General features: G+C 40.6%; 1 pseudogene; it reads right to left on the reverse strand.

The window, feature by feature from the left end:
- Positions 1-42,377: 42,377 nt before the first annotated feature.
- LOC127124317 (uncharacterized) lies at positions 42,378-42,477 on the reverse strand (annotated as a pseudogene).
- Between the last annotated feature and the right edge of the window lie 26,705 nt (positions 42,478-69,182).

A 69,182-nucleotide genomic window follows, 5' to 3' on the forward strand; every position in this document is an offset into this window, starting at 1 on the left:
AATTCCAAAAATCCTCAAATAATTCACACCTAAACAGGACATATTCAAGGTATAGCATGTCAATTTTCAGCTCAATTGGACAAAAGGAACTATGTCAATGAAAATCAAGAAATCCAGACACAATTATTCAAACCAAACCATGACATCAACACATGCATTCACTTCAAAAATTCATAAGTCAATGAAAACAATTAAGAAATGAATGGGACCAAAACAGGGATGTCCTACAATGTGTCTACAACCATCATACCAAATTTCATGTTCATCTAAAATCATTTGAGCATTTCACACAAGATATTCAAATATGTGTCACATGGACTTGCATAATTGACCAACAGAGATGAAAAATATCAATCAAATTGAAAATGCCACATACAAATCCAGAAAAATTCACATAGCATCTCAACATATCAATGATCATACATGCAAAATTTCAATCCATTCTAACAAGCATAGGCTAGGCAAATAAATCCAGAAAGTTGACCTAGCTAGGTGTGACACAAATTGTCACACCTAGATTCAAAAATTCACAACTCAATCATCAGGTATCCAAAATTCACAAAATTTACATGTAAATAACCATGAACATGTCTACAATCACCACAAAAATTTTCAAGAATTTCTTTTAGAGCATGAGGATTTCACAATAGGAATGGCAAAATGTGCACAAAAATGACCTAAGTCAAACATCTCTAAGTCAAACCTATTTTTTACCAAGCACAACTTGCAAATTCATGTCCATAAAATTCTACAGGGAATTTGGAATCCATAGAAAAAATCCTCACATTTTTTGGACTTTCCAATTATTTTTTATGAATTTTTTAAGGTGTCTATGATTTTTTAATAATTATTTGAATATATTATAAATTAATTGAATTCATTAATGACAATTGTGTAAATACATCAAACAGTGGCGCGGTAAACAGCATTTTTAAACATTTGAACGAAAACACGGATCAAAAGCTGTTCTTCAACCTTTTTTTCCAGAAATTGCCAGCAACCACATGAACATGAAGAACACGAAACCTTCACCAAAATCCACAAATGGATAGGCGTTGGAAAGGTCTAACTCTTAGGATTCTAAATATCAACATGATTTCGTCCAATTCCTCCTAAATCCTTCGAATCGAGCAAACTAGGTTTTGGCATTCTACCTAAAATTCAACATAACTTCCTATATGTTTATCCGTTTTACAAACCACTCACATCATTGAACTCTACATCAAACAAGCTATACAACGCATATGACCAATTAAAAAAACATGAAACTCGAATTCTGACCTTAATTTTGAAGACAGTGTTGATTTTGATGTTTCAAGACCTGTAGGTCCAAAACAGATACAGAACAAGCTTCAAGAAGGTGAATGATATGATCAGGTTCGAATGATATGATACAGAACATGCATAGATCAATCTGAGCTCCAATCTTGTGATGAAATGGCTCAAGGGTGAAACCCTAGCCTCAATAAGCTCTATAAAACCATAAGATGATCCCCATATACATCATAGACCTCATCTCCTGATCATGCCCTGATTGGCCCAATGCAACTGATTAGGGTTGACCAGTGGTCAAAACCCTAATCTCAAGGAATATGATCCAACACTTGATGATGACAAGCCATGATGATGATGATGAATCAATGTAATCAGGATGAAGACCAATATCCTTTGAGAATCACAAAACCCTAATTTGGACCTCCACATCCTCAGATGATTAATGATCCAATCCACTGAAACCCTGGCTTGCACATGACCTCTTATCTTCTGATCAAGACTTGGGAGGATGACTTGCACAATGTAACCACATGATATGCAATATGCAATGCCTAATAACCTAAAATGATATGCAAATATGTTAAGCTAGTCCCAAGAGAGGAGGGCAAATTTTGAGGTGTTACAAGCCGAACTACGGCAGCTCTGATTTTCGTTCCAGACGAGATACGTAGGCATAGGATTCGATATCCTAGCGAGCCCTCTCCCCTTTTTCCCACCTGTGTTGTCTTCAGTGTGTGTGTGTGATGTTTGTTTTAGCAACCTTTTATTTCTTTTAGAGCGTGGATCCCGTCGAGTACGACGGACGTGAGGGGTGCTAATACCTTCCCCTTGCGTAACCAACTCCCGATCCCATTCTCTTTGGTCGCGAGACCATGCTTTTCCCAGGTTTACTTCGAGCGTTTCCTTTCCCTCCTTTGGGATAAATAACGCACGGTGGCGGCTCTGTGTTGTTTTGTTTTAGCCCGCCGGTTGTTTTTCGCGGATGTGACAGCTGGCGACTCTGCTGGGGACACTAGATGTTGACCTGTGCTGGTCCATCTTCCCTAAGCGAGTCTCTCCTAGCGTTCTAGGATAGTTTAGGTTGCTTGTGCTTTATTTATTGCATTTATTATTCTGACTGTGTATATATTTGCATAAATATTTGCATGCATCATACTATCATGTTGTTGTTCTCTGTGCAGGTGGTTCTCTGTTTTGGGGTGGGTGTTCTGAGTGGGGCTAAAACCCAGGCCCGAGTATACACCTAGGATTAGTGTGGTCTCACGTTCCTCATTTGCTTTATCAGCATATTGTTGCAACGTGACATACCACAAGCCGGACGAGGTTCATTTGATAGTGCCCTTCCTCTGTGGAGTATCCACTTTGGTTGTGTCACTTCATCTGAACTATTGACTTCGGTGACTGTTCATTCCCGGATCTTTGGTTTAGACGGTCTCAGGAGAGCTACAATGGCACACCCGAAAGGGCAAACCCATTGAGTATCTCTGCCCGACTGTCGAGACTATTATCCGCCTTAGGATGACCTGATTAGAGTTTACCTGTGAGAGGAGGGTGATTCTTACGGATGCGTGTTCAGGTGGTGACTTTGATGGTGACTATCGATTCAACAGTTGATCAGAGTCCTATTTATAAGTCGGATTTATGGACATTTCTTTCTGAGACGCCGGAGTGCTGTCCACGTTATTTATCAGTGGGGATCCGTTTATTTCAGGATTCCCCGGGCCGATTCAGAGATTGTTGTGGTTATCTGCTAAGTGGATCTCTGTGGTGATGATGGTGATGATGGTGATGTATCTTTCAGTTCCGTTTATTTCGGAACCCTTGAGTTGGATTCTTGGTTACATATTCCTTTAGATGGTTGTGATCGGTTCAGAGATCGGGCTTTAGTGCAGTAAATGATCAGATGACTTGGAGGATGGCACAGTGCATTGCATTCATACATCTGCATCATTCTCATTTTGCACTCGTCTGCATCGAACCTATGTCTAGCCATATGAGGAGTATTATTGATTGAGAATCTGGTTGAGAGACATCTTGAATTTCAGAATGTGGATGTCAAAATGTTATCTGTCTCGATGAAACCAGGATCAAAAGACAGAAGCTTCCTCGTATGGATAGACGTTGCATTCATGCATATTAACCTGTTTGCTGTTTTGCAGGTATCAGTTCTAACGTGCGTGATTGTTTCAGGAATCATTGCTCGTGCTCGTAGAGTTATACCTTTGCACTCAACACGCCCTCACAGATACTTTACTCGACGCAATACTCCCAGACTGATGGATCTCCCAAATACCGATATTCTCGAGCTGAAGGATAAGATGAGCGAACTGATCAACATCATGCAAGGGTTTGCAGTTGGTCAGAAAGCTTTGGCCGACAAAGTTGAGAAGCTCGAGCGGGCCTCAGCTGCTAACAGCGGTGTCAACCTGGATGGTGTCTCCGACCAGGGGCTGGGTGGTTCTAGAGATGGTGGCAAGAGAACAACTGTGGGTGTAGTGAATAATGCTGGTGGTTTTGGTGCTGCCACAGGGGGTCAACCTGGTCCGATGGGTCCTAATCTGAAAGATAGTCTGTTCCCTCCATTCTTTGGGGTTGATGACGACAGAGAGGAGGACCGAGAAGCTGATCAGTTCTCGATGCACAACGAACCGTTCGGACAGTACGGTGCCCCACCACAGAATAAAGAGATCCAGCTGCTGGCTGAAAAGATCCGAGCTTTGGAGAGTTATGCCACTCCTGGGGTGGTCAATATGTCAAACATGGGGCTAGTGGAGGGGATTGTGATCCCGCAGAAATTTAAAGCGCCCGCATTTGACAAGTATAATGGGAGTTCCTGCCCGAAACTCATCTTCAGGCCTTCGTCCGTAAGATCTCTGCTTACACTATGGACCAAAAGCTTTGGATGTACTTCTTCCAAGACAGTCTGTCTGGAGGATCCCTGGAGTGGTACACCAAGCTGAAATCTTCTGACATCAAGAGCTGGCAAGATCTTGGCGATGCCTTCTTTAAACAGTATCAGTTCAACGTTGATATGGCTCCGAGTCGTACCCAGCTGCAGGGTATGTCTCAGAAGAATGGCGAGGGGTTTAAAGAATATGCTCAGAGGTGGAGGGAGTTGGCTGCTAGAGTGCAACCTCCGCTGGTGGATCGGGAGATGTCTGATCTATTCATGGGTACCCTGCAGGGGGTTTTTGCTGAAAGAATGGTGGGTTGTCCAGTTACCAACTTTGCTGACATTGTGGTGGCTGGGGAGAGAATTGAAAGTTGGCTGAGAATGGGGAAGATCCAGGGTGGGAATGCTTCGTCATCAGGATCGAAGAAGCCCTTCGGAAATGGCCAAAGGAAGAATGAGGGTGAATCGAGTGCTGTGTATGCCCAAAGGGGACACGGTAGGGATCGTTACTACCAGCACACTACTGCGGTAACCACCCCTGCTGGTAATCAGTCAGTACGACAGCAACGTCAGCCACCTCAACAGAGAGCCGGGTATCAAGTGAGAGGAAAAGGGATTGATCGTCAGTTCGACAAGCCGCCCGTAACATATGCTGTGCTGTTTAAAAAGTTGATGGATCTTGGGTTGGTTCAGCCAAGGACGATGGTTCCGTTAAGATCAGATCAGAGGCCTCCTAACTATGATGAGAACGCCCAGTGTGAATTCCATTCTGGTACACCAGGTCATAACATTGAGGGCTGTAGGGCATTTAAGCATATTGTCCAGGATTTGGTAGACTCCAAGGCCATTAATTTTGCACCATCTCCGAATGTTAATGCCAATCCCATGCCGGCGCATGGTCAGGCAATGGTGGGTGCAATTGCTGAAGATTCGGATCACGCCTGTGCAGTAGGTGAAGAGACTGACAGTGACTGCGAATTTGAGGGTTGGATAAAGCCGTGCGCACCAGGGATGGGAATCCAGAACTGGAAGAGTAATATTTTTCCTGTTTTGATTTTATATGCATGAAAGCCTTGCGTGTTGCCCGACACGTAATGGTTCATTGTAAGGGCCACCTCATGTTTAAATTTGCAAATTTGCATCATTAATAAAAGGATGTTTTTCACATTAAAAGCGGTGCTCCCTGTTTTTCATTTATTTTTGCAGTTTAAAAAACAAATAAAAATGGCAATGTTTGTTTTCATTTTCTATCCTTGAGTTTTGTCTCGTTCCGACTTCGAAACAATATTCTCCGGATCTCATTGATAACAATTTGGTTACACCTCATATGACTTCGACAATCCGATCTATCATGCCGAAGAATAAGGCGAAGAAGATTGTGATCTGCTGGAAGATTAGCCAGGTTGTCGAAACAAGAGGAGAAGGCGATTCAGCCGCATGAGGAGCGAGTTGAGATTGTTATTCCAAGTGCCGCCGAGGTAGGAAAGGAAACGAAAGTTGGGGCCGCTTCAGAGGCAAGTCGAGAGCAGAATGGTAGCCCTGTTGAAAGAGCATGACGACATCTTCACCTGGTCGTGTCAGGATATGCCAGGGTCGGATACCGATATCGTTGTGCACAAGCTACCATGGAGAGAAGATTGTCCTCTAGAGAAGCAGAACGCCAGTGCTACTTATCAGAGAGCCATGGTGACTTTGTTTCATGATATGATTCATCATGAAATCGAATGCTATGTTGATGGCATGATAGCAAAGTCCCAGACAGAAGAGGGGCATCTGGTGGATCTGGCCAAGCTGAGTGGACCAGTTGAGACAATTCAAACGGAGGTTGAATTCAGATAAGTGCACTATCGGAGTGCGGTCCGGTTAGTTGCTGGGGCTTATTGTAAGTGAAAGAGGAATCGAGGTCGATCCTGCTAAAAAAAAAAGAAAAGAAAAACAAGAAGTGCCTGAACCGAGAACAAAAAAGAGGTTCGTGGTCTATTAGGTAGATTGAACTACATGTCATGGTTCACATCTCACCTAAACAGCCACGTGTGAACCGATTTTCAAGTTGTGAAGAAAAGATCAAACGGTCAGGTGAAATAATGATTGCCAAGGGGCATTGAAAGATAAAAGAATAAGTTGCAGGAACCTCTGATTCTGATGCCTCCTGTGGAGGGAAGATTGTTAATCTGTACTGGACGGTCCTCGAGGGGTCTATGAGGTGTGTACTGGGGCAGCATAACGAGTCTGGTTGAAAAGAGCATGCAATTTACCTTAGCAAAAAGTTTACCGACTGTGAAACAATACATTCACTGTTCGAGAAAACTTGATGTACTTTGGCATAGGCTGCTCGCCGACTGAGACAGTATATGCTGATTCATACCACTTTGTGGATTTCGAGATGGATCTGATCAGGTAGATTTTTGAAGAGCCAGCAATGACCGGACGGGTTGCGAAAGGGCCAATGATTTTGATTGAATACGATATTCAGTATACCTCGCTGAAAGCAATAAAGGGGAGTGTATTGTCTGATTACCTCGCCCAGCAACCTAGTGAGGATTATCAACCAAGGAAGTTTGAGTTCCCTGATGAGGGCATCTCGAGGTGCTCTAAATCGAAAGATTGGGAGTAACCGATCCCGGAGGAGGGGCCTGACCCCAAATCCGAACGGATTCTGATGTCTGATGGGGCCATTGACAGGAATGGAAGCGGAGTTTACCAAATGCACCGACGGTGTGATTAAGTATGGAAACTTGTATCCTGGGTATCGATCTTCGGTGCGGGAGCCTACTGGGGCAACGACTTTCTCGTTGGTATATGGAATGGAAGCCGTGCTACCGGTTGAGGTCCAGATTCCGTCTTTGAGAGTCCTGATGGACGTAAAGTTGCAAGAGGCTGAATGGGTAAGGACTCGGTATGAAGAGTTAAGCCTGATTGAGGAAAAGAGGCTGGCAGCCATCTGTCATGGGCAGTTGTACCAGCAAAGGATGAAGCGTGCTTTTGACCGAAAGGTACGACCTCGGGTATATCACGTGGGTGATATGGTGCTGAACAGGATCCTTCCTCCTCAAGACGATCGTAGGGGCAAGTGGACACCCAATCATGAATCCCCAGCATGGTCAAGAAGGTTTTCTCCGACAGAGCCTTGTTGCTGATGACCATGAGTGGCGAGGATTTTCCATCCCCTACAGATGCGGACGCAGTTAAAAGACACTTCGTAAAAAATTGACCCGCTGGACGAAAAGAACAAAATAGTCCAGGAAAAAATGGGCATTCCGGCGAACCAAAAAAAAAACAGAAAGAAAAGGTTCGGGCAAAAATTAGGGATAAAAAAGAAAAACTGTACACCCGGCAAGTCGAAAACCTGAAAAGGCGACTTGGGCAAAAATGGGTATCCCGGTGGACTGAAAACCCGAAAGGGCGGTCCAGGCAAAAGAGGGATTGAAACGAACAACTGCGTCCGGCATGATCGTTTGCGCTTTGGTTAAAGCATCATGGATAATCCCCGATGGGGATCAATCAGAAACGTCTTGCTCAGAAGGCAGAAAGCACGGGAAGTCTGAGGACATATGAGGTGTAACCGAGTTGGAACTCGATGAGATCACGGGTTTCACATTGCCAGTAGGATAGATTTTTCCTTTTGTGCGCAATTACCTCTTTTCAGGAATTGCTTCCTTTGTATCGCTCAGTTTGAGCCACACTTTTCAATCAATAAAATGCATATTCAGTCAAATAATTTTGTTTTTGTTTTTCATTACCGCTTTGATTGCAAAAACATCCAATTATTGTGATAAAGAATCTTGCATTTTAAGACATACAGGTCCCTTCCAATGCATGTTTATAAGATTGAGAACTTGAAATCTTATTTGGAAGGTTGAGTGACCCAAGTGTTGAAATCTTGACACGCCTGGGGCACGGTTTTATCTAACGATCTGTTTTGCAGGTACTGTTAGATCTTTTCACTCACTTGCAGGTTGTGATGTGGAAGCTATTGACAAAACAAATCCCCATGGAGTCCGGTCAGGGACGAATGAATAGGAGAGCGGTGAAATGACGGCGACGCGACGTACGACGACCCTTGAAATTAATCAAGAAGACTCTTCAAAGTCGGAAGATTGGAAAGTCTGTATAAATCCCAGGAGGTCGCTCTCCGCCGAGTACGGAGCGATTGGGAATACAAGATGATGGAGCAGAAAGGTCCAGACGAGTCTGGGAGTTCTCAAAATTGGAAAGATGACATGGGAGTTGGATATGAATACCGATTGGTTCGACGAGTCGACGGGTGTTCGGTACCAGACTGTCCTCCTCCCCAAGCAGAGTCGGAACGGCTAATTCCCCAGCAGATCCAAGGTCCGTGGTTCCCTAGCAGGGTCAGGATGGTTATCCCCAGCAGGTTTGGGATCGATGTTTCCCCAGTCACCAGGCCTGAAGGTTGCTGTTTCCCAGCGGAGGTATCTGTGAGGGTTTCCCAAGCAGAGTCAGGATGTATATCCCCAGCAAGTCAAAGACCGGTGTATCCCCACAGAACGTTGGTGGTTCTTATCCCCAGCAATTCCCCAAGCGGATCGGGGGCAGAGGAGGCTATTCCCCAGCAAGGTTTGCTTATCCCCAGCAGCAGTGTTGTTCCCCAGCAGCGTGGAAATCGGAGTGTTGGCGAGTTCCTCAGCAGAGTGTCTCGTGCTCTTCAGAAGAGTCCCTTGAGGGGGATGCTTTTTATGCATTCATCATGTAGAATAAGCATAGCATACTTGTCATACCCCAAAATTTGCCCATTAATATTTTAAGACATTTTTCAGGGCACTCCGACTCATTTTTATGACACTGATCTTAAAGGAACAAAGGCCCAGTTCACGAATGGCCCAGTCCAGAAAATGGCCCAAACTGGCCTGTTCGCTACACGTTCGCTACACGCTCGCCTAGCGAACGTTCGCTACACGTTCGCTACACGCTCGCCTAGCGAACGTTCGCTACACGTTCGCTACACGCTCGCCTAGCGAAGCTGACAGACAACAGAAAATTTCGGGTTTCACTCTGAGCCCATTAGGTCACAAAAAAGAGCATTATAAATACCAGCACTTCAGTAATGAAAAGGAGGACGAAAAACAGAAGAAGACGGATGGAAACCCTAGCATAGAAACCCTGGAGAGTAGCCCAGAGAAGTCGGAGTGAAGAAACCCTGACGGCCGCTCATCCGCACCGAAGTTACCGCCGCCCAACTCAACCCGATACCAAAAGTGACTTGCCAATTCAGCATTACCACTCCATTGCAAACAGGTTTGTGTATCATTATTGTTTTATGCTTCCAATTTGTAAATCTCTAAAAACATAATGCATCATGATTGAATTTTTGGATATGTAATTAGACTTTGCATGTGAATTCCAGTACGCCTGAATATCCTGAGTGTTTGACCATATTATTTCTGTAATTGAATGCAATAAGGCATGCAGCATGCTGAGATCATACTGTTCTGAAATTCAAAACCCGCAGCCGCTCGCTAGCACATCGCTAAGCGAGCATGTAGCGAGCATTCGCTAGGACCTCGCTAGGCGAGGCAGAGGCGAACGGGACAGCCGTTGATATTTGTTATGTCCTATGCGTAACCTGATCTATTCTATGTTAATTGTGCACTGTTTTGCCTGACATTCATGCTGCTGTGTTTTCTTTTGCGGTGTAATCCTCGATTGCACCCCGATTGGTATTCTAACCCGTTTGCTGAATTTTGTAAAGGTTCACATATCCCAGGAAAAGAGTGCTGTTTAGGCCTTCCACTTTATTTGTGGGATACCCTTATGAAGATCCACCCTAAATTGCTTAATTAATTTTAATGTATTAATTTTAATGTATTGATTTTAATGTGGATATTCATCCTAATCACCTAATTGACTTTAAAATATGGCCTTTAAATATGTGATCTTGGACCTCTCTTGCACCTTACGATATTACGGTATTACGGTCATGTCCCGCGAATGTAGGGATACACTTAGCAAAGACCCTTCGGTTAAATCATCATAAAATAAATCACGGTCCCTCGGATGTTGCCTTCGAAAACACGATTTTGTCCCTCGATGACCCTTCGGTGTAGCCTACGGTTAAATGATGATCGTCCCTTCGAATGCTAAGGTATCCTTACAACTGTTGCCTTCAATGACCTATCGATGACCCTACAATGACCCTTTTACATCCAAAGGATAAAATTACTTACTTCTCAATAGTAAGGACAGTTTTACCCTCATAAGGATAGGAAACGTTCATAACGACCTTAGGAAGGTATAACTCTCAATTGCTGGATCATAACCTAAAACATTTCCCACCCCTCACACTTTGCAAATCCTAGAACATCACCACTTGGTATACATTCATACTAGAATCATTACCAAGTTACATTCTTCTAAACCGTTTTCAAAATCAAACGAGATAAATACTTTGTATACATTCATACGAGAATCATTACAAAGTTAAACTCTCTTTTCGAAACATTTTTTTAAACAATTCACGAACCCTTTTAAGACAAAAATATAAGTGATCCAGCAATTAAGAGCCCATGGATAACCATGGATACAAAGGGTGCTAACACCTTCCCTTTGTATAATGTACCTCCCGAACCCAAAATCTATTGAGGTCTTTCCTGTTCTTTTCCACCTTTCCTTATTGGATAAAAGAAAAGTCGGTGGCGACTCTTGCTATCCGCGACATTGCGATAAAAAGCAAAATACCCCAAGTCAGTTCACCGTATGACAGAACTGGCGACTCTGCTGGGGACACTTTAAAAAGAGAGGTTACCTTAAAAACAAGATCACTTATTCCAAATTGTCTGATTTACTTTTAAGGGATTGCTTGGGTATTTTTGAGTGAAAGATCCTACACCCGGATCTAGTGTACCTTAGGTAAGTAGCAATAGATCATCGCGACTATCCGGCGTATACTGGAATGGTTAAAATGATGGCTACGGTTAATGTGACACTTTGGATGTCATGATGTTCCTCATGTTCACTTGAGGAAAAATTTGGCTCCCGCGTGGTGTCATTAAAGCATTAACCAGACCTTTAGAACCCTAATTGACTCATCCTGGCCATTAGAAAGTAGTGAGATAACTGACTTCGGTTCCGACTGGGGTTGGTTGAGACTCGATACTACACTCTTTGAGATTGGACTTTAGGGAAGCTTCGGTCAACCACTTGGTGTTGCACTGAAGTGGACTTGAAGGAAGGTCAATGATTGGAGATCCTTTTAGAACCCGGTTACTATTCTAGGACAGGTTGAACCAACTAAACTTCAGTGGGGAGGGTACTTACCTATGGAACTCATGCAAGCCTTAAAACCTAGGAATGATGGTTGTGTGACTTGCTTGTGCTTGTTTAACCTCATAACATCATAACATCATGACATCATAACATTGTACTAACCATTTCAAGGACTTAGGGATTTAACTTTGCTCTGTTTTGTAAGGTTATGGCCTCCAGGAAGACCATCCAGATCAATTTGGTAGCAATCTCTCCTCAACTGAAGAATTTAGTGTCAGAGCTCCCCGATCATGCACAGTTCATCAAGAAACATGGTTCTCTCCTCAATTTGGTTACCACTGGTTTCAAAGAAGATATGATGAGAGTTTTATTCCAGTTCTTCGACCCTAAACATCATTGCTTCACATTCCCAGATTATCAGTTGGTACCTACACTGGAAGAATTCTCCAGACTACTTGGGATACCTATCCTTGATCAAATACCTTTCAGTGGTTTAGAAAAGGTTCCGAAGTCTGAAGAAGTTGTCGCAACTTTACACATGACGAAGTCCGACATTGAAGCTAATTGGGTAACAAGGAGTGGAGTTAAGGGTTTACTTGCCAAATTCCTGACAAATAAGGCCCGAGAATTCTTAAAAGTTATGAATGTCCGTGCTTTCGAAGACATCCTGGCATTGCTAATCTATGGCTTGGTGTTATTCCCTAATCCAGACCAATTCATAGACATGAATGCTATTAAGATATTTCTCACTCATAACCCTGTACCTACCTTGCTGGGAGACATTTTGCATTCCCTCCACACTCGTACCATGAAGAAGCAAGGGACCCTTATGTGCTGCATACCTTTGTTGTCTAGGTGGTTTATTTCGCACCCTCCTCAATCAGTCTTGAAGAACGAGCAAAATTTGAAATGGTCTCAAAGGATAATGTCGCTCTCCCACCCAGACATCTGTTGGTGTCCTCAGTTCAAGGAAAATGTTACCATCATTGACCGTTGTGGCGAGTTCCCTAATGTACCACTCCTAGGAATAAGAGGAGGTATTACTTATAATCCTGCTTTAGCTTTGCGATAGTTTGATTGTGCTCGAAGAGATGGTCCACATGAAATGATCATCGAAGGCATTGTATTCGACTATGACAACGATTCCCAAGGCCTCCGTCAAAGATTTGTACGAGCTTGGGGCATGGTGAAGAGAGGTACGTTAGGACAGAAAAATTTTATTCCTATGGAACCTTATCTCAGATGGGTACGCGCCAGAGCTCGTGAACTTGTCATGCCATATCTTGCAATCGGACCTCAGATTGTCGAACCTGAAGCTGAAGGAGGTGCTCCTCAGATCATTCCTTATCCAGATATGCCTACCAACGTTGAGGAACTAAAGAGATCCTGGATCCAGTTGAGAGAAGAAAGGGATACTTTCGAGACTCAGTTCATCGCAGAAAGGAAGAAAGTGTTAGAACTTACCAGTCAGCTTAATGAGGAACGAAGACTCAATGCGTATCTTCGCCCAAAAAGAAGTCGCCCCTGGGAGACTTGAGCTTTCATTGTATTTTTATTATTATTCCTTTTGTAATGAACATTGATCAAAGAAATTAGCAATAAACATTTCTCTCTTGTTGGTGATTTACGCAAAGTTAAATTCCAAAAGTCCTTGAAAACATTTCATGCATTGCATAACATAACATAACACTGCATAACAGGTATTCTACAAGTTCAATGTTCTCACGGTCTTCATTACAAACAGAAAAATGGATCTCGAACAAACTGTCAAAGATCTCCAGACTCAGAATGCTCAATTCAAGGAGATGATGCTAAGCTTATCCAAGGGGCAGGAGGAACTGAAGGCTCTTTTGCTCGAAAAGAAGAAAGACAAGAAAGCTGTGAGTTTCATTAACCCGGGAAGAAGGCGTAAAGGACAGGCCGCATGAGTCAAGTTTGGAATCCCGAATGGTCCAGAAGAGGGGTCGGAGAATGATTCAGAAGAGGAGAATGTCGATCTCTTCAACCCTGAGGACGACGATGAAGATTATGAAAATGAACAGTACTCTCCAAGAGATGATAAGTACAAGTTGCTGGAAGAATGTATGCTAGCTATGGAGGGTCAGAAGGCGCCCGGTCTGGATTTCGAAAGTTTGGGTCTAGTCTCCGATGTGACCATTCCTCGCAAATTCAAAATCCCCACTTTCACTAAGTACGATGGTGCGTCCTGTCCTCAGATGCATCTGAGAGCTTATGTGAGAAAGATTCAGCCGCATACCACTGACAGGAAGCTATGGATCCATTTCTTCCAAGAGAGCCTGTCTGGCACACAGTTGGAATGGTATTATCAGCTCGAGAGCTCTGACATCCGCACCTGGACTGATTTAGCAACAGCTTTCTATAAACAGTACCAGTATAACTCTGAACTAGCGCCTACCCGGCTACAGCTGCAGAATATGACTATGGGATCTAAAGAAAGCTTTAAAGAATATGCTCAAAAGTGGAGAGATTTGGCTGGCAGAGTCAAACCCCCTATGACTGACAGAGAATTGGTGGATATGTTCATGGGCACACTGACCGGCCCATTCTACAGCCATCTACTGGGAAGTTCTTCATCAGGTTTCACTGACCTTATATTGACGGGTGAACGTGTTGAAAGTGGTATTCGAAGTGGAAAGATACAGGCAGCTACCTCCGCAAGCACCAGAAGGTCCTATCAGGGGAGGAATGAATCAAATGCTGTGTACGGTCAAAAGGGTCGTAACAAGAAAAACTGTGACCATGACATCGGAGCAGTTACGATTGCAGCACCACCATCTCAAAACTTCCAGCCCAAACAAGATAGGCCAAGAAGGCAGTTTACCAGGATCAATATGACCTTGGCACAGGCACTGCAGGGAATGCTAAAGGCAAATTTGATCACCCTCAGAGATCCTCCTACGAATCCCAACACTACTTCTTCTCGTTATAACCCTAATGCCAGGTGTGCATATCACTCCGATAGCCCCGGGCATGATACAAACGATTGCTGGTCATTGAAGAATAAGATTCAGGATATGATCGAAGCTGGAGAAATTGAGTTTGAGCCTCCGGAGACCCCTAATGTCATCACTGCTCCTATGCCTAACCATGACAAGACCGTTAATGCTATGGATGACGATTCTCACATTTCCAATGTGGCGGACTTAACATCTCCTCTCCCAATCATAAAGAGGAATTTATTGCAAGCTGGTTTATTTCCAGGTTGTGCTGAAGATTGCAATCTCTGCATACTCCGGCCCGAGGACTGTTTGAAATTGAAGAATGGTATTCAACGGCTGATGGACGATCGTACAGTTCTCTTCGAAAGGATTCCTAAGGCGGAAAACCCTATTGAAGAAATATCTGTGATTGCTAGGTCCAAAGTTCCAGTGAAGATTACCGCTACCAGGGCGCCTGTGAAGATTACTGCTGAGCCCAGGGTTGCTCCCCTAATCATCACTGCACCTGGCCCGATCCCGTATTCCTCAAGCAAAGCTATTCCGTGGAATTATGGCGGTGATGTTTACGTCCATGGCGTAAAGCAAATTGACAATTCTACTAATCCTAATGGCATCGTTGGGACTAGTAAAATTACTCAAAGTGGAAGGATCTTCTCTCCAGAAATCTCACCTCCTGTCCTTGAAACTCGAGGAAAGGAACCAGTCAATCCTTCTCAGTCAGAGACACCGGTCGAAGTTACTCCCGAAGATGTTGCCAAACAGGAAATGGAAGAAGTGCTGAAAATCATCCGCAAGAGTGATTTCGATGTGGTAGAACAGTTGGGGCATACCCCGTCTAAGATCTCGATGTTATCCTTGCTGTTATCTTCTGAATCTCATGCCAATGCATTGATAAAATTCTTGAAGACTGCTCATGTGCCTCAGGAAACATCTGTCGATCAGTTCGAAAATTATGTTGCTCACTTGGCTGTTGACAATGGCCTAGGCTTTTCCGATGCTGACCTGACACCAGCGGGAAAGAATCACAATAAAGCCCTGCATATCTCCATTGAGTGTAGGGGAATCACTTTGTCTCATGTGTTGATCGATAATGGCTCTTCCTTGAATGTGCTGCCAACAGCTGTGCTGGATAAGCTGGACTGTAAAAACATCGAACTGAAACCTAGTGACATTGTGGTACGGGCTTACGATGGTGCGAAGAGTGTTGTCCATGGCGAAGTAGTCCTTCCTATCAAGATAGGACCTCAAGTCTTCAATACTACCTTCCATGTAATGAACATTCGTCCTGCCTATTCCTGCTTACGGGGACGCCCTTGGATTCATGGGTCAGGTGTTGTAGCTTCGTCTCTCCATCAAAAGCTGAGGTATCCCACAGAGGGAAAAATTGTCACCGTGTGTGGAGAAGAAGAGTACATTGTCAGTAATGTGCAGGCCTTTAGATACGTCGAGATGGATGGAGAATTCTTCGAGACTCCTTCTCAGTCATTTGAAGTGATTCCTCCGACCAGTCCTGTCCTTAAGCCGACTTCTTGTGTGCCCAAGGTTATCCGTGCTCCTCCTGCCATGATTTCTCTGAAGGACGCTCAAGCCGTGGTTGAAAATGGTGGTCGTACTGGTTGGGGTCAACTGATCAACGTACCATACAAGTCTGACAAGTCTGGTCTGGGATTTAACTCTGAAAAGATGGTCAAAGATCAAACTAATGCTGTAGAAGATGCTGATAGCGATTGCGATCTGGATAGCTGGATTTTCCCAACAATTGGTGACGGACTCAATAATTGGAAGGCTGAAGACACTATCCCGATTTCCTTTAGTCAGGAGTAATTGCTATTGTCTGTTTTAGTGTTGCAATTTTCAAATTTTGTAGTTGAACTTCTTAAAGCATTGTGTCTATGTCCGGGGCACAATAGCTAATTTGTTAAGGGTTTTGTCATTTTCATAAGCATATTCATATTCAATAAATCAATGGACTTTTTGCATTCAAATATTGCGCTCTTTATCTTTTCTGTCATCTTCCAAACGAGCTATGTTTTCTTACACACACTCACGTAACGAATTGCAGATCCATACCCACTCTGGATCCTGTTGACAGTAGTTCTACTACTGTTCATTATGACTTTGAAAATCCGATCTACCAAGCCGAGGATGGAAGTGAGGAGGATTGTGAAGTACCTGGAGAACTTGCCAGACTGTTACTGCAGGAAGAAAGGACTATACAGCCACACGAGGAGTCAGTTGAGACTGTAAATCTGGGTACTGAAGTAAACAAGAAAGAAGTCAAAATAGGAGCAGGCTTGGAAAACAGTGTCAAGAGAAGGTTGATTCAGATGTTGCATGACTATGTAGAGATTTTTGCTTGGTCTTATGAAGACATGCCAGGACTGGATACCGATATAGTAGTGCATCGACTGCCAACGAGGGAAGAATGTCGTCCTGTTAAGCAAAAGGTTCGTCGCATGCGTCCTGAAATGTCTGAGAAAATCAAAGCCGAGGTGATGAAACAATTTGATGCAGGTTTTCTGGCTGTTACTTCTTATCCTCAATGGGTTGCTAATGTGGTACCAGTGCCAAAGAAGGATGGTAAGGTGCGAATGTGTGTAGATTACCGAGACCTGAATAAGGCGAGTCCCAAGGATGACTTTCCACTCCCGCACATTGATGTTCTGGTAGATAACACCGCTCAACACAAGGTGTTCTCATTCATGGATGGATTCTCAGGTTACAACCAGATTAAGATGGCGCCTGAGGACATGGAGAAAACTACGTTTGTGACGCAATGGGGCATGTTCTGTTATAAAGTAATGCCATTTGGTTTAAAGAATGCAGGGGCAACGTACCAGCGTGCTATGGTGGTTTTGTTCCATGATATGATCCATCATGAAATAGAAGTATATGTGGATGACATGATAGCCAGATCTCATACTGAGGAGGAACATCTCGATCATTTATACAAATTGTTCGAGAGGTTGAAGAAATACAAGTTGAGGTTGAACCCGAACAAATGCACCTTTGGGGTAAGGTCCGGCAAACTCCTGGGCTTTATTGTCAGTGGTAAAGGGATTGAGGTTGACCCGGCCAAGGTGAGAGCTATTCAAGAAATGCCAGTTCCCAGTATAGATAAAGAAGTCAGAGGTTTCTTGGGACGCTTGAATTACATTGCCCGATTTATCTCCCATTTGACCGCCACCTGCAAACCCCTCTTCAAGCTACTGAGGAAAAATCAAGAGATGATATGGAATGAGGAATGTCAAGAAGCTTTTGACAAAATCAAGAGGTATCTCCAGGAACCTCCGATCCTGATGCCACCGGTTGAAGGAAGACCTCTAATCATGTATTTGACCGTGTTAGAAAATTCAATGGGGTGTGTGTTGGGGCAACATGACGAGTCTGGTCGAAAAGAGCATGCCATATACTACCTTAGCAAAAAGTTTACCGACTGTGAAACAAGATACTCACTGCTCGAGAGAACTTGCTGTGCTTTGGCCTGGGCTGCTCGCCGATTAAGACAATACATGTTGAATCATACCACTTTATTGATTTCTAAGATGGATCCTATCAAATACATATTTGAGAAACCCGCTCTCTCCGGAAGAATAGCAAGATGGCAGATGATTCTAACGGAGTACGACATCCAGTATACTACCCAGAAAGCAATCAAAGGAAGCGTACTAGCCGATCATTTGGCTCATCAAGCAGTGGATGATTACCAATCTATGAATTTTGAGTTCCCAGATGAGGATGTCATGCTTGTTACTGATTATGAAGAACCTGGACCGGATGAAGGACCCGAACTAGGATCCCGATGGACTATGGTTTTCGATGGGTCTTCTAATGCATTGGGCAATGGTGTTGGTGTGGTAATCATTTCTCCCGAGGGTTACCATACGCCTTTCACTGCTAGACTATGTTTTGATTGTACCAATAATATGGCTGAGTATGAAGCATGTATTTTGGGACTCAGAGCTGCCATAGACCTAAGGATCAAGTTTTTGAGTGTGTACGGAGACTCAGCATTAGTAATCAGTCAGATCAAAGGAGAATGGGACACTAAGCATCCGAATCTCATCCCTTACCGAGAACGAGTGATGACATTAATCCCATACTTTGAAGAGATTACATTCGAACATATCCCACGAGAAGAGAATCAGTTGGCAGACGCATTAGCTACCATGTCATCTATGTTCAGAGTCAGATGGGACAATGAAGCTCCCAGGATCACCATTGAGCGACTAGATGAACCGGCATACTGTTATGAACTTAACACTGAGGGAGTACGGGAAAAACCCTGGTTCCACGAAGTAAAAAGATATTTAAAAGCTCAGGAATACCCTGAAGGGGCATCCATCAATGATAGAAAATTCCTGAGGAAGTTCTCTGCTAAATTCTTTTTGAGTAATGGAGTATTATACAAACGTAACCACGATTCGACTTTGCTTCGTTGTGTGGATAAAAAGGAAGCAGAAAAGATTATGGAAGACATGCATGATGGTATTTTTGGGACTCATCCTAGTGGACATACGATGGCCAAGAAGATTCTGAGATCAGGGTATTATTGGTCTACCATGGAAGCTGATTGCCACCATCACTCCAGAACCTGTCACAAGTGCCAGATATATGCGGATAAAGTACATGCACCTCCTGCTCCATTGAACGTGTCAACCGCACCTTGGCCCTTTGCAATGTGGGGCATTGATATGATTGGGGAGATTAAACCTACTGCTTCTAATGGACATCGCTTCATCCTTGTCGCTATTGATTACTTTACAAAGTGGGTAGAGGCCGCCTCATTTGCTTCTGTCACCAAGAATGTGGTGGCACGGTTCATCAAGAATAGTCTTATTTGTCGGTATGGTATCCCTGAAAGGATTATCACCGACAATGGTACTAATTTGAACAACAAGATGATTACTGAACTCTGCACGCAGTTCAACGTAAAGCACCATAACTCTTCTCCGTACCGACCAAAGATGAATGGCGCTGTAGAAGCTGCTAATAAGAATATCAAGAAGATCATACAAAAGATGACGGTGACGTACAAAGACTGGCATGAGATGTTACCGTTTGCTCTTCACGGTTATCGCACTTCAGTACGCACTTCGACAGGAGCAACTCCTTTCTCTTTAGTCTACGGAATGGAAGCCGTTTTACCAGTGGAAGTTCAGATTCCCTCTCTAAGAATCATGAAAGAGGCGGGCTTAGATGAAGAGGAATGGATTCAGACTCGACTCGATCAGATAAACTTGATTGATGAGAAGAGACTTGCGGCTGTTTGTCATGGACAGATATATCAGAAGCGCATGACCCAGGCATTTAACAAAAGAGTCAAGAGACAGGTGTATCAAATTGGCGACTTGGTGGTAAAGCGCATCACTCTACCACAAGGTGATCCCAGAGGCAAATGGATTCCCACGCACGAAGGGCCGTTTGTAGTTAAGAAGGTATTCTCTGGTGGAGCCATGATACTAGCTACAATGGACGGCGAAGACTTCCCGCATCCCGTGAACACAGACATAGTCAAAAAATACTACGCATAAAGGAGACCTGCTAGGTCGACGTACCTAGGAAAAAGTAAGGGCATCCCGGCGAACCAAAAAGGTTCGGGCAAAAATTAGGGATAAACGTAAAAAATGTGCACCCGGCAAGTCGAAAACCTGAAAAGGCGGCTTGGGCAAAAAGGGGTATCCTGGTGGATTGAAAACCTGAAAAGGCGGTCCAGGCAAAAATTAGGGATTAAAGCGTATGACTATGTCCCGTTCTCAGACAGCTTCATCCAAGTTCAAAGGACTGAACAAGCTAATCACTTCTATCCGACAGCAGGAGATGAGAGGCTTGAAGACATAATGGCAATAGTGGAATTAAAGTCAATAGGACGTTTTCGGCATAGCTTTCTCTTTGTTTTCTTGACAATTTCCTCTTACTAGGATTTTTGTCTCCTTGTACACAAATTGCCTGTTTATAGGCCCTCTTTCGAAATCAATATAATTTTAGTTTCAAAAAAAAAATGCTCTTGTTTTACTTTCTCTGTTTTGTTTGCATAAACGTCCATTGATTTAATTCGAATTAATATATGCATTTGAATATGATCGATGTGTACCAAAAATGCATGCATAAAATAGAAATAGCGATTACTACAAGGCTTCAGGATCGAGGAGAAGGTCTAACCATGCTTTCCAATGAATCTGTTGCCAATTCTATTCCCCAGCAAAGCCAGTTATTCCCCAGAAGCAATTGGCATTACTAGACAAATTGGTCATCTCTTCCACCCCCAGCCAGGCTTCTGTTGAACATTTCTACCATCAGACAGAAATCAAGCATCCCCGGCTAAGAAAGGGTCATCGATACCAGTATCTCCCAACCAGAAGATTGAGATTTATTTTCCCCAGTAGAGTCCTCAGGAAGAACTTTTCAGATGCATAATTCATTCATTACATCATTTCACAGCATACGCATGCATACATCGTTCGCAGTTATTTTCGAAAGCATAAAACATCTCATGCATCATGACATGGCATGAAGCTAACTTTATTTTTCAGGTTAATTATCTTCCTGATACAGTCAAAATAGAGAGCCATTCAGATGGACATCTTCATCGATTATGTTCAGATTCAAATACATCTTTCAGATACACTCCATGTCAACATTCATCCTGACGTCCTCCTAGTGATGGCATCTACAAGCCCATCCCAGACATTTATTGCAAATACAACATATACAAATACTATCAGATATAGCCTAGCGTACGGTTCATTCTGATTCAGCTCAACATATGACTCTTTCAACTCAGATGCGATCTAACGTACGATCCATTCCGACCTTCAACAACTCCAATACGGTCCAGCATACGACCCATTTGGACCTTCAAGGCCTCGGATGCTACCTAGCGTACGGTACATTCTGAAGTGTAGTCTGGCGTATGACTACCCCTTTATTATCAGATGCAGCCTAACGGACGGCTCGTTCTGCTACTCAGAGACGGTCTAGCTTACGACCCGCTTGGATGTTCATCCCCTCAAATGCTACCTAGCGTACGGTACATTCTGAAGTGTAGTCTGGCGTATGACTACCCCCTTCATCACCAGATACAGCCTAACGGACGGCTCGTTCTGCAACTCAGATACGATCTAGCGTACGATCCATTCTGATCCTTTATCCCCAGCAGTGTATGACTCATTCGGATTCTTATCTCATTTTGATTCGGCACGACATATTACTCCCCCAACAAGTCCGATACGGTCTAGCGTACGACCCATTCGGATCTTCATTACTCAGATACTACCTAGCGTACGGTACATCCCGAGGCGTAGTCTAGCATACGACTACTTTTCGTCAGATACAGCCTAACAGACGGCCCATTCTGCAACTCAGATACGATCTAGCGTATGATCCATTCTGATCTGTTATCCCCAACGGCGTATGACCCATTCTAACTCCCCAGTGAAGTCGACGGCCTAATGAATGACTCACTATACGGTCTGGCGTATGACCCAGTGACACCCATGACTTCAAATATCTTCTAACGTACGATGCACTCTGAAGCTCTCATCATCAAACTTCCTAGATGGCATCTTTAAGCCCATCTCCATCAAGACTAACTAATTGACAAGTGCAAATTTTTGGGGCATTCTAAGTGTTCAATAATCTTCCACCTCCAGACCACGAATGGCTACATACCATTCTGACTCTCTCGGTTCAAGAATATTGAACAGGGGCAGCTGTCATACCCCAAAATTTGCCCATTAATATTTTAAGACATTTTTCAGGGAACTCCGACTCATTTTTATGACACTGATCTTAAAGGAACAAAGGCCCAGCTCACGAATGGCCCAGTCCAGAAAATGGCCCAAACTGGCCTGTTCGCTACACGCTCGCCTAGCGAACGTTCGCTACACGTTCGCTACACGCTCGCCTAGCGAACGTTCGCTACACGTTCGCTACACGCTCGCCTAGCGAACGTTCGCTACACGTTCGCTACACGCTCGCCTAGCGAAGCTGACAGACAACAGAAAATTTCGGGCTTCACTCTGAGCCCATTAGGTCACAAAAAAGAGCATTATAAATACCAGCACTTCAGTAATGAAAAGGAGGACGAAAAACAGAAGAAGACGGACGGAAACCCTAGCATAGAAACCCTGGAGAGTATCCCAGAGAAGTCGGAGTGAAGAAACCCTGACGGCCGCTCATCCGCACCGAAGTTACCGCCGCCCAACTCAACCCGATACCAAAAGTGACTTGCCAATTCAGCATTACCACTCCATTGCAAACAGGTTTGTGTATCATTATTGTTTTATGCTTCCAATTTGTAAATCTCTAAATACATAATGCATCATGATTGAATTTTTGGATATGTAATTAGACTTTGCATGTGAATTCCAGTACGCCTGAATATCCTGAGTGTTTGACCATATTATTTCTGTAATTGAATGCAATAAGGCATGCAGCATGCTGAGATCATACTGTTCTGAAATTCAAAACCCGCAGCCGCTCGCTAGCACATCGCTAAGCGAGCATGTAGCGAGCATTCGCTAGGACCTCGCTAGGCGAGGCAGAGGCGAACGGGACAGCCGTTGATATTTGTTATGTCCTATGCGTAACATGATCTATTCTATGTTAATTGTGCACTGTTTTGCCTGACATTCATGCTGCTGTGTTTTCTTTTGCGGTGTAATCCTCGATTGCACCCCGATTGGTATTCTAACCCGTTTGCTGAATTTTGTAAAGGTTCACATATCCCAGGAAAAGAGTGCTGTTTAGGCCTTCCACTTTATTTGTGGGATACCCTTATGAAGATCCACCCTAAATTGCTTAATTAATTTTAATGTATTAATTTTAATGTATTAATTTTAATGTATTGATTTTAATGTGGATATTCATCCTAATCACCTAATTGACTTTAAAATATGGCCTTTAAATATGTGATCTTGGACCTCTCTTGCGCCTTACGATATTACGGTATTACGGTCATGTCCCGCGAATGTAGGGATACACTTAGCAAAGACCCTTCGGTTAAATCATCATAAAATAAATCACGGTCTCTCGGATGTTGCCTTCGAAAACACGATTTTGTCCCTCGATGACCCTTCGGTGTAGCCTACGGTTAAATGATGATCGTCCCTTCGAATGCTAAGGTATCCTTACAACTGTTGCCTTCAATGACCTATCGATGACCCTACAATGACCCTTTTACATCCAAAGGATAAAATTACTTACTTCTCAATAGTAAGGACAGTTTTACCCTCATAAGGATAGGAAACGTTCATAACGACCTTAGGAAGGTATAACTCTCAATTGCTGGATCATAACCTAAAACATTTCCCACCCCTCACACTTTGCAAATCCTAGAACATCACCACTTGGTATACATTCATACTAGAATCATTACCAAGTTACATTCTTCTAAACCGTTTTCAAAATCAAACGAGATAAATACTTTGTATACATTCATACGAGAATCATTACAAAGTTAAACTCTCTTTTCGAAACATTTTTTTAAACAATTCACGAACCCTTTTCAGACAAAAATATAAGTGATCCAGCAATTAAGAGCCCATGGATAACCATGGATACAAAGGGTGCTAACACCTTCCCTTTGTATAATGTACCTCCCGAACCCAAAATCTATTGAGGTCTTTCCTGTTCTTTTCCACCTTTCCTTATTGGATAAAAGAAAAGTCGGTGGCGACTCTTGCTATCCGCGACATTGCGATAAAAAGCAAAATACCCCAAGTCAGTTCACCGTATGACAATACTGCATAATAAATCGCGTAGCATTTCCATAATTATGGAGCATTACGCTGAAAAAATCAATCATGCATCATTATTGCAAGCATAGGCTAGTCTCGAACCGTGGTCATCGTTTGAGAGGTGGTTTTGCCCAAAGGTGAAGATGCTACTCCGAGGAGTGTGGCACCGTATTTTTATCAACAGTACTTCCCCAGTAGTGCGATACTGGAGGAAACTTTTCCGTCGGACAGAGATGGGAAATGTTACGCGATCAGCGCGACTCAAGCCGTGGTTACCGTTTGAGATTTGGGTTTTGCCGGTCAGTGAAAATGTTACTCCGAGGAGTTTGGTACTAGATCAACAATGTTCCCCAGTAGTGCGATACTGGAGGAGGCTTTTCCGTCGGACAGAGATGGAAATGTTACGCGATCAGCGCGACTCAAGCCGTGGTTACCGCTTGAGAATTGGTTTCGACAGAAGTTGGAAGATGTTACTCTGAGGAGTTCAGCATCGGGATTTTGGAGCACCAGTATTTCCCAGTTAGTCCCCGGCAAGCGTCTGCCTGTTTTTGACATATGTGGATGTCATCCTTGTGATACCAGTAAGTGTCGTGTCGATGTCAAGTAAACATCATTGTTCGATGTCCTGTAAACATCATTGTTCGATGTCCTGTAAACATCATTGTTCGATGTCCTTTAAACATCATTGTTCGATGTCTTGTAAACATCATTGTTCGATGTCAAGTAAACATCATTGTTCGATGTCAAGTAAACATCATTGTTCGATGTCCTGTAAACATCATTGTTCGATGTCCTGTAAACATCATTGTTCGATGTCCTGTAAACATCATTGTTCGATGTCCTGTAAACATCATTGTTCGATGTCAAGTAAACATCATTGTTCGATGTCAAGTAAACATCATTGTTCGATGTCCTGTAAACATCATTGTTCGATGTCTTGTAAACATCATTGTTCGATGTCCTGTAAACATCATTGTTCGATATCCTGTAAACATCGTTGTTCGATGTCAAGTAAACATCATTGTTCGATGTCCTGTAAACATCATTGTTCGATGTCCAGTAAACGTCGAGTTTCCTCCCGGTCATCAGTCAATGTCTGGTCGAGTGTTTTCTGATATGTCGCCATCGGAGTGGCGTTTTGGTGTTACTTCCGGTGTTGCCAGCAGAATTATCACAAGAAAGTGGAGAGCGGGGTTCAAATGGAGAAAGGGAAATGTTGAGGCATTTTCTGGAGAACGGGGTTCACAATGGCGATCACAAGTTATCGTCAGGCGACTGGGGTTCAAAATGGAGAATGGGGTTCATTATTTTGGCAAACGAGATGTTGGGGTTCAAATGCAGTGATCCGGGATCATTTGCACGAAAGAAAATTTCGGGGTTCAAGAAAACGAAAAAGAGAAAAATTTCGGGGTTCAAGAAAAGTGAAAGAAGAGAGAGATGATGATAATCCCCAGCGGATATGTGGTGTTCAGGCCGTGGTTATCCCTGTGTTACCAATTATTTTGGTATACAGGTCGACGTTATTGTTTCGGTGATCAGGCTGACTTTCTCCGTTCCAGACGGGTGTTTCTTTCAAGATTGTGTTCTCTGCCGATTCTGACAGGCATTGTTAATTATTTCCCATCAGAGTGCAAATTGTTCGCTTGTTCTTGGTATTCAATCACTCTTCACCCTGATCATCTGAAAGTCGAGGCTATTCATATCGACAGGTTCACAGTGGATTGAATAGGGGCAGCTGTAACACCTCAAAATTTGCCCTCCTCTTCTTTAAAAAAAAAAAAAAAATTGCAGGCTATGAGCCGACCTATGGTCGATCATAAGGGTCAGCGCATGGACCACGGGTCAGCGCATAGCAGGCTATGAGCCGACCTATGGTCGACCGCTCGCGCGAAAACTCAGTTTTCTGAGTATTTTCCACTGTGTGAAGCTGTTTTTTGGTTGTTAAGTTAGTTATTTTCCAAATTTTGTTCACACGCCTTATTTTCACTTAATCACAATAAACCAATTGCTAATTGCACTTTCAGTATGATTAGTACAACATATAAATACCATAATCATAACTGTTTTTTGTTAATCACAATTTCAGATCTAACAAACTTTCCCTCCAAAAACCTCTCAATTTTCTCCAAATCTTTTCACACTTTTTCATCATTTTTCATTGCAATTCATCAATCTTCTTGTTGTTTCTTGTTGGATCCATCATCTCCAAGTGCTTGTGTACATCTGTTTCAACAAAAATCTTGGCCAAAGCATTGAGGAATTGGAACTGTTGCCTCCAAGAACATTCATGGCAGTTTGAAGATTCTACAATCTGGAGCTGTTTTGAACTGAAAGAACTCTTCCATTCATCTTCCCTTGCATTAAGCTTCATCTATTTTCATCTTTCACAGCTCACAAGTCACGAATTCATCACTGCCATCATCATAAGGTTAGATTTCGATTTCAATAATTGCTAAAATCATGATATGGTTTGTGTAGATCTAAGTTCGTAGAGTAGAATGAAACTTGAATCGTGCGTTTTGGTTGAGTATTAAGGAAGAAATCTGGAATTGAAGTTTGATGTTCAAATGTTGTTTTGATCGATTCATGCTGTGTAGTTAGAATTAGGAAAAATTAGGTTGATATTCATGATGTGTGTTGAGAGATCTTTCCAACGGTGTATAGATTGTTGAATTTGGTTGAGATTTGTTCATATTGGATTTTTGTGATGAACGCGTGAGGAAGACGTCCAGGAATTGCCAGAACGCGTTTTAGATCCGTATGCTTGTTACTGTTCATGCGTAATTGTGTTTGCGCGCCAAGCATTTTGAATGAAGTCACAGTCCAATTCCGTGTGATGTGTCTGCTTTTCATTATTTTCATTCACATGTCCATGTATTCATCACCTTGGTTTCATCATTTTTTTTTATTTTTCTTCCATGTTTAAAAATTCATAAGTAATTCATTTTTAATCCAAATAATATGCAATTTTTTGCATTATTCTCCTTGTGATGTGTAGTTTTTTATGGTGATTATTATTATTTTTGTGCACGTGTGGAAAATTAAATTGCCTAGGGATTGCTTGAATGTATCATTTGTGTACCATGCTTGCCATTTCACTCATAAAATGATGATGCTTCCATAGAAATTCATGCAATTTTGCATGCCTATTCTTGACTCTTTGCTGGTGATTTTGATGTATGGTTTGCAATTTTTGGATCCCTGGTTGATGAGATATGAATTTTTGATTAGAGGTGTGACAATTTGTGCCACACCATGCTTGGTGGATTTCATGATTTTATTTGATGTTCTTAGGGACATTGTATTGAGCCAAATTTTTGCATGATTGAGCATATGGATGTTGAGAATACATGGGAATTTTTCTGGATTTATTGATGGCATTTCCTATTTGATTAGAATTTTTCCCCCTGTTTGGTCATTTGCTGATTTTTTGTGACACATGTTTGTATTTGGCTTTGTGAAATTCTGGTCATTAATTGGATGGATGTGAAATTTGACATGTGAATTCTAGACACATTATAGGTCATTATGGTTTTGATCCCATTCATTTATCATGTTTTGTCACTGTTTTATGATTAATGGAAGTTGATGCTTGTTTTGATGCCTTGTGTTGGCTTGCTTGAACTTGTCTGGACTTTCTGATTTTCATTGACCTACTTCCCTTGATCCAAATAGCATGAAATTTGATATGCTACTCATTGAATCTGTTCTGTTTAAGCTTGAATTTTTGTGGAATTTATTGAGCTGTTTTGATATTGATTTGATGGTGATCATTCTGTTTGCTCCAATGTGATTCCAAAATGCATAGTTTGACATGTTTAGCTTATGAAATGCAATTGGTGAATGTTTTTGATATGGGACCAACTGGAAGTTGTTTTTAATTGATTGATTGTGATTTTGATTAATTTTCACTTGCTGTTTTGGATTTTTCATCTCCTTGGGACCCTAGGCTTGTCCTAGTGGTCTTGTTTCTCATATTTGAGTTTGGCTTTTCAGGTTGAGATGCAAATGCTTTAAAGGAGAATAATGCAAGTTGATTGAGTTTGGTTTATATGCTTGTTATGAACTAACTTGGTTTATTTTGTAGGATGCTTGGCTCACTTGAGTTGATTGTGCTTTGCATAGTGCATTGTCTGATTATACATTGTCGGTTGGTTCTTATGCTGTTTGTTTTGACTTTGTGATTGGTATACTGACTGTATTTGATTGATTTCAGGTACATTAGTTGCTAATAGTTCTTTAAGAACTTGTTGTGCTGCTGCTTGGTTGTATAAACCAGTTGAGGTAGACTCTCTTGTCTCCATGTAGTCTGGAAGACCTGGCTTGTTATTTAGCCAGGCAACTGTCTGAACTCCTCCTTAAGAGGCGATGATTGTGATTGTTTAACTTTGTCCCCAAGCAGGTAAAGACCTCTATGAGGCAATTGGCGGATAGAAGAGATATGCAATCTATCTCCCGCTATTCTGTTGAGTCGTCCCTCTGCTCACACCACTGTGTTGATGCATTTGGACATTAACCCAAGATCAGTTGAGTCAGAGTCTTGAGTGTAGAAGGGTTCCCTCTTTCTGAACCCACACTCCTTTGTCTAAAGCTCTCCCTGGCCAGGGATAAGAGCTGTGAAGTCTAATCTTCACTCACCTTTCATCTGGCTTCACCCTGACTCTCAATGTCAGGGTTAAGAGCTAACACCACCCTGATACAGTTGACTTGCTTTGGCAGTCTAACCCTTGATTGAGCCACATCTGTCTGTATATAGTGTGTGCTAACTGTGAATGTTTGATTTGCTTTGTTTATGCTTGCATGCTTTGCTTTTTCCTGGTTAGGATTAGCTTGCTGTTGTGCAAGTAGATAGAAACCATAACATAGGGCAATGATGCATGATAACATCTAGGCTCGAGTACAGCTCCCTAGTAGTGTGTCTCCCTTTGTATCTGGTTAGAATTTCTTTCCCGTTCAGGGGAACTACGTCGCCATGATCCTCATACCAGATGAGGTACGTAGGCAGGAGACCGTGCGAGGTCTCTCCGGGCACTTTTTTTTCTTTTGTGTGTGTTTGTTTGACAGTTGCTAGGCTCGAGTTCCCGACTCCTTAGTAACTTGTTGCTTGTTTCTTCTTGTGTGTGTAGGAGACGGATGTAAGCCCAGCCATTGGCATTCCGTGTCCTCTTGTTGTGTGCTTGGAGTCCGGTATAAGTCCATCAAGTGGCATCTGGTTTCCAGTGTGGGTTTGTTTGGTTCGGAAGCCGATGTAAGTCCAGCGATTGGCGTTCGGGTTCCATGTTTGCCTTTTTGTGTTTTGTTTTGTTTCGGCGTGCGTGAGCCGAACTACGGTAACTCTGATTTTCGTTCCAGACAAGATACGTAGGCATAGGATGCGATATCTTAGCGAGCCCTCTCCCCTTTTTCCCACCTGTGTTGTCTTCAGTGTGTGTGTGTGATGTTTGTTTTAGCAACCTTTTCTTTCTTTTAGAGCGTGGATCCCGTCGAGTACGACGGACGTGAGGGGTGCTAATACCTTCCTCTTGCGTAACCGACTCCCGATCCCATTCTCTTTGGTCGCGAGACCATGCTTTTCCCAGGTTTACTTCGAGCGTTTCCTTTCCCTCCTTTGGGATAAATAACGCACGGTGGCGGCTCTGTGTTGTTTTGTTTTAGCCCGCCGGTTGTTTTTCGCGGATGCAACACTTATCTTTTGGGTTTTTTTCGTACTTTTCCCTTTTCCCTTGGAAACAATAAAAGTGCGGTGGCGACTCTAGTTTAATTGACGTTTAGCTTATCTATAGCTTGATGGTCACGAATTTACCACTATAGAAATTAAGTGGTGACCTTGCTGGGGAGTAGTCTCCAGTGGGTTTAGCCTACTTTTGTGTTTGTATACAATTGTATATTTGATGTATGTATATTTGTTTGTGTGGCATAATCTGCTTGTTGTGCTTGGTGATCTCTGAGTGGTGAGATAAGTTCTAACCCGAACTTGAGTGCAATTAAGATCGGAGGATGGTATAGTCATGTTCGACTTGTGTGGAGTAGTCCTTAACAAGTTGGCTTGAGACCCATCTACTCAGTGGAGACCCTTTTGGAGTTATGAATGTCACACAAGTTATTTGTTGTTAGGCATTACTTTCTCTGATTTGGGGGTCTGAGAAGCTGAGGACCGTAGAACATTTAACCCCTTTTGGCCTATTTAGGACGTAGTGCGGAGACTGTTCAGGTGTAGACTTGATAACAGTTGTTACGCGATACTACACTCAGACGAGTTTCTCTTGAGAATATTATGGGTTGATGAGTCAGTCATCCTAACTTGTAATATCCGATAGATGGAATTAAGACTCTGGGAACTTTTTAGAACATGATCTACAGGTTTTTATACTTAGCACACTCCTTTGGGATAGTTCTTAACCAGACTCCATGCTCGTGACTCACAACAAACCCTTTGGTTCTTGGTTGATCCAATCAAGTCTTGTCAATATCAATGGAACTTGGGTGTCGATAAGGTGAAAGCCATAATCCACCAAAATGGATGATTGATCTTGACAATGACTTGATTTATCCCTTGACCTTTGTTTGTTTGCCTTGTGTGTGATCACTATTTGTGATTGTTGCATTCATGCATTCATGCGCATCATAACATTCATCACACGAAAAATTTCAAGGAACTGAGGTCTTATTTGTAAATATTTTCAGACCATGAATCGTGGATGAAGGAACACCAAGAAGTACAGTTTCAGATGTCCAAATTTGAAAGAGTTAAGGAAGCTATCATCTTTTATATTAGATCCCTTGGACTTCAAACAACATCATGGGAAGCTTCTATCTGTGTTATCTACTGATGTGGTTGAAGGACTCTTGAGTGTGTTGGTTCAATTTTATGACCCTCTCTACCATTGTTTCACTTTTCTCGACTATCAGTTTATGCCTACGTTAGAGGAGTATGCCCATCTCTTGGGAATACCCGTTTATAGAAAAGTTCCTTTTAGTCGATTGGAAGAGATTCCCATATCTCATATCATAGCTGAAGCTCTTCATATAAAGAAGTATGAGATAGAGGCTCATTGAGTGAAGAAAGGAGGAATGTTTGGGTTGACTTCTGAGTTCCTCATCGAGGAAGCTACTACCTTTGCTCAAGCGGGTAGTGTTGATGCTTTTGAAGCTATCTTTGTTTTACTCATCTATGGGTTGGCTTTATTCCCTAACATTGATGGTTTTGTTGATGTTAACTCCATTAGAATTTTCTTGATTGGGAATCTTGTGCCTACTCTGTTAAGAGATATGTATTTCTCTTTGCATCTAAGGAATTCTAAAGATGGTGGAACTATTGTCTGTTGTTTTCCTCTTTTGTACAAGTGGTTTATTTTGCACTTGCCTCAAATCCCTATTTTTGTGGAAAACAAACAATGTCTACGGTGGTCTCAGAGACTTGTGTCCCTCACTAATGATGATATTGTTTGGTATGATTCTTCATTGAGTAGTTTGGATGTTATTGATTGTTATGGTGAATTATCTAATGTATCTCTCATTGGTACACAAAGAGGAATCAACTACAACCCCGCTTTGGCTCGTCGTCAACTTGGGTTCCCCTTGAGAGACAAACCTAATAACACTCAGTTAGAGGGTCTTTTCTATCAAGAGGGTAAAGGTCCCCAACATTTGAAGCAAAAAATTGTGCATGCTTGGCATAATGTGCATAGGAAGGGAAGATCCGAGCTTGGTCCATGCAATTGTGTAGCCTTGGAAGCTTACACTACTTGGGTGAAGAAGAGAGATTTGGAATTGAAGATGCCTTATGCTTGTAAGAGACCTATGTCTATGGTTGTGGTTAAGCCATTAAGTCTCCCTAACTAAGATGTAGAGGAGTTGGAAGACGCAATCACCAAGATGAAGCAAAAGAAGGATGTGTGGGAAGAACAATTACATGCTTTGAGAAGAAAGCATGAGGATTTGCAACTTGAGTTTAAGGACAAAGATGAACTTATTGAGCTTCTTGAAGACCGAGTAGTGAAGAGGCAGAGAGAGCTAGAGGTTTCATCTTCCTCCAGTATGCCTCAGCCTTCCGTTGCTTGGAAGAAGATTGTTGATCAGCTTGTCCTCGAGAAGACTCAGATGAAGACTTCTTTTGAGTCTGAGATTCGACGCATCCGAACGAAGTACGTGCCTGCGGCCCGATCTTCTGACTTTGTTGTTAGGGATCCTTAGGATGATTAGTCTCCTTTTCTCTTGTATTTGTATTTTGGTTTCTGAAATTGTACTCAGTGTAATCCTTCCAATTATATAAATAAAAGAGATTTTATGGTCAATCAAAATGTGCAATTGTTATTATTATATATATGTTTGCAAATAAAATAGTATGTTTCTTGAAAATAAAAACAAACAAGCATTGCATTTTCATGCATCATTTGTATACAAGTTTGTCTTTTGCCAGATGTCTTAATGGTTATTATTATGTGATTCCGCCAAGCTAACTCATTGATACAATACCCGCGCCAATCTTCTGCGAATCATGGGACATCTAGAGCAAGAGAATAGAGACTTGAAGGACGAGATTGTTCGCCTGACTTGAGGACGGTCATTCCAGAGGTTGTTTCTTCAACCGTGCCTGCTACTCATTTCGCTCCTGCAATGCCTGCAGGATTCCTATGGGGAATGCCTCCCAACTTTGTGCCTGAGGGTTTTGCACCTACCTTTGCTTCCATGTTGGCATCTAGCCCGACCATGTTTGTGCCACCACCGGTTGTTCATACTTTTCCTCGTATCGAGGACACCATCTATCACTCTGAGCCGTCTGAGGGTCCGGATGTTTATGAGAAGATGGACGAAATGAAAGACCAATTCCTTGAGCTGCGAAAGGAGTTGAAAACCTTGAGGGGAAAAGATTTGTTTGGTAAGAGTGTTGTGGAACTTTGCTTGGTTCCCAATGTTAAGATCCCGATGAAGTTCAAAGTCCCTGACTTTGAAAAGTATAAGGGGAATACCTCTTCACTCAACCATCTTGTCATGTATGCTAGAAAGATGTCGACGCAAACTGATAATTATGAGTTACTGATTCATTATTTTCAAGACAGTCTGACTGGTGCCGCTCTGAGGTGGTACATGGGTTTGGATAGTGCGAGTGTCCGCACGTTCAATGATTTGGGTGAGGCTTTGGTGAAGCAATACAAGTATAATGTGGATATGGATACGGATAGGGGCCAGTTGAGGTCATTGTCTCAGAAGGATAAGGAGACGTTCAAAGAGTACGCTCAGCGATGGAGAGAGCTAGCCGCTCAGATCAACCCGCCTTTGGAAGAAAAGGAGATGACCAAGATTTTTCTCAAGACCCTGAGCTCATTTTACTATGAGCGAATGATTTCCAGTGCCCCTAGTGATTTTACCGAAATGGTAAAAATGGGGATGAGACTAGAAGAAGGTGTCTGAGAGGGACAGTTGTCTAAAGAGGAAGTTTCGTCTAGTAAGAAGTACGGCAGTGGGTTTTCCAGAAAGAAAGAAGGCAAGACTAATGCAATATCCGTTGGGAGGCAGAGGAGGCCTCATGTTAGAAGGAATCCACAACCCCGTCAACACCATCATCAAGTATCATCTATTATTCCAGTATTCTCCAACAATCAATCAACGCCAGTTCAACAACAACGTCAACAACAACCACCGCAAAGAAAAAACAACTACAACAACAACAACACCAATAATCATCAACAACAACAAAACTTCGAGAGGAAGAAGGTCTCTTTTGATTCTATTCCCATGTCTCATGCTGAATTATACCTATCATTGGTTCTCAAGAACCTTCTGCAACCAAGAAATCCTCCACAAATTCCAGAACCACTTCCATGGTGGTACAAGCCAGAGCTTCGATGTGCCTTTCACCAAGGGGATCCTGGCCATGATATCGAAAACTGTTACCCCATGAATTACGAAGTCTAGAAGTTGGTCAAAAGTGGGATGGTGTCCTTTGAGTATCGTGCACCGAATGTCAAAGCTAACCCACTACCTGCTCATGGTAATCCTTTTGTAAATAAGGTAGATGGTTGTCCTGGGGAATTCAAGGTATATGATGTCAGTTTCATTAGAAGGTCCTTGGTGACAATGCACAAAGATATCTGTTTGGTAAGTGATTGTGAGCATGACCATGATAGTTGTGCAATTCGCAGTGTTAACCCCCGGGTTGTGTGGTTGTGAAGAAAGACATCCAGAGGTTGATGGATGAAGGTATGATCCAGATTCTTCAGTCCTGTCACTTGGGTGATGATGTGAATGTAATAGTTCCTGTGTTCAAGACACCAAAGATAATGGTGATTCAATTTGACAGTAGCGACAGTAACAGTGTCTACAATAGATCGGTATCATCGTTGGTAATACGGTTAGTGGGTTCAGTCCCATATGCATCCGATAAAGTTGTCCCGTACCAGTATAATGCGACTATGTTAGAGAATGGTCCAGAGGTTCCTTTACCTACGACCAGTTCTGTTGTGAGCATTGTTGATGTTACGAAGGTGACCCGTTGTGGTCGTGTTGTTGGGCCTGTGGTCCCAAAGAATGTAGAGGACGTATCTGCCAATAAGAAAGTTGGAGTGCCTGCAGTTGATCTGGTTAGTGCTCCAAAGTGTCAGTCTGGTGAATCCAGCGGTTTGAAGCCTAATGATGATGATTAGGTACTCTGGTTAATCAAGAAGAGTGAATTTAATATGGTGGAGCAGTTGCTCCAAACACCCTCCAAGATTTCGGTGTTGTCTCTGCTCATGAAATTTGAAGCGCGTAAAGAAGCATTGCAAAAAGTATTGGAGCAAGCTTATGTAGAGCATGATGTTACAATGGATCAGTTTGAATATATTGTGGCTAATATCACCTCTTGTAACAACTTGAGCTTTTGTGATGAAGAACTTCCCGAGGAAGGCAAAAATCACAACCTAGCGTTGCACATTTCGATGAACTATAAGGAGGATGCTCTGTCGAATGTTCTGGTTGACACTGACTCTTCATTGAATGTTCTTTCCAAATCAACTCTTTCTAGATTGTCGTATCAAGGAGCTCCGATGAGATATAGTGGCGTGATTGTTAAGGCATTTTATGGTTCTCGCAAGACTGTGATTGGTGAGGTGGACCTTCTTGTGAAGATAGGTCCGAGTGATTTCCAAATTACTTTCCAAGTAATGGATATCCAACCTGCCTACAGATGCTTGTTAGGATGTCCATGGATACATGGGGTAGGAGCCGTTACGTCAACGATACATCTGAAGTTAAAGTTTGTCAAGAATGGAAAGCTTGTTATCGTCGGTGGGGAGAAGGCTTTGTTGGTAAGCCACATGTCACCTTTCTCTTATGTAGAAGATGAGGATGAGGTTAGAACTCCGTTCCAAGCTCTATTTATTGCTGAGGAAAAGAGAGTTGGGGCACCCATGTCCTCCATCAAACACGCTTAGAAGATTGTTGAAGATGGTATTTCTGATCAGTGGGGTCAGATGGTAGAAGTCACCAAGAACCAGAGCAGAGCCAGTTTGGGATTCCAACGAGGTTTATCTAAGATTAGAGCTGAAGATGTGCAACCCGGTATCCGTAGCGGAGGGTTCATTCATGGTAATGAACAACACTTAGCTGATGTGATCGAGGGGGATGAATATGAAAAGTACACCAATTTTGTGACGCATGGAAAAGCTTGCAACAATTGGACCGCTGTCGATGTTCCTGTTATTATGCATCACTCTAAGTAATTACTTTTATTGTTTTTGAAAATACTTCTCCTATGCCTAAGGGAGAAGTGAACATTGTTGGCATTTTCAATTTTGATCATTAATAAAATTCAATTCTATTCATCCACATCTATGATGTTTTATTTTACTTTTTGTTTTTTCTGAAAATGGTAATCACAAAAAACATAAATAAAATGTAATTTGTCCATCTGCATAATATTTGGTCACAATTCACTTCTCTAAAATCAAAATATCAAATCATTATGCAGGTTGGTTTCGAAACCCATTGAATACAATGATCCTACTCCTTCACCAAACTTTGAATTCCCTGTGTTTGAGGCCGAAGAAGGAAGCGATGAAGAAGTATCTGATGAATTGTCTCGTCTACTTAAGCATGAGGAAAAACCCATTCAACCATTCAAAGAGAAGATTGAGTTAGTCAACTTGGGTTCCGAGGATGATGTGAAGGAAGTCAAGATTGGGTCTCGACTGTGTCCAGAAGTTAAGAAGGGGTTGATTGATCTTCTCCGAGAATATTCAGATGTGTTTGCTTGGTCCTATAAAGACATGCCTGGGTTGCATTCTGAGATTGTGGAGCATAGATTGTCGTTGAAGCCAGAATGTCCGCCAGTCAAGCAGAAATTGAGGAGAACTCATCCTGATATGGCAGTGAAGATCAAAGAAGAAGTGCAAAAGCAGATCGATAATAGTTTCCTTGTTACCGTTGAGTATCCGTAATGGGTGGACAACATTGTACCTGTTCTGAAGAAAGATGGAAAAGTCCGCATGTGTGTTGATTATAGAGATTTGAATAAAGCCAGTCCGAAAGATGATTTTCCTCTACCAAACATTGATATGTTGGTAGACAATACAACTAAATTCAAAGTCTTTTCATTTATGGACGGATTTTTCGGACATAATCAGATTAAAATGGCACCCGAAGATATGAAAAAGACCACATTCATTACATCCTGGGGAACATTCTGTTATAGAGTGATGCCTTTCGGTTTAAAGAATGTTAGTGCAACTTACCAGAGGGCAATGACTACTCTTTTTCATGATATGATGCATAAAGAGATCGGAGACCATGTTGATGATATGATTGCCAAATCTAGTGATGAAGAAGGACATGTTGAGCATTTGTTGAAACTATTCCAGCCTTTGAGGAAGTACAAACTCCGCTTGAATCCCAATAAGTGTACATTTGGTGTTTGTTCTGGTAAGTTGTTGGGCTTTATTGTCAACGACAAGGGTATTGAAGTTGATCCTGCCAAGGTCAAAGCAATACAAGAGATGCTTGCGCCCAAAACTGAGAAGCAAGTCAGAGGTTTTCTCGACCGCTTGAATTATATCTCAAGATTCATTTCACATATGACTGTCACATGTGCGCCTATATTCAAGCTTCTTCGTAAAAATCAGTCTTGTGATTGGGCCAAAGATTTCCAAAAGGCTTTTGATAGTATCAAAGAGTATCTGCTTGAGCCTCCGATTTTGTCTCCGCCTGTTGAAGGAAGACCGTTGATCATGTATCTGACAGTGCTTGAAGAGAGTATGGGTTGTGTTTTAGGTCAACAAGACAAGACTGGAAAGAAAGAATATGTTATCTACTACCTCAGTAAGAAGTTCACTGATTGTGAGACTCGGTATTCTATGCTTGAGAAGACTTATTATGCATTGGCTTGGGCTGCTAAGCGTCTGCATCAATATATGTTGAATCATACCACTTGGTTGATATCCAAAATTGATCCAATCAAGTATATTTTTGAGAAGCCTGCTTTAGTAAGGAAGATTTCCCATTGGCAGATGTTGTTATCAGAGTATGATATCAAATACCAATCTCAAAAAGCGATCAAAGGTAGTGTCTTGGCAGACCATTGGGCTCAACAACCGATTGAAGATTACCAGTCAGTGCAGTATGATTTTCCTGATGAAGAGATCTTATACTTAAAAATGAAAGATTGTGATGAACCATTGCTTGAAGAAGGGCCAGAACCTGGTTTCCGTTGGGGCATGGTATTTGATGGAGTTGTTAATCAGTATGGTAATGGCATTGGGGCAGCAATCATTAATCCTCAAGGCACGCATTTTCCGTTTACAGATAGATTGACTTTCAAATGTACAAATAACATGGCTGAGTATGAAGCTTGCATTATGGGGCCTGGAGAGGCCATTGATCTCAGAATCAAGCATTTGGACGTCTATGGAGATTCGACTTTGGTTGTGAATCAGATCAAAGGTGAATGGGAGACAAACCAACTCGGTTTGATACCATATAGAGATTATACAAGGAGGATTTCAACTTTCTTTACAAAGGTTGAATTTCCTCATATCCCTCGAGATGAAAATCGGATGGCAGATGCTCTTGCAACGTTGGCTTCGACGATTGTGGTAAAGTATTGGAATGAAGTTCCCAATCTGACTGTGATGCGTCTTGATAGGCCAACTCATGTGTTTGTTGTTGAAGAGGTCAAAGATGAGAAGCCGTGGTATTTTGATATCAAATATTTCCTCCAAAGTCAGATTTACCCGCCTGGGGAATCTTTGAAAGATAAGAAGACTTTGAGAAGATTAGCCGGCAACTTTTACCTGAATGGTGATGTGTTGTACAAGAGAAACTTCGATATGGTTCTGCTTAGATGCGTGGATAGACACGAAGCATACTTATTGATGACTGAAGTCCATGAAGGTTCCTTTGGTACTCATTCTAATGGACATGCTATGGCAAAGAAGATGTTGCGAGCAGGTTACTATTGGCTGACAATGGAATCTGACTGTTGAATGTTTGTGAAGAAATGCCACAAGTGTCAAATTTATGCAGATAAGATTCATATTCCTCCGAAACTATTAAATGTTATTTCCTCTCCATGGCCCTTCTCCATGTGGGGAATTGATATGATTGGCATGATTGAGCCCAAAGCTTCGAACGGACATCGTTTCATTTTGGTGGCTATTGACTAATTCACAAAGTGGGTTGAAGCGGAATCGTATGCGAATGTAACCAAACAAGTTGTTGTGAGGTTTATCAAGAATCATATTATATGTCGTTATGGTTTGCCAAGTAAGATCATTACTGATAATGGATCGAACTTGAACAATAATATGGGGGAAGCTCTTTGCAAAGACTTCATAATTGCACATCATAATTCTTCTCCCTACAGACCGAAGATGAATGGGGTTGTTGAAGCTGCAAACAAGAATATCAAGAAGATCGTTCAGAAGATGGTTGTAATGTATAAGGATTGGCACGAGATGCTCCCATTTGCTTTGCATGGGCACCGTACATCCATCTGGACTTCAACAGGGGCAACCCCTTTCTCACTTGTTTATGGCATGGAAGCTATTCTCTCAATAGAGTGAAGGTGAGAAAAACAAGAAAGGGGGGGGGGGGGGGTTTGAATTGTTTGAAAAATAAGCGCTTTTCAAAAATGAAAATCACACAATGATTTTATACTGGTTCGCTTATAACACAAAGCTACTCCAGTCCACCCGGCCAAGGTGATTTCGCCTTCAACAAGGACTTAATCCACTAATCTTGAAAGATTACAAACAACACCTAAGAGAGAAGAAAATCTCTTAGTCTTCTCAAGTCTACAGACTACACAAAGTCACTTGAGGAAATCAAACAAATAAAATATACAAGATATGTAATCTAGAGTGCTTCTAAGAAAGCAAGTATTACAAACTTAAGAACAGATTTTTCACTTGATAAGCAAAAGCTTAGTGAAATTCTTTGAGAGCAAAGATGATTTTCTTGAGCGTGAAATAATTCAGTATAGTTTTGGCTAGTTGATTTCTTGTTACTGAATGTTGATTGCATCTCTATTTATATATGAGTTGGAGTAGAGTTGAATCTGGTGGATATTAAACTGAGTTTACTCCATCACTTAAATAGCTTCTGCAGTTTAACTTTTCATCTTTGAAGTGACTACTTACCACAAGTAGTATCTTCTCTCTTGGAAGTGGAGATTAACGTCTCTTTCTCTGTTTAGGAAATCTATTTGAAAATCTTTACTTGACTTGAACGTTACTTCTTCATGATTAGCAAATCCATAATCAGAGTATTTGTGTTTCTGGAGAATCTTCGAATCTTGCTTCTGATGTTGATCTCTTGAGAGTTCAGATGGCGCTGATAACGTTTCTCCAGAATCAGAGCTTCTAGACTTTACTTCATGTTGATAACATGAAATTATATCACATTTGAAGACTTAATTCAATTAGATTATATTATCATTTACTTTAATTTATCCCATTTTATCAGATATTATGCAGTATTTCTTTTCTATTTACATCAGGTACCCATTTTGAAGCAAAAGTGAAAAAGGGAAGAAAAGGAGGTGTAGAAAGGAGTAAAAAGGAAACAAATATCAAAGACCAAGCCCAGCCCAAAAGAAAGCGCACGTTGTGCCTGTGACGGGCGTCACAAGGGTTGTGACGAGCGTCACACTAGAAGCATCCCTGTGACGAGCGTCACACATGGTGTGACGAGCGTCACACCATTCCACTAGCTTTTTGGCGCAAGTCACGCTCTCAGAAGAATTGAAGAAGAACGTTGAGAGAGTTCGTGTCCTATGCCCACGCCGTGTATTTAGCCATGCTGAAGACTCGTAGGAAACGGAATGCAGTTACCAAGGCTATTATAAATAGCCATCTCACAAACCTAAAAAAGTCTGAGTTTTTGCACGCTCAGTTTGCCGAAGCTCTGCCAAATTTTCTTTTCACGCCTTTGCTTATTTTTCTTCCTTTCCAGCAACTTAGCATTGTTTATTTTATTTATTTCTTTTGCAAGCTTTACATTCTTTTTCCCTTGCAAATTTACCTTTCCAGTTTTAACTTTTAGATATTTTTCGCATAATAGTTTCTACACCGGAAACTATTGTGCAACTTTATACCGGATTTAACCTTACGTTATATTCCAGTTTTATTTCCTTGATTTAATTTACTGTCTAATTGAAGAATCCAAGAACAAATCCTACCGGCTTGTGGTGGAGTGTTCAAGACCATTGTATTACGCATTCAGGTTCTTTAATTGTTATTTAATTTTTAATGTTTTATTCTATTGTTTATTCATATTGCCTGCCTGGAATGAGTCTGTTTATGCATGATATAAATTCTTATTTATTTAGCATGTCTGGCTAATTTGCCTAGGTATCGGTATGTAAAGTAAGCAGAATAAGGGATCAAGACTGAGTCGGTCTATTTAAACTTAAAATCAAAATCAATCTTTTTACGGTTTCAACTTACAGGTTTAATAACAAGATTTTTTACAAAAGTAAAAGACATAAAGAAGTTAAAATCAATAGAGCGAGAGTTTGAGATTTTAACTGGACAGTGTAAGTTAGGCATTAATTCTAGATCAGGGCGAGAGCAAGTTTTAGAGTTAATTAAATTCTGACCTTTTCCAAAAAGTATTTTTAAAGATTGGATGTGAGGACGAGAGTTAAGCATTTGGATTTAATTATATAACCTAAGTCAACAGAGCGAGAGTTTGAGATAAGGGTGTTTAAAACGGTCAGTATTTTCTTAAAAAGAGTTTCTGCAACTTTATTGTTTTCAAAATATGGTTTTTGACTTAATTATAAGTGACAGCAACATTAATATAAAATCATGGTTTATTCAACAGAGCGAGAGTTTGAGATAGAACCTTTAACCAATGAAGTTAACCGAAACGATTCATTTTAAAACCAAGAAACCGACAAAGACTTGATTCCCTAGTTTTGACGAACTACATACCGATATCCGTTTTATTGATATTTAATCTAGATATTAGTTTAGCTCTTAGTTTTTCCCCAAACAATCGAACATTTTCACCTTAGATTTACGTAGTAACCTTAGATAACGGTATATCGATTCATGAGTCCCTGTGGGATCGATATCTTTTAAAACTACGCGATAGAACTGTGCACTTGCAGTTTGTATCCCATTCTCGACTCACCCAGTCGAGCGATCAAGTTTTTGGCGCCGTTGCCGGGGACTTTTATTCAATCGATATCGTAACTCTTCCGTTACGCTGTAGAGACTAAGGTTTCTTTTTCTTCTATTTTCTTTCTTTCGTTGATTTGTATGCCACGCACTCGCTCTCAAGGCGAACCGCTCTATTTACGAATCAACGATATCGAACTATATCTCCGAGTCTTACGACGAATTCGGGAATATCGTGCTGAAAACAATCTCCCTCCTATAAATCTTCCAGATTTCAAAAACATTTTTCCTTCTTTAACCGAGATGGCAGAACCAGCTCGTGCTCTTAGAGATTACGCCGCTCCATCGCAAGATGAACCGCATTCAAGTATTGCTCCGCCCGCAATCGAAGCAAACAACTTTGAACTTAAACCTTCGTTGTTGCAGGCTGTGCAACAGAACCAATTCTCTGGAAATCTTACCGAAGATCCAAACCTTCATTTATCCGTATTTGTTCAATACGCTGATACTGTTAAAGCTAATGGTGTCACTTCAGAGGCAATTCGACTTCGTCTTTTTCCTTTCTCATTAAGAGATAGCGCTAGAAGATGGCTTCAATCTCTTCCTTCCAACTCAGTCACCACATGGAACGAGTTGAAGAAAGTTTTTCTTGCCCGATATTTTCCGCCAAGCAAAACAGCTATGTTAAGAGCCCAGATAAACGGATTTAAACAGAAAGACAACGAGTCTCTTTTCGAAGCATGGGAAAGATACAAAGACATGATGAGACTTTGCCCACACCATGGTTTGGAAGACTGGTTAGTAATTCACACATTTTATAATGGTCTCTTATACAATACAAGGTTAACAATAGACGCCGCTGCAGGTGGTGCACTAATGAACAAACCTTACGCTGATGCTTACCAGCTTATCGAGAGCATGGCCCAAAACCACGATCAGTGGGGAACCGAACGAACGAATGTGGAAAAACCTCAACCGAAAACTGGCATGTACGAGATAAGTAACCTTGATCACGTCAATGCAAAAGTGGATGCTTTGGTCCAGAAAATTGAAAGTTTAAACGTATCACCTCCAGCCGCCGTGGTTGCTATAACTCAGAATTGCGAGGTCTGTGGAATCCAAGGCCACACTCCTGCGGAATGTCAACTCTTGACTGGAATCCAAGCAGAGCAAGTAAACTATGCTCAAGGAAGCCCCTATTCGAATACCTATAACCCAAATTGGAAGAACCATCCAAACTTCTCATATAAGAGTAATAATGCTTTATACGCACCTGGACAGTCTCCAAATCAAGCCCCATCTATATCTCCAGGATATCAGAAACCGAATCCTAACAATAATACCCCTAGAAAATCCAACTTGGAAATCATGATGGAAAACTTTATAGCTTCCCAACAACAAACCAATAAAGATTTCTTAAACCAGAACATACACACTGGCGAACAGCTTAAACAACTAGCAAGCAAAGTAGATGCCCTGGCTACCCATAACAAAATGCTGGAAACGCAAATATCTCAAGTAGCTCAACAACAAGCACCTACTGCTGCACCAACTGGTACATTCCCTGGACAGCCCCAACCCAATCCGAGAAGCCAAGCTCATGCAATTATATTGAGAAGTGGAACGGAAGTGGAAGGACCGTCTGACCCAAGGATAGAAAACCAAAACCCTAAGAAATCTACTGAGGAAAGTGAACCTAAGGAAAAGGAAGAGAGTAATAAGGAAACCCTAGAAAAGAAGGAACCTTATGTACCTCCACCACCTTACAAACCACCTATACCTTACCCTCAAAGGCTTGTTAAAACCAAAGATGTAGGCCAATTTAGAAAATTTGTTGATCTCCTTAAACAATTAAACGTTACAATTCCGTTTACCGAAGCTATCACGCAGATGCCCTCATATGCTAAATTCTTAAAAGAAATTCTTTCTAATAAGAGGAAACTTGAGGATAGCGAAACCGTTACACTCCCTGCCGAATGTAGCGCTATAATCCAAAACATGCCCCCTAAACTCAAGGATCCGGGTAGTTTCTCTATACCCTGTCACATAGGAAAATTTGTCATCGACAAAGCCTTATGCGATTTAGGAGCCGGAATTAGCGTTATGCCTTTATCCATATGTAAGAAACTGGAAATGGGAGAATTAAGACCGACCAAAATGTCTGTGCAATTAGCAGATCGTTCCATCAAATATCCTGTAGGAATCCTTGAAAACGTTCCCGTACGCATAGGTCAGTTTTACATTCCCACTGACTTCACAATTATGGACATTAGAGAAGATGATACGACACCTATTATACTAGGAAGACCATTCTTAGCAACTGCCGGTGCAATCATAGACGTAAAACGAGGACGACTCACCTTCGAAGTAGGTGAAGAGAAAATTGAATTCATTCTTTCCCAATTCTTGAAAGCACCTGCAATAGAAGATACATGTTACTTCATGGATATCATCGATGAATGCATAAAAGAAGCAGAGTCAGGAGAAGACAAATCATCAGACTATCTTTTAGAGGACAAATCTAAACAATGCCTAGCAATAACACCGGATCCTACGCAGTGTCTTAACAAACCAACCCCTGATTTGAAAACACTTCCCAAAAATCTGAGATATGAATTCCTAGACTTAGAACTTGAACGACCTGTGATAGTTAATGCAGATCTAGGAAGACTCGAAACAGAAAAACTCCTACATATCTTAAGAAAATATCCAACCGCACTAGGATACCACATCACCGATCTCAAAGGAATAAGCCCTTCTATTTGTATGCACCGCATCATGTTAGAAGAAGACTGTAAAACCTCTAGGGAACACCAGAGAAGACTAAATCCGATCCTAAGTGAGGTAGTAAAGAAAGAAATAACCAAGTTATTAGAAGCAGGTATTATATATCCTATATCTGATAGCAAATGGGTTAGTCCTGTACACGTTGTACCAAAGAAAGGAGGCATAACCGTTATTGAAAACGAAAAAGGAGAAACTATAACTAAACGAATCGAATCGGGATGGAGAATGTGCATTGATTATAGGAAACTAAACAAAGCAACCCGAAAAGATCATTTCCCTTTACCATTCATTGACCAGATGTTAGAACGATTAGCTAAACATTCACATTTCTGTTATTTAGACGGTTATTCAGGCTTCTTTCAAATACCAATTCACCCTGATGACCAAGAAAAGACAACATTCACATGCCCTTTTGGTACCTTCGCGTATAGACGAATGCCGTTTGGTCTGTGTAATGCCCCTGCAACTTTTCAAAGATGCATGATGGCAATATTCGCCGACTTTCTCGAAAACATCATGGAAGTATTTATGGATGACTTTTCTGTATACGGACAAAGTTTCGAAGAATGCCTTGAAAACCTGGAAAGAGTTCTGGAACGATGTGTAAAAGTAAACTTAGTACTTAATTGGGAAAAGTGCCACTTTATGGTACAAGAAGGCATTGTTTTAGGACACATCATCTCGAACAGAGGAATTGAAGTAGACAAAGCCAAAATAGAGGTAATCGAAAATCTTCAACCCCCAAGAACTGTGAGAGAAGTACGAAGCTTTTTAGGACACGCCGGTTTTTACCGACGATTCATCAAAGACTTCTCTAAGATAACTAAACCCTTAACCGGACTGTTGATGAAAGATGCTGAATTCATATTCGACGATAACTGTTTAAAAGCATTTCAAACTCTTAAACAAGCATTGATCTCCGCACCCATTATGCAGACACCAGACTGGAATGAACCATTCGAAATAATGTGCGATGCCAGTGATTATGCTGTAGGTGCTGTTTTAGGACAAAGAAAGGATAAAAAGCTTCACGTTATATATTACGCTAGCAGAACCCTGGATGAAGCACAGATGAATTATGCCACAACCGAGAAAGAACTCCTAGCAGTGGTATTTGCGCTAGATAAATTTCGTTCTTACCTGGTAGGAGCCAAAATAATAGTTTACACTGATCACGCTGCTATCAGGTACCTTTTAACAAAAAAAGATGCTAAACCTAGACTCCTAAGATGGATCTTGTTACTGCAAGAATTCGACTTAGAAATCAAGGACAAGAAAGGAACTGAAAACGTAGTAGCAGACCATCTCTCTAGACTTGAGAACCTTGAACCAGAAAGAACATCCATTAATGATGATTTCTCGTATGATAAACTCATAGCTACTTTGGAAGAGAACAACTCCGACATTCAAGTAGAAACCACCTTAGCTATATCTGTCATACCATGGTACGCTGATCTAGTCAATTATTTAGCTGCCGGAATAGTTCCACCTACTTTATCTTACCAACAGAAGAAACGATTCTTCCACGACATAAAACACTATTACTGGGATGATCCCTTACTTTTCAAAAGAGGCCCCGATGGTATTTTCCGTCGATGTATACCCGAAGAAGAGGTAGAAAATATAATCCAACACTGTCACTCTGCGCCTTATGGCGGACACACAAGTACATCCAAGACCTGCTCTAAAATCCTACAAGCTGGCTTTTATTGGCCAACTATATGGAAGGACGTACATGCGGCTATTAAGGAGTGTGACAAATGTCAACGCACGGGAAACATATCTAGACGTGACGAGATGCCACAAAAAGGTATTTTGGAAGTAGAGATTTTTGACGTGTGGGGGATAGACTTCATGGGACCCTTTCCATCCTCTTTCGGTAACAAATACATACTCGTGGCAGTTGACTACGTATCAAAATGGATCGAAGCTATAGCTTCTCCAACAAATGACACCCGAGTAGTAACTAGACTCTTTAAAAATATAATATTTCCGAGATTTGGCATCCCAAGAATAGTAGTCAGTGATGGTGGATCACACTTTATATCCAAGGTACTCGAAAAACTACTACTTAAATATGGAGTGAGACATAGGATAGCAACACCTTACCACCCTCAAACCAGTGGACAAGTGGAAGTATCTAACAGAGAAATCAAGCAAATACTAGAAAAAACGGTCGCCACTTCAAGGAAAGATTGGTCATTGAAATTACCAGAAGCTTTATGGGCATACCGAACTGCTTATAAAACTCCCATAGGGACGACCCCATTTAAGCTCATTTATGGAAAATCTTGTCACCTCCCGGTAGAATTAGAACATAAAGCCTATTGGGCTATTAGAAATTTAAATTTGAATTATAAAGCCGCCGGTGAAAAGAGAATCCTTGACATAAACGAATTAGAGGAACTCAGAAGAGACGCCTATGAAAATGCCAAAATCTATAAAGAAAGAACAAAACAATGGCATGACAAGCGTATATCAAGGAAAATCTTCAAGCAAGGCGACGCAGTACTTTTATTTAACTCTAGACTAAAGTTATTCCCGGGAAAACTACGATCCAGATGGTCAGGACCTTTTCATATCACTAAAATCTTTCCCAGTGGAGCGGTAGAAATAAAAAGACAATCTACAGAACCGTTCACCGTAAACGGGCAACGTCTGAAACATTATCACTATGCGGAAACCAACGAGGATTCGCAGATTCTACACTTAGACGAAACGCCCCCAGGACTCATAGACTATATTTAACAGTTTTTTTTTGTCGAGCTTGCGACATTTAAACAAAGCGCTTAGTGGGAGACAACCCACAAATTAATTTGTTATTTTATTATTCTATTATTATTATCAATTCCCTATTTTTCTCTTAATTATTTCTTTTAATTTCTATTTAGTATTCATTATTGATTTATTCAAAAAAAAAAAAAATATATATATATATATATATATATATATATATATATATATATATATATATATATATATATATATATATATATATATATATATATATATATATAAATAATTCTTTTCTTCTTTCGGCATTTGGCCAAATCCTGACTTAAACTCATGTTTCTTTTCTCTAGCTAACACTAACCAGATGGGACATTCTGATCGTATGGGTATCAAGTTCAGAGGAATGGCTCAGAAACGAAAGTTTGAAGAACTAGCCGCTAGAGAGATGCTACCTAGTTTATATGCTGATGATTGGGCTATGACTGCCCTTGGACTGAGACAGAGTGTCCTGTTTTTGCTGAATCAGATAGGATGGGAGACCTCCCCTATCCTGAGACATTTCACCACCTACCGGAGACTCACACTAGAATTCCTTAGTTCATTAATCTATCTACCTAGCCATGGAAAAGGAATTAGCAGAGGTTTTATCCAGTTCAGAATGTTCAATATGGAGTACCAATTTAATATTAGAGACTTCACCAACCTTTTGGGTTTTCCTACCTCCTTTGATACATTCACTGTAAGCCAGGAAGAACTTTTTGAATATAGAGAGCTTGAACACTTTTGGGGTAAGCTGACTGGAAATGATGAGCCCGAGGAACATGAGTTTCTCTCTGGAAACATACATAACCCGGCTTTTCGCTATTTCCATAAGATCCTGACCCACACTTTATTTGGGAAAAAGCCAAATAGTACTTCAGTTTCACGTGATGAACTCTTCATCATATTTTGTGCTTCCCAGAACCGTCCAGTAAACGGTGCTACTTTTATGTTAGCTAATTTGGACCACCTTATCCAGGATGAGCGAGCACCCATTAGAATAGGCGGTTTGATCACTATGATAGGTAATGCTATTGGATTACGTCAGCCTATGCTTGACCTTAGCCCTTTTTGTGGCATTACTACTATGAGTATACCTTTCCTCTTCAACACTATGTTTATAGCAAACATAGGGTCTGATGAGTTCGAGCTTATTATTGATAACCAGGTTCTCTGCCTATTCACCATGCCCGATCCTAGAACTAGTGTTCACAACCAAAGGAACTGGCTCTATAATCTGAATGAAACCCCAACTCCTGCTGGATCCACTGAATCCATCCAGGATTATGAGATTTGTGATGACTATGAGCACTATGTTGACCATATCTCTCTTGCTGAATCTGACCCTCAGACACCTTCCGGCTACTATGATATTGATCCTCCCCCTCAGCCTGCCCTGACCGAAGAATCAGCCATGCCTGATCTCCGACATCATATGCCAGGAACAGATATTAAAACCGTCATTGAAGCCTTGATGTCAGAACAAGACGCCCTCAGGGAAGATTTCCACAGCTTGAGACTTGAAATCCTAGAATACATGAGCAGCACGGCAAGTCAGTTACGTATGTTACGGCATCATGTTAACTCTTTTGCTCCTCCGGCCAGAGATCCGAAGATAGATGGAATTTAGTTATTTTTCTTTCTAAGTTATTTAGTTTTAGGCTAGATTTTTCATTAATGTTATTTGAATTCATGTTTATTTCTATTTCATTTCATTGTTTTCTTTCACTGTAATACATTATGATCATTTTTATTGAAGCTGTTTAGTTAATTTTATTATGCAATGGCTATTATGCTCTACTGTTGTTACCTATTATTATTATACAAAGCAAGTAAGCGTGCACAATACATTAAAACTGCAGACTAAAAATGATCATAAGCAAAATGAAACATTAAAATACGCTACCAAAGTAATTCTGTGAAGCGCTACTGAAGCCTTGCCAAAAAGGACTGTGTGACGAGCGTCACACACTCCATGACGAACGGCACGCAAAACGCCTGTTACGAACGTCACAGCCTTGTGACGAGCGTAACGCCCCTCAGACATGTGAACGTTAGGGAGCCGTTGGAGACGAACGTTACACTTTAATTTTTACCTTCCCCGTTCATTTTTTCGTTTACCACACTTAATTACTCTTCAACCACTTTTTCTTTCTACCTTCCAATCCTTCTCCTATAAATACCTACCAAAACTTCCTTCATTCACCACAAAACAATTCTCTCATATCAAATACATTTCTTTTTCTTTCCAAATCATCCCTTCAAAAATTCATCACAATGGCGGGAAATCAAAATTTCGGAAATATCATCTTCCGATCCGGAGATGACAACTATCAGCAAGAGCAATTCGAGCGCTTCCAGCAGCGAGGCGTCGCTTCCACCAGGTACCCCGATTTAACTTGTTTACAACAATTAGGCTTACTCCAAGGTATCGAGTGGATGCTCCGTAAAGCCGATTTAACCTTCCTTTGCACTCATAACCAACCCACCTACCCTTCCCTAACCTTAGAATTCCTAAGTTCTTACGACTACACCACTCCCGCCGGTGAGGGTGAATTTCTGACCGGTACCGCAACCTTCCGCATGTTTAACACCGAGTACTCTCTAACCCAAAACCAATTGAGTACCATGCTACAATTTACCACAGAAGGCCAAGTCTACCCCGGAATCCCTCCCGACCTAAACTGGAACACAGTTGGCGTTTTTGACCTTTTTAAGAAAATTTCCGGTATAGAGACCTACAACTGGGAAGAACTCCTTCTCTCCCACATCCATAACCCCACCATCCGTTATTTTCTCCGTATCTTGCAAAACACAGTTTTTGGTAGACCAAACAACAGCAAGGTCAACTCAAAGGAGTTATTTTTCCTCCAGTGCGTCTTCGAACCGCAAGCCCAGGTAAACGCCGCCTCCTTTCTCTTTCATCATATCCGCACCTTATGTGCTAGAGGTCGGCAACCCTTTATAATTGGTGGATTAATAACCTCCATAGCACTTGGCCTGAACCTAGGGGATAAACTCCAAACTTTAGAATCCCTACCTCCCCTGTCTATGGATATCAGCTATTGCCGTTCTAGCCGCCTGATTAAAAACAGAGTAGGCGGAGGCTATTATCTTATGGTGAACAACCAAGCAGTCCCGAGTGTTGTGCTACCCAATACCACCCTAACTGATGTCACAAACCCCGACCGCCACCTCTACGATCTTAGCGCTCCTGAAACCACCGAGCCTTCACAAACAAACCAGCAAACTGATGAGTTTGAAGAAATGGAACAAGGTGACCATCCGCCAACACAATAATCAGTCCCGCTCAACCCTTCCCGTAATGCAGCCGGCCCATCCTCCCAACGTCGTCGACGAAGAAGGCCTGCGACCAACGACGACATTATGGATGCTATCGATGGTATGCAGACACAGAATGCAGAGATGATGCAGATGATGCGTCAAATGCAACAGCAACAGGATGCTCGGAATGCCATAACCGACCAGCGGTTTACTGAATTGTTTAGCAGGTTCGACAACTTAGACATACGTCAAAGATCACCAGGTCCAAGAACCAGAGGCGTAAGGCAGCCTTAGTTGTTATTTTCTTTGCATTTCCATTTTGTATTTCTTTCCCTTAAAACATTGAGGACAATGTTTAGTTTAAGTATGGGGGGGAAACAATATTCTTTCCATTCTCATTTTTCAAGTATGTACTCTCCCTTTCATCGTTATTTCCCTTTTTTTCCCTATAAAAAAAAAAAAAAAATTATTTTAAGTTAAGTTCCTAAGTGTGAAAAATTTTCTATTATCTATTCCCCTCAATTTTCTTGAGCCATAACAAAAAAAATTTTAACACACCCAATAAGTATAAAGGTTGTTTACTTTATAAAACTTGAGTGAAATCAAAACAAAATCATTACCATAACAACGCTCTGAGAACCTCAATATGTTAGATCAGGATAAGTACCTATTATACCGATTCCTTGAACTTTTAGTTCTATGGCAACCCCAAGTAGTTTATACAGAAGTCAGCACCATCTTAATAGCAAACTACGTGGAGAGCCGATGAATATAAGTGAATGATCCCCAAAGTAACCTAAGATATATAAATATATCAAGAAATGCACTAATTAAATTAGGTGATCCTTACCAGATCATTTAATCTAAAGGTTGCAGATCATGCAAAAGCACAATATGAAAGATCCATTATGAGTTGGTTCAGTAGGAATCTGGTACTGAACTCGGTAGGGCGGACTACGGTTCGATCCCCCGCAATTTGCAATGGGCTGAATGATGAAGTTATCCGACTTATGTACCAGAACTTCTAGCTAAAAGCGGATCATAATCACTAACCGGTTACTCCACTATGTGCGCGAAAAGATAAAGGGCTTAATGTGATTTCGCTAGAATGAAAGCGGGTAAAATAAGACTAAAGGAACCAGGATAGCTATCGTAGGGTACTTGAACTGATTGGCACAAAGTAGGGTTATCTAAGTTGTAACGGTAGTTGTTGATGTCAAGATTAAACTCGAGTCCTCCTAAACAAAAATCCATTTACAACCTAGTACGAATTGATGTGTGCTTTGAAATTTCATCTGGCTAAAACTTTTAACAAGTTCTATATTGAATTTTGCTTGAGGACAAGCAAAGATTTAAGTATGGGGGAGTTTGATAACATGAAATTATATCACATTTGAAGACTTAATTCAATTAGATTATATTATCATTTACTTTAATTTATCCCATTTTATCAGATATTATGCAGTATTTCTTTTCTATTTACATCAGGTACCCATTTTGAAGCAAAAGTGAAAAAGGGAAGAAAAGGAGGTGTAGAAAGGAGTAAAAAGGAAACAAATATCAAAGACCAAGCCCAGCCCAAAAGAAAGCGCACGTTGTGCCTGTGACGGGCGTCACAAGGGTTGTGACGAGCGTCACACTAGAAGCATCCCTGTGACGAGCGTCACACATGGTGTGACGAGCGTCACACCATTCCACTAGCTTTTTGGCGCAAGTCACGCTCTCAGAAGAATTGAAGAAGAACGTTGAGAGAGTTCGTGTCCTATGCCCACGCCGTGTATTTAGCCATGCTGAAGACTCGTAGGAAACGGAATGCAGTTACCAAGGCTATTATAAATAGCCATCTCACAAACCTAAAAAAGTCTGAGTTTTTGCACGCTCAGTTTGCCGAAGCTCTGCCAAATTTTCTTTTCACGCCTTTGCTTATTTTTCTTCCTTTCCAGCAACTTAGCATTGTTTATTTTATTTATTTCTTTTGCAAGCTTTACATTCTTTTTCCCTTGCAAATTTACCTTTCCAGTTTTAACTTTTAGATATTTTTCGCATAATAGTTTCTACACCGGAAACTATTGTGCAACTTTATACCGGATTTAACCTTACGTTATATTCCAGTTTTATTTCCTTGATTTAATTTACTGTCTAATTGAAGAATCCAAGAACAAATCCTACCGGTTTGTGGTGGAGTGTTCAAGACCATTGTATTACGCATTCAGGTTCTTTAATTGTTATTTAATTTTTAATGTTTTATTCTATTGTTTATTCATATTGCCTGCCTGGAATGAGTCTGTTTATGCATGATATAAATTCTTATTTATTTAGCATGTCTGGCTAATTTGCCTAGGTATCGGTATGTAAAGTAAGCAGAATAAGGGATCAAGACTGAGTCGGTCTATTTAAACTTAAAATCAAAATCAATCTTTTTACGGTTTCAACTTACAGGTTTAATAACAAGATTTTTTACAAAAGTAAAAGACATAAAGAAGTTAAAATCAATAGAGCGAGAGTTTGAGATTTTAACTGGACAGTGTAAGTTAGGCATTAATTCTAGATCAGGGCGAGAGCAAGTTTTAGAGTTAATTAAATTCTGACCTTTTCCAAAAAGTATTTTTAAAGATTGGATGTGAGGACGAGAGTTAAGCATTTGGATTTAATTATATAACCTAAGTCAACAGAGCGAGAGTTTGAGATAAGGGTGTTTAAAACGGTCAGTATTTTCTTAAAAAGAGTTTCTGCAACTTTATTGTTTTCAAAATATGGTTTTTGACTTAATTATAAGTGACAGCAACATTAATATAAAATCATGGTTTATTCAACAGAGCGAGAGTTTGAGATAGAACCTTTAACCAATGAAGTTAACCGAAACGATTCATTTTAAAACCAAGAAACCGACAAAGTCTTGATTCCCTAGTTTTGACGAACTACATACCGATATCCGTTTTATTGATATTTAATCTAGATATTAGTTTAGCTCTTAGTTTTTCCCCAAACAATCGAACATTTTCACCTTAGATTTACGTAGTAACCTTAGATAACGGTATATCGATTCATGAGTCCCTGTGGGATCGATATCTTTTAAAACTACGCGATAGAACTGTGCACTTGCAGTTTGTATCCCATTCTCGACTCACCCAGTCGAGCGATCACATGTTCAGATGCTTCTGATACTTTGCAGTTTTGTCCAGAGTCAGACTTTCTTGAACGAGATTCCACTTCAGATGCTTCTGATACTTGAGAATTTGTATCTGATCTTGTTGTGCATCTGATGACATCATCAGATTTATTACTTCTTTCTTTAGAACCCTGCACACTTAGAAACTTTTCGTTAGGGTGCCATTTTTGGTTTCATCCTTTGTTATCATCAAAATCAAGGAATCTGTTGTAGAACAATTTTTGTTCTTACAATCTCCCCCTTTTTGATGATGACAAAACAACTTAAAATAGCAGATGAAACATGAAATAAATAAGATCAGATAGACAGAAGCTCCCCCTGAGTTAGTGCTAGGGAGTTCAGAAGTTCTTACCAGAGCTTTCCAAGTAATGAGATTTCTGAAAACTTTCTGCAATTTCTTAAATTTAATGTTAGAGCTATTTAATCAGAGCTATTTTTATCAGAGCTATTTCTACAATTGTTGCAGAGTGCTTAAGGTTTTTAGACAATTTTCATCAGAGCTATTTAATGATTTCTCCCCCTTTTTGTCAGAATCAAAAAGACATAGTAATAAAAATTGAATTAAAGAGAAAAACATTTCATTAAAAATAGAAACACAAACATCAGATTCAAAAAGATCAAGAACAAAACATCAGATCCAAAAAGAAGACAGAGGCAAAAACAACAAAAGGCAAGTAAAAACATAAAATCCTAAGTGCCTAAGGGTTCTGAGGCAATTTTTGCAAGATCATGGCAAGCATCTTCTGGATGTTCTCATTGACCGTATCTTGCTTGTCCATTCTGTCTCGGAGGATGTTCTGATCTTCCTTAAGGTCCTTCAGAGTCTGAAGGATCATGGGAACAGCAGTTGAAGACTCCCCCTGAGTCAGAGCCTGCTGGGCTTCAGCTTCTGCAGCAGCTTGAGCTTCTGCATCTGCCAGAGCCTTAGCTTCAGCTTCTTGTTGCCTTAGGATTTCTGCTTCCTGAGCAATTCTTTCCTCTTCTATTCTTCTTGCTTCTTCTGCTTCTCTAGCCAACCTCTCTTCCTCAAGCCTTCTGGCTTCAGCCTCTCTGGCAAGTCTCTCCTGGAGTCTTACCTCAGCATTTCTGATGTAGTCATTTCTGACTTGTTCAGATATGCTCTTCAGCCTAAAGGATTCTGATGTCATCCAGCCAATGACTCTGTTCCAGTGTGTCCTTACAGATTCAGGATCATCACTGATTTCAGAGTTAGTGACCAGAGAATCAACCTTTTGAGCTGAAGCCTCTGCAATCATAAAGATGGCTTCCTTAAGGGTAGGTTTAGAAAGCTCAGGTTCAGGTTCTGGTTCAGAGGTATGAGGTGGAGGGCTGAGATTCAAGGTTTGAGGTTCAGATTCTGACTCAGGTTGGGGTTCAGATTCTGCTTCTGGTTGAAGACTGGGGGATGAAGCATAAAGTGGGTTTAAATCTAAAGGTTCAGATTCTGGTTCTGGGACAGCGGGAAGGATTGGTGGGGTGATATCAGAGGTGTGGGGATCAGATGGTTGAATGTCAGAGGGTTGAGTTTCAGAGGGTATGGTGGTTGTTTGTTGTGGTGGAAGTGAAGTTGTTTCAGGTTCTGTGGTTTGTGGTTGTTGTGAAGCAAGTCTATGAGCATATAGAGTGGCTATTGTTGGAGAGTCAGGATCAGAAGGTTCAGGGTCAGAGGAAACAGTATCGTAGGGAGGTGATTCTGGCATAGAGGATGATGAAGAAGAAGAAGTGCTTTGGTGAGTTTGTGCAGGTATAGAGGGAGGAATGAAGGTTCTGGCTATGTTTAGAACTGGTGTAGGTTGGGAGGTTCTGGTGATTGAGGGTGGGATTTCAGATGTAGTAAAAATGGGTTGAGAGGAGAGAGGGTTAGAGGAAGCCATCTGAAGATTAGAGGAGACAGGAGGAACAGACTTACCAGTTGAGATTTGCAGAGGAGCTGAAGATCCGCTTCCAGAAGCTCCGTCAAGTCTGGCCTTCTTTGCTGGTGGTGCTATCTTCCTCTCAGAAACACCTCTCTTGTATCTGACTAAATCTTCTTCAGAGTCCAGACAGTCATCGAGGCTGAAATCAGAGACATCAAAACCTTCTTCCAGCAGACGATGAAGATAGAGGGCAACAGCGTCTCTGGGCTCATTCTTGAAGAATCTGGCCAGGCCATGAGGCATCTTCCTCTGATCTTTTAGAGATTCCCAGGATGTATTCAGAGTGGGCTTGATTCTAATTTCTTTGATGATTCCCATGCTTTTGAGGTTTTTGGCATTCAGAGGCTTTCCCACATCAATTGCCAGATCATCCATACATCTGGTCTTTTCCAGTTGGTCAACCAATCCATGCTCAATGAAGACATCAGAAAGCAATCTTCCCAGAGGGATGTAAGACCTTGGCTTCATATTGTTTCTGGTTTCTTTGACAGAATCCCTCAGATATCTGAACAGGAGAACAGGGAGGTTGATCTGGATACCCTTCTGAATACAGTATAAAATGCATTTTTGATCAGCATTTATGTAATCAGAGGAGTTGGAGGCTGGGCGATGGTGAATAGTACCCAGAATGATCTTTAGCCACACTCAGAGGTTCTGGTGTAGCTCTTTGTTTTTAGAGGGGTTTCCTTCAACATTTGGTTTGAAGATAGTTGGGTTGATGACTTCAGTGATGCGTTTAGACCTGGGAGGAATGTTGTAAATCCTTTTTCCTCCACTTTCCTCCATATTCAACAAGGAGGCAATTGATGCTTCAGTGATAACAATCTTTACCCCTAGAACAAAAGAGACAATGAATTGGTCATCTGCATCAGCATGTCTCCAGAACTCCTTGACCAGAAGAGGGTAGATTGGACCATAAAGCCTGTTGAAGTAGGTTTCCCATCCTTGTTGACGAAGTTCCCTAGTAAGATCAACGCCATTTCTTCTTAGGTTGTCAAAATCAACCAAAGATTCACACAATACATCCAAACCTTCAAAGGGAGTTGAAAGGTTTATGTGGCGTTCTCGGTCAAGAATGTGGGGTTCTTGATAAACAGGGGTTATAGAAACACCGGTGACGGTTGGAGTTGGAATACTAGAGGTTTGAGCGGTGGAACTTGACTCCATTTGCTGTGAGTAGTTGAACAGTTGTTGTTGTTGAGCATCCATTGTAAAGAAGAAGATGAAAATGAAGAAACTTGCAGAGAGTGCTTCGAGAGAGGGTTTAGGGTTTTAGAGTGAGTGAGAGTGATAAGTGTGAAATGTGAGAGAAAGTGTTTATATACTCTAAGTAAAACACATGCAAAACGACACCTCAGAATGCGTTAGACACAACACTCAAAATATCACGCTTGGGGGGAAAAATGATTACAGCTAATAAATGAATGTCTAATCCCAACAGTACGCACACTGCTCTAGGAGATTTCAAACGTTCTGACCTTTGATTTCTATTGACAGCTGTCTAGAAGTTCTAGGGTTAGACGTTTAATGCTCCACGTGTTGATGTATCTGATCTTCAGGAATACCAAAGGATTGGTTTCTGAAGATTTCTAACTCAGATGTCTTCTTAACTTGTAGAAGTATCAGAGTCAGAGGCAGAAGTGTATTTGTTTTTTTTTTTTTTATCAGAGTCTCATTTTACATGTTCAAAGCCAAATTTTACTCAGGGCAATTTTTAATGTTCAGATTTTCTAATATAAAAAGAAATCTATCTTCAGCTAGAGGCTTAGTAAAGATATCTGCCCATTGATGTTCTGTATCAATGAACTTTAATGTTACTATCCCTTTCTGAACATAGTCTCTGATAAAATGATGTTTTATTTCTATGTGTTTGGCTCTGGAATGTAGAATAGGATTCTTACTTAAACAAATAGCAGCAGTATTATCACAAAAGATAGGAATGTTACTCTCAAATATCTGAAGATCTTCTAGCTGATGCTTCATCCAGAGCATCTGAGTTGTGCACAGTGATGCTGAGATGTATTCTGCTTCTGCAGTTGATAGAGCAATAGTTGACTGTCTTTTGCTAGCCCAGGAGATCAGATTGTTTCCCAGAAGCTGGCAATTTCCAGAAGTACTTTTTCGTTCTATTCTATCTCCTGCGTAGTCTGCATCACAGTAACCAGAAAGTCTATACTCTGATGTTTTCTCATACATCAGGCCCAGGTTAGGAGTTCCTTTCAGATACTTAAGAATTCTTTTAACTGTTGTTAAATGAGATTCTCTAGGATCTGATTGGAATCTGGCACAAAGACAGACACTAAAGAGAATATCAGGACGAGTAGCAGTCAGATAGAGAAGAGAGCCTATCATACCTCGATAGAGCTTCTGACAAACCTTGTTGCTTACCTCTTCCTTCTCCAAAATGCAAGTTGGGTGCATAGGAGTTTTTGCAGAGTTGCATTCAGTCATGTCAAACTTCTTCAGAACGTCTTTAATGTACTTGCTTTGATGAATGTATGTGACTTCTGGAGTTTGATTGATTTGAATTCCCAGAAAGAACTTTAGTTCTTGCATTAAACTCATTTCAAACTCAGCCTGCATCAACTTAGAAAATTCTTGGCAAACAGAGATATTAGCAGAACCAAAAATAATATCATCAACATAAATCTGGCATATCATGAGATCATTATTAAGGTTTTTACAGAAGAGTGTAGAGTCAACTTTCCCTCTGATAAAATTTTGTTCCAGAAGAAAATTGCTTAAGCGTTCATACCAAGCTCTGGGAGCTTGTTTAAGTCCATATAAGGATTTCTTAAGTTTAAAAACATGTTCTGGAAAATTTGAGTTTTCAAAGCCTGGAGGTTGATTGACATACACTTCTTCTGAAATATAACCATTAAGAAATGCACTCTTGACATCCATTTGATATAGTTTAATAGAATGATTAATAGCAAAAGATAAAAGAAGACGAATAGATTCTAACCTCGCGACTAGAGCAAAGGTTTCATTATAGTCAATACCTTCTTGTTGACTGTAACCTTGAGCTACCAGTCGAGCCTTGTTTCTGACAACTTCTCCTTTCTCATTCAGCTTGTTTCTGAACACCCATCTGGTTCCAATGACATGAGTGCCTCTGGGTTTAGGAACGAGATCCCAGACATCATTCTTGGAGAATTGATCTAACTCTTCTTGCATAGCTGCCACCCAATCGTTATCTTGAAGAGCTTCATCACAGGACGTAGGCTCAATCAGAGACACTAGTCCCAGAGGAATATCTTCAGAAGTTCTGAAGGTAGATCTGGTTCTAACAGGTTCATCTTTGTTTCCCAAAATCAAATCTTCAGATACGTTAATACGACTTTTAACTTTCCTTGGAATTTCTGGAGATTTAATTTCTTCAGAGTCTGGAGTGACGGTTGCTTCTGGAGTTTTCTCAGATTCTACAAGAGTGATTTCCAAATCTGCAAACTTTTCAACTAGCTTTGACTTTTCAGGGTCAAGTTTATCATCAAATCTGACATGAATTGATTCCTCCACAATTTTGGTTTCTGTGTTGTATACTCTATAGCCTTTAGAGCGTTCTGAGTATCCTAACATAATACTTTTCTGTGCTTTGGAATCAAACTTGTTCAGATGTTCTTTAGTATTTAATATAAAGCAAATGCATCCAAAAGGATGAAAATATGAGATGTTGGGTTTTCTTCCCTTACACAGTTCATAGGGAGTCTTTTCCAGAATAGGTCTAATAGAGATTCTATTCTGAATGTAACACGCTGTATTTACAGCTTCTGCCCAAAAGTGCTTTGCTACATTAGTTTCATTGATCATGGTTCTGGCCATCTCTTGGAGTGTCCTATTCTTCCTCTCTACAACTCCATTTTGTTGTGGAGTTCTAGGGCAGGAGAAATCATGGGATATTCCATTAGAGTCAAATAATTCCTCAAAATCTTTGTTTTCAAATTCTCCACCATGATCACTTCTGACTCTAACAATTTTAGAGTCAAATTCTTTTTGCACTTTAGAACAGAAACTGGTGAATACAGAGTGAGACTCACTCTTGTGCTTTAGGAATTTTACCCATGTCCAGCGGCTGTAATCATCAACGATTACTAGTCCATACTTCTTTCCATTGACTGATGCTGTTTTCACAGGGCCAAATAAGTCAATGTGAAGAAGCTCCAGAGGCTTAGAGGTAGAAACAACATTTTTCTTTTTAAAAGATGTTTTTGAAAACTTTCCTTTCTGACAAGCTTCACACAGAGCATCTGAAGAAAACTTCAGTTTAGGTAAGCCTCTGACTAACTCAAGTTTAGTTAGCTGAGAAAGTTTTCTCATGCTAATGTGGCCTAAGCGTCTATGCCATACCCATTGCTCTTCGTGAACTGACATTAAACATTTAACATTTTGATCTTTTAAATCAGAAAGATTTATTTTATAAATGTTGTTTTTCCTCTTGCCTGTGAAAAGGACAGAGCCATCGTTCTGATTAATGGCTTTACATATTTTTTGATTAAAGATTACATCATAACCGTTATCACTTAATTGACTTATGGATAACAAGTTATGCATTAATCCTTCTACATAAAGAACATCAGATATAGAGGGAAGAGTACCATTACCAATAGTTCCGGAGCCTCTGATCCTTCCTTTCTGATCTCCTCCGAAGCCTACAAATCCAGCGTCTTTAAGTTCCAGGCTTTGGAACATAGACTTTCTTCCCGTCATATGTCGCGAGCATCCAGAGTCCAGGTACCATGACTGGTGTCTGAACTTTGCTGCATAGGATATCTGCAACATAGATAATCTTATCTTTCGGTACCCAGAATCTCTTGGGTCCTTTCAGATTAGTTTTCCCAGAGTTTCTTACAACTTTGGGTCTTCTAGCATTTTTAAATTTGTGTTCTTGTGTGTGTGTGTAGTGATATGAAAAAGGCGATTTAATTTGGTTACTGGTAGAGGTTTCATCTTCCTTAGGATCATACTCAATTCCCTTTTTATTATTCTGACTTACTCCATAAATCATGGATGCCATAATACTCCTATCTATTCCATTCTTCAGAAATTTTTGAAAGGCTTCTTCATATTTATAAATAATTTCATTTGAAGTTTGTGGTGCTTGAGATAACGTTTCTTCTAATTTTATTTTTGCTTCATCTTTTTCTAACATTAAAGATTTGATTGTATCTTCTTGTGATAGAATTATTATCTCAAGTTCACTACACTCTTCAAATTTAGCTTTAAGACAGCCTTTAACGTTTTTAAACTTTTGTTTTAATTTCTGATAAGAAGTAAGAGTTTCTGACAAACATGATTCTAAGTCAGATCTAGAAAGTTCAGAAAATACCTCTTCAGATTCTTCATCTGAGCTGCTGGATGTGACAGCCATAAGTGCTACGTTGGCCTGTTCATCAGAGTCAGATTCTGATGATCCAGATTCACTATCGTCCCAGGTGGCCATCAGTCCTTTCTTTGTTCTGAAAGTGTTTTTCTTGAAGCTTTCTTTTCTAGGGTTGTCTTTCTTCAACTTGGGGCATTCATTTCTGTAATGACCTGTTTCTTTACATTCATAGCAGGTAATATCTTTGTTAGCTTTACCTTTTGACGTTGACTCTGATCGATCCCCTCTGGGTCTTGATCTTCTGAAGTTGTTGTTGTTCCTCTTTTTCCAGAGTTGCTTGACTCTTCTGGTTAGTAGGGACAACTCTTCTTCATCATCAGAGTCTTCTGGTTCAGAATCGTCAGTATCTTCAGCTTCTGCCTGGAGAGCTTTGGTTCTGTCAGGTTTCCGTCTTTCAGATCTGGACTTCAGCGCTACTGACTTGTTCCTTTTCTGAGGCTCATCCTCCTCTAGTTCTATCTCATGGCTTCTGAGAGAACTAACAAGTTCTTCAAGGCTGATATTGTTCAGATCCTTTGATAACTTCAGAGCAGTAACCATTGGTCTCCATTTCTTTGGCAGACTTCTGACTATCTTCTTAACATGATCTGCAGTCGTGTATCCTTTGTCTAGCACTTTAAGACCTGCAATAAGAGTTTGAAATCTGGAAAACATAGCTTCTATAGCTTCATCATCTTCCATCTTGAAGGCTTCATACTTCTGGATAAGCGCCAGAGCCTTCGTCTCCTTGACTTGGGAGTTTCCTTCATGGGTCATCTTCAGAGAGTCAAGTATATCTTTGGCTGTCTCTCTGTTGGTGATTTTTTCATATTCGTTGTATGATATAGCATTTAGAAGTATTGTTCTGGCCTTGTGGTGATTTTTGAAGTCACGTTTCTGATCTTCTGACATTTTGCTTCTGGGAACTTCAGCTCCATTTAAGACTGGAGGTTTGTATCCATCTGTGACAATGTCCCAGAGGTCAGCATCATAACCCAGAAAGAAACTTTCGATTCTGTCTTTCCAGTAATCAAATTTTTCTCCATCAAAAACAGGAGGCTTGGCATTGTAAGAATCTCTTTCATTTGAGTGGGCCATTGTTTTTCTCGTACTGGATCTCTCTACACGGTTAAGTGTTTGATTAGAAAATCAATAACAGAGCCGGAGCTCTGATACCAATTGAAGGTGAGAAAAACAAGAAAGGGGGGGGGGGGGGGGGTTTGAATTGTTTGAAAAATAAGCGCTTTTCAAAAATGAAAATCACACAATGATTTTATACTGGTTCGCTTATAACACAAAGCTACTCCAGTCCACCCGGCCAAGGTGATTTCGCCTTCAACAAGGACTTAATCCACTAATCTTGAAAGATTACAAACAACACCTAAGAGAGAAGAAAATCTCTTAGTCTTCTCAAGTCTACAGACTACACAAAGTCACTTGAGGAAATCAAACAAATAAAATATACAAGATATGTAATCTAGAGTGCTTCTAAGAAAGCAAGTATTACAAACTTAAGAACAGATTTTTCACTTGATAAGCAAAAGCTTAGTGAAATTCTTTGAGAGCAAAGATGATTTTCTTGAGCGTGAAATAATTCAGTATAGTTTTGGCTAGTTGATTTCTTGTTACTGAATGTTGATTGCATCTCTATTTATATATGAGTTGGAGTAGAGTTGAATCTGGTGGATATTAAACTGAGTTTACTCCATCACTTAAATAGCTTCTGCAGTTTAACTTTTCATCTTTGAAGTGACTACTTACCACAAGTAGTATCTTCTCTCTTGGAAGTGGAGATTAACGTCTCTTTCTCTGTTTAGGAAATCTATTTGAAAATCTTTACTTGACTTGAACGTTACTTCTTCATGATTAGCAAATCCATAATCAGAGTATTTGTGTTTCTGGAGAATCTTGGAATCTTGCTTCTGATGTTGATCTCTTGAGAGTTCAGATGGCGCTGATAACGTTTCTCCAGAATCAGAGCTTCTAGACTTTACTTCATGTTCAGATGCTTCTGATACTTTGCAGTTTTGTCCAGAGTCAGACTTTCTTGAATGAGATTCCACTTCAGATGCTTCTGATACTTGAGAATTTGTATCTGATCTTGTTGTGCATCTGATGACATCATCAGATTTATTACTTCTTTCTTTAGAACCCTGCACACTTAGAAACTTTTCGTTAGGGTGCCATTTTTGGTTTCATCCTTTGTTATCATCAAAATCAAGGAATCTGTTGTAGAACAATTTTTGTTCTTACATAGAGGTGGAGATCCCATCATTACGTGTGTTGATGGAGCCAAGTTGACTGAGGCTGAATGGTGTTAGACCAGGTACGGCCAGCTGAATTTGATTGAAGAGAAGAGGTTAATTGCCATGTGTCATGGTTAGTTCTACCAGCAGAGAATGAAGAAAGCTTTTGATAAGAAAGTCAGACCTCGTGTGTTTAGAAAAGGTGACCTTGTGCTTAAGAATATTCTATCTTTCAAACCAGATTCTAGGGGCAAATGGACTCCTAATTATGAAGGCCCATATGTTGTTAAGAGAGCCTTTTCAGGCGGTGCTTTGATTCTTACAACTATGGATGGTGAAGAGTTCACTCGTCCTGTGAACGCAGATGCAGTCAAGAAATACTTCTCCTAAAAATAAAAGAACAGCTCGCTAAGTTGAAAACCTGAAAGGGCGGCTTAGGCAAAAATGAGCGTCTCGGTGGGTTGAAACCCGAAAGGGCGACCTAGGAAAAAGTTAGAGACATAAAAATAGAAAGAATTATCCCGATAAATTGAGTACCCCGCCTTGGGGAAATTTATGCAAAAATTAGGGATTATGGCAAGTAACTACATCCTGCTGATCTTCAGTTTTTAAGACATTCTTGAGCAAATCGGACAATTATGATTCACCATCTCCAGCGGAAACACCAAGAGCACAGTGGATATCAAAAGTTGGTAGAAGGATTAGTGATCATTGTATTCCATGTATCCCTTTTCCATGTAAATTACCATTTTTCAACTTTTGTAAAGATCTATGGAGTCTTGTCATTTACAGACTACCATCCTATTAAATAAAGTTGAGCTTTTTATCCAATTGTTTCTACTTGTGTTTATTTCAGCCAAATAGATTTAAATTTTTATTATGATCATTTTTTGAAATAAAATTTTAAATTCAAAATTGTGTTTTCTTAAATATATAAAGTAGTTAATTTAAGCAATCGATATCATTTAAAGGAATATCAACAGCGGTTTAAAAAGCGGTAAGCCCTAAATGCGGAGCATTATTGATTCTTCTCAAGCAGTGGGAGTGATCCCTATTTCATCCCCGACAGCTTTTCAATAACCAAGTTTTGTTGGTTTCCCCAGCTGAGTTTGTTGGCCTCCCTTGAGTTGTAGCCGTGTTATTTCGGCAGTTTGCACGGTTTCGGCAAAATTTTGCTTCTCCGAAGGTCGTCAAAGTTACTCCTGATTTTGAGCAGCTATTATGTTTGTCCCCTGCAGGGTTGTCTCCCATTTGATATGGTATTGACCTAAAATTCCCCGCAGAGTTTGTGGAAGTTTCCTCATCAGATCCTCTCCTTGTGCTTTACCCAGCCAGGATTGAGCCTCTGAGGCGTTCGTTTGATTTCTCTCCAGAAGTTATTTCCCTCCTGTGAAGGTTGGCTAGGGGTTGTATCGATGATTCAAACCAGTGACACTCGTATCCTTTGTGATCGTTTTGTCAGCATAATCATCATATATACATATACATATACATATACATATACACTCATCTAATTTCATTATTGCATTATTACACTTTGTATTTTCTCTGATCCTCTACTATGATGGTATACTTTTCCCCCATGCAGATTTGGTTTGTCTGTCCTCTTTCAATTATAGAGTGTCAGCCCATTAAACAGAGAGACTTTAACCTTTCTCTTTCCCCACTGAGTTGTTTCCTCGTGGATGGCTATTATTTCAGTTTTCTCTCCAATTGATAGTCTGGATGGAATCATTCCCCTTGAGTTATATCCTCATTGGGTTGAGTCTTTGATTGACCTTTCTTTCTAGATCTTACCTAGATAAATGCTTTTGGTCCCATGAGAGCCTATTACCCAGTAACTGGTAATGTTCCTCTCATGTTTTCACTTTTTCCCAATACCCGACAAGAGCAACTTTTTCTCCCCATCGGATTTGTTTTCACGTTTCCCCAGGAAGTATATCCTTGAATTGTTCATCATAACCGATGACGAATATTTTCTTCCCTTTCTTGAGTTTATCCTTGATATGTTCATCCTAACCGATGACGGATATTCTCTCTTTGGTATTCTACCCAGTAACAGGTAGTTGTAATCCCTATTTTCTTCCCCAGAGAGTTAATCCTTGATATGTTCATCCTGACCGGTGACTGATTTCCTTCTCTTTGCGGTCTTCTGCCCAGTAACCGGTAGTTGTAAATCATGCTTGCTCCTATTTTCCAGAGTCTATCCTTGATATGTTCATCCTAACCGATGGCGGATATTCTCTTTTTGGTATTCTATCCAGTAATCGATAAATGTTATTCCTATCTCTCCCCTCTGAGTCTATCCTTGATATGTTCATCTTAACTGATGATGGATATTCTCTTTTCGGTATTCTATCATGTATTTAATAGATGTAATTCCTACATTTTCAGGCAGTTTATCCTTGATATGTTCATCTTAACCGGTGACATATATCCTCCCTAATTTCCCCCAAGAAAGCCTATCCTTGATATGTTCATCCTAACCGATGACGGATTTTCTTTCCTTCGAGTCTATCCTTGATATGTTCACTTTAACCAGTGACGGATATTCTCTCTTTGGCCTTCTGCCCAATAACTGGTAGTTGTAAATCCTATATTGGATTTTCCCAGCAGTTTATTCTTACCCAGTAACCGTTTCCTCTACAGGTGTTCCTTTTGTTCCCCGACTGAGTCTTTCCATTGATTTATTTTCATGGAATCCCTAGAGTCCCCTAGTTGCTTTTAAGTCGTAGCCTGGCCTACGCACGACCCTTTATTCCCCCCAGAGTCTTTGTCTCCCCGGTGAGTTTTCCTTATGGAATGCATTACACTCCTGCAGACTTTCAGTCTCTCCGGATTCTTTTCCTTCGTGGCAGCATTTTCGCCACAGAGGTTTATTTTTAACATCCATATCATATGCATCATGAGATCTCTTAGGGACCAAAATTTGTTTTTATATGTTGTTATTTAAGTTCATTCTACTGAGTTGATATGAAGATTTTAACCTTCATCTCCTCAGGTAGAACGTCCTTAAATAGGGGCAGCTGTAAGACCCCAATTTTGACCCTAAGATCCCTCATGATATCTCATCATATGCATTGGCATTGGGATCACATCTTGGTATCCTCCTTACCCCTCATTCATTGGGTTTGCATTGGGAGAGATCACCAAACATCATTTTATTGTATCATACTTTGTATTTTATCATTTACTAACCAAAATACCAAAAATATGTCATTGTATAGTTTAACTCTTTTGTAGGTAGGGCACATGCTCACCTTTGATCTATCAAGCTCACATCTAGGGTTTAAGACCCTCAGTGCAAGGAGTTCAATCAAGAATTGGTTTACTATGGCTCTAAGCATCATATATGGATCCCCATGATCTTCACATGTTATTTTGATCAAGAATTCATTAAGAGTTTGGAGTTGCTTTGCCTTGGAAACCCTAATTCATCTGGGTATCTTGTGTAACTTCTTCAACAAGCTTCTTCACCATTTGATCAAATATTTCAAGGGATACTTCAAATTTCATCATCTTATGCATATATGATCCTCCATGAGTCCTAAAAGTCAAGAGAATGGCAAGCTAGCAAGTTGGTTCATGGTGGTTGACCAGAGGAATTCATCTGATCAAAACTAGGGTTCCCTAGACCCTATCTCCTACACTTTTTGTCATATGAAAATGATTCCATAAGAAAAGTTACTCTAAATGACATTCCAAATAACTTTCATGTTTAGGCCTAGAGCTAGTTTTGATTGTAAAGTCATTTTTTATGGTGAATGATTATAGGTCATTTTGTCTAAACCCTAATTTGGAGGTCAACTTCCTAAGACCATAACTTGCTCAATTTTTATGAGATGAAAGCTATTCAAGTTTCACAATCAAATTCAACATGTCTACTTCAACTTTTATGCTTGGAGTAATATCAAATTCAACTTTTAGATGCTTGTGATATGAGGAGACATTATAGGTCATTTTGGACCAATGTCATTGAGCAAGTGATTTTACTCAACTTCTAAAATGCATAAATACTTCATACTAAATCCAAATAAGGTCAAATTTGTGACCATTTTGAAGTACTTGGAGAGATCTACAACTTTTATGAAGGAATTTTTCTCATTTGAAGCTCATATAAAAAGTTAACCAAGGTGGAACAAGTGAACATATGGCTTGACACTTAGAATTTTTTTTTGATATGTTTGATTTTCCCAACTTCCATCTTAAAATTCATCCTGATCCAAGCTTCAAATGAAAAAGTGTTCAACATGAAAGTTTCTCCTCTTGATCTAACCTTTCCAAAAAGTCAAATTTAATCCCATTTGGACAAAGTATGAGTTAATTGCGCATGGATTGAACTTGGATCACCATTTGGATAATTGAACTTGCATTCCTCATACACAATTGTGTGGCTTACCAATGTGACTTCAGCAATGTTTGTACTCATTTTTGGACCTGAAGGGATGATTACATGGGCATAGCACATGCCCATGCATCCATGCAATAAACATTGCTATTTTTGGAACTTTGATTCAAGTGTGAAAATAACAACCATTTGGCCTATAAATAGAGACCCTTGCACTCTGAATTGAACACCTTGCGCGCCAACTTTGAATCCCCGGCTCCAAACCCTCTCATTCAAAGGATAACCTTGAGGATTTCCATTGGAAGTCGAGTTTGAATCTCCACTATTTTGATATTCAAATCTCCAAGAGTCTTGTTGCTTTTGTTGATTCAATCCCATTCCATCAAGTGTCCAGAGCAAGGCCAAGTGAAATTGGAAGCAAGATCGTGTTCACACAGACCTGCATTGAAGGTTATTTTCAGAATTTTTCATCTCTTTGATTCTCACTCGATTCTCCATAATTCTTCTTGATTTTTGGCTGTCTGAAGTCCTACCAATGTAGGCAACAAGATTGAGTTGCTTTGAGGTCAAATCGAAGCAACTCAGATCATGATCCTCTAAATTCAACTCCCTGTATTTTTTAATATACTTGGAGTTAGAAGAAATTGAGGCCAGATTCGAGCTCCAGAGCATTTTCTCTTTAAATTCATATCCTCCTTTTTTTATTTTGGTGATGGTTGAAGGTGGACCAGTCCGGCGAGGTCCACCGGAGAAGAAGACCGGAGTTACAGCTCCGGCCGTGTGTTGGCACATCTCAGACCATAGGATCCTTGCAAAACATTTTAATCTCGTGCGTTGGTTTTAAATACCATCCCTGCAGCGCATTGACTAGTGTCCATTGTAGAACGCGCGCTAAAGACCACTTGATCTGCCACCTCAATTAATGAGGGAGATCAAGTGGTCCACATTTTTTGCTATTTTCTGATTTTCATTTTATTTAGCTTATTTTCATTAATTCATATTAATTTTAATATTGATCCAAAAAATATGAGACTTTCACCAAAAAAAAAAAAAATCCTCTTTCATTTTCTGAATTAAATTATTTTTTGGATCATTATTAATATTTTTCATGATTTAATTGTTTTTGTGAATATTTTTAATGGTTTAAAAATAGTTTTAGGTTTCTAAAAATAATGAAGAAATTTCTCCAAGGTCCTTTGACCTTGTTTGACCTATGATAAATCTCATGGCCATTTGTTTGGTGTTTTGATAAGGTTTTAGGATTTCGACCAACCATAATTTAATTTAATGCATTTTTAAATTGATTTTAATTGTTTAATGGCAACATAAATTGTGTTGAGCTTTTGATATTGCAATTCCCTTTTTGTGGACCACAAAGCCTAAGAAATCCCCTGCCTGCACACAAAAAGCGCATTTGAGAGGATTCATTTTCAGACCATGTCTTCTCATCCTTTTGAAGGATCGTCGAAGATGGTCTATATGGCTCTTCCCTAAAACATACTTAATGACGATATCATCTATGTAAATTTACATAAAAGTCTCTATGAAATCATGGAAAATTGAATTCATTGCTCTCTAGTAGGTTGCCCCAACATTTTTCAAACCAAAAGG

Source organism: Lathyrus oleraceus, chromosome 2 (assembly GCF_024323335.1).
Source record: "Lathyrus oleraceus cultivar Zhongwan6 chromosome 2, CAAS_Psat_ZW6_1.0, whole genome shotgun sequence".
In the NCBI taxonomy this organism is placed as follows: Eukaryota; Viridiplantae; Streptophyta; class Magnoliopsida; order Fabales; family Fabaceae; genus Lathyrus; species Lathyrus oleraceus.